The sequence below is a fragment of the Gymnoscopelus braueri genome (assembly GCF_963280865.1).
Source record: "Gymnoscopelus braueri genome assembly, chromosome: 18".
NCBI lineage: Eukaryota > Metazoa > Chordata > Actinopteri > Myctophiformes > Myctophidae > Gymnoscopelus > Gymnoscopelus braueri.
The window spans coordinates 6417762-6489850 of NC_137618.1; the positions used below are offsets into that span (position 1 = coordinate 6417762).

The 72089-nt window shown below is 40.8% G+C and overlaps 2 protein-coding genes across 2 annotated transcripts in view; one reads left to right on the top strand and one right to left on the bottom strand.

Annotated features, from left to right (window-relative positions):
• The first annotated feature begins 3803 nt into the window (after positions 1–3803).
• On the top strand, positions 3804–49847 carry LOC308106021 (uncharacterized protein). Its single transcript, XM_080457018.1, has 14 exons — positions 3804–4229; positions 8772–8915; positions 10064–10264; positions 10590–10994; positions 12118–12231; positions 12714–12799; positions 15726–15827; positions 17211–17289; positions 20055–20149; positions 21359–21460; positions 22067–22123; positions 30948–31059; positions 48312–48403; positions 48651–49847. The coding sequence occupies exons 2-14, from the start codon at positions 8780–8782 to the stop codon at positions 49749–49751; spliced, it is 2682 nt and encodes an 893-aa protein (XP_080313144.1). The 5' UTR covers positions 3804–4229; positions 8772–8779; the 3' UTR covers positions 49752–49847.
• A 22184-nt stretch (positions 49848–72031) lies between these two features.
• Positions 72032–72089, bottom strand: part of LOC308106190 (uncharacterized protein) — an 8749-nt gene continuing 8691 nt past the window's right edge. The window contains exon 4 of the mRNA XM_080457250.1: positions 72032–72089. This exon is cut by the window's right edge and continues 2300 nt beyond it. The gene's annotated coding sequence lies outside the window, so the exon portion shown is untranslated.

Genomic DNA, 72089 nt, shown 5'->3' on the forward strand with positions numbered 1-72089 from the left:
GTGACTGTGTCTAAAGGGTCATGAAGACTGCTGAGACTGTGTTGCCAGATTTTGCGAGAGAAACAAGCAACCATGGTATATGAAAACAAGCCCAAAACAAGTGTCTATAGGGCAGATCAGTCAAATGTTATTGTCTAATGTTTAAGATCAGTGGTTCTGAAACATGTCGATGTCAAGGACCCCCACTTTGATATTTGACCATGGACCCCCAAATGTTTTGTGCCAGTGACCCCCCATACAAGATCTGTGTTGTAAAATGATTTTTTTTATTTTTTATTTATAGCAGATACAAGTTCAGAACGCTTGTAGATCGGCTAATTTAGATCGGCTAATTTCATATAGCCAATGTTTATAGGGTTAAACTGAAGCAAGTCCAAATAATCAACCACACTTTAGAAACAGCCCAAAAAAAACACAACCTGCAATGACCAATATTTACAAGCGACATTACAGAAAAAACAAGCCCAAAGTCGCTTATAATAAGCAAGACTTGGCAACACTGGTTCTTGTTTATTGGTTCTAGTTTATGCCCCGTTTCACGAAAAGGTGTAAATTGGGATTAAAACGTTTTCAACTAAAAGTAGGCAGGGATTCTCAGGTCTGGCTCTATAGGATCACCGGCAGCTGTTAGTTTTATAGTGTACAGATACACCGTTAATTCCATTAACCTGGTGACCCTGCAGGTCTGAATGAGAACCTGATTTCACAGCTAGAATGAAGTCCAGCTGTGCTCTGGGTCCCCCAGGATACAAACAAGAACCACACTGCCCCTGGAAGATGTTTCGGTAGCTTCAAAGAAACACGTGGCTTCATTGGTCAGAACTCTGTAGTGTTTTATGTATTTATTTTCTGTTTAGAAGAAGGGCTGCTCTTTTAAGACAAATCAAGAATACTATTTAAAAAAATGGAAAAAAAGACGTGTGTATCTAAATAAATTATGTCTGTAATCTGCATCTGTCTGGTTTATCAGTTTTTGTGTTGTTTTTGGTCCGATCTGCCCCGAATCAGGTTCACAATCTCAGGAGCAGGGTTAGGCAGTAACACGATACAAGGTAATATATTACTGTAATATTACTTTGCCGATTAACAAGTAGTGTAACAATAAGCAATTAACTAATTGCTCCGGTAGGAGACACAAAGGAGACTCTTTGTGTCTGGAACGGAACCGCCGCTGGTCATCAAATTATTGGCTTAGGAATTCGACAAAAACAAAACAATATCCATGAATTCAAGTCTCCATGGGGTGACTAATCGATAGAAAATAAGTCATTTTGGGGGTGAACTATCCCTTTCATATATTTGTTATCAGACCTTGACCTGTGAAGTCCTCTTGTCTGTGTGCTCTGCTCTCCACATGCAATGTACCACCTGTAGTTGTTCTAGACTGACTGGATATACAAAGCATTTTCATATTCTCGCCTTATTATTCATGCATCATTAGCACACAATTTGAAATTTCCACAGTGCAAAGAAAATATTGTCATGAGTCACAATCATGAAGCAGAGAGTCGCCCCATGATGAGATAAGATAAGAGTGACTTTTAATTGGACAAAAACTGAGCTAAGGTATGGCAAGGTTAGGGTTGCCAACTCCCAAAGATTAAAATAAGGGACACCTATCCTGGAAAATCATTGGGGGTCGAAACCCCCGAAAGGCATAGAAAACTATGCATTATACCTATAACACAATACAAACACTTACACCTGCATTAGGCTACTATTCATGATTCTTTTTTTTGTAGCCCTACCTTGCCATACCCAATTGACGCCCCTGTGTAGATGTAATGCAAAATAATCACAAATGGAATACTATAAGTAATATCTCTGCTGTCCGGCAGAAGCCAGCTAACTCCAAAATGTTGGGTGTTCAATGGCCCTGATTTATAAAAAAAAAAGCAAAAGCGTCAAAATGGAGTTAGCTGGTTTCTGCTGGACAGCAACGATATACTATACAGTAATTACAATATATTTTATATATTCATTCAGAATGTAAGTAAGTAAAGCAAACATAGCAAAAATCATGGTTTCATAATGTACAAATACTGTTCGAAATACAAATATACAAAACAAAATATTTGACACAAATCTCGAATAGCTACAAAAGTCAAGAAATTTGATTAATTTAAAACAATGTAATTAATAAAATTCTAAACACTAAACAATGGCATCAGGTCATTTTGGGTCACGGCCTGAAAAGTTTGGGAACCCTTGCAGTAACCCACAGTCTCTGCCAACTGACAGGCACACTACTAGACTCACTTAAAACTTCACTGAGTTTAGATGGACAATACATCGATGCAAAATACATAGGACAGCATCAAAATAGGCGGTCTGTTGAAATCACAAACACACCTGTGACTGTGTTTGCGACTCTCTGCTTCATTAATGTGACTAAAAACAATATTATCTTTGCGCTGCAGAGATTTCAAATTGTGTGCTAATGATGCATGAGCATCTATGCCATGTCAGAATAATTATTTGTATATCCAGTCAGCGCAGAACATCAACAGGTGGCACATTGCATGTGTGGAGAGCAGAGCATAGACAACAGGACTTCACAGCTCAAGGTCTGATTGCAAATAAATACAAAATGATGTGTGCATTGGTGAATGATTGATTAGTGTAATGAAGTATTATGGTGTACAGCGGTTTAAAGTAACTAAGTACATTTACTATACTCAAGTACAATTTTGAGGTATTTTGACTTTATGGGGTATTTCCAATTTTCTATACTCCACTACATCTCAGAGGCAAATATTGTACTTTTAATCCACTACAATTATTTGAAAACGTTAGTTACAAGTTACTTTGTAGATTTAGATCATTATTACAAAACGTTGAAAGATCAGGAATTGTATACATAATGATAACTTGTGAAACGGGACATTCTGCATAATGAGTACTTTTACTTTTGGTACTATTTTCATGCCAATACTTTTGTACTTTTTGATAACCAGACTTTTAGTTGTAACAGAGTGTTTCCACATGGCAGTATTGATACTTTTACTTAAGTAAAGACATTTAGTATTTTTTCCACCACTGAAATAAATAATAAAAAAAGGTTTAGAATCACTGGTCTATAATGATGCCATCTATCGGTGAGCCTGAGTCACTGCAGAGGAGCCATGCTCTCCAATATAATCTCGCGAGAATACGTTGTTGATGCAGACAACAACAGAACAGCTGTGTTGCCATGTCCACTTATTATAAGCGACTTTGAGCTTATTTGGCTGTAAAGTTGCTTGTAAATGTTGGTAGTTGTGGTAGTGGGTTGCGTTTTTTTGGGCTTGTTTCTAAAGTGTAGGTGCTTATTTGGGCTTGTTTACTAATGTTTTAATTATTGTTTAAGCAATAATTAAGGACCCCAAATTAATACATGTCGGTCCGTAGCGCAGAACCTCATCTGAAAATATTGTGTGCCAGAGAACCCCACACCAGATTTGTGTTGTTAGAATGTTTCAAACATATTCCAAATAGTCCACATTTTATTTCAAGATATTTTGGAAAATAGAAGATCTACAAGCTCACAACGCGTCGCTATGTGACACGTTGTGAGCTTGTAGATCGGCTATTTTCAATGTATACAGTATATATTTAATTAAAGTGCTCATAATGGGCTAATGGCATAGAGCTAGTCTGATTATCAGCCTGAAGCTGCGTGGAGGCAGTCCACTCAGAGAGTGGGCGGGGTCTATGGTTTGGAAACAGGCTACCCCTAGAGCCCTACTTGCTTCTTTCGGGCTTGCTTGTTTCTCTCGCAATATGTGGCAACACTGGGCTGGGGGCTGAGGACGGCGCGAGGAGGTGCTGTTGGAAACGAAATTATTCATTGCTGTCCGCAACAAATACCTTTACATTTGACCGTCAGCACGTTCTGTAGGTGTTTGTTTGGTCGAGAACGTAGGTCCACTGTTTACTTCAGTGAGCATGGAGCTGTAGAATGAGCCATAGTGTGGTTTCATGTGGATATATATCTGCTGTTGTGGAGCGAGGGCAATGCAAGCAACCGCGGAGAACGATTGAAGCCTCGGAAGCCTGGTGGCCAACTCCGGTATTACAGGACTTCTGCATTTGGGACGCTACTGCGCACGCTTCTATTGTCTGAAAACGCTAGTGCGCATGCTCTATCCAGGACGAAGAGGTACTTAGTTCCGGCTGCTTCGTCCGTTCTCAAGATATATTATAACTTTATGGGGTAATGGTCTGCCTTCCTCGTTGAACTTTCTCAGGTAAAACATTTCTGTTTTTCTTTTTGTTGTTTTCACTTGAGAACGTGTGTGTGTTTGTGTGTGGATATTAAGAATGCTTATTTAACATACAGAGAGGGCGACAGACAAGACGTTGTTTTGTGTGAGTGAGACATTCCATGATGGCGGCCGCGGCAGGCAGCGTTACCGCGGCGCCACCAGGTGGTGAAGCACACACGCGCGCACGCACACACCATAGAGCAGTGGTTCTCAAACTTTTTCATGTCAAGGACCCCCAAATTGACACTTATTAGCCCCGCGGACCCCCATTTGAAAAGATATGCCAGGGACCCCCATTTTTACGGCTCTCTACTAGCAGTGATTCTCAACCATTTTAATTTCAAGGACCCCCAATTTGACATGCATTAGGGCTACGGACCCCCATTTAATGGCATTTATATCTCTGGGACGCCATTTTATATTGTAAAATCAATGTTAATTTAACTCTGAGTGTACAAATCCATTTGTACACTCAGAGTTACAGACCCATATAAGAGTCCAGTTGGTTCCTATCCACCATTTAGCTGGGGACCCCCTGGAACCCCCTCAAGTACCCCTGGGGGTCCCCGGACCCCACTTTGAGAACCAATGCCATAGAGAATTCCAAGTAGAAAAGCAGAATGTTATGTTTGTCTTGTATGCACTGCACTGCGTACAAGACAAACAACATTCTGCATACTTGGCAGTGTTGCCAGATTTTGCAAGAAAAAAGCAACCAGATCTATGAAACCCCCCCCCCCCCCGAACTCTTCTCTCTTTCTCTTGTACATATTTCTTATGTCTCATACCAGCAACCTGTAAAATGATTGTATGACGTTCTGTATAGTAGTGTGTATATCTGTCTGTCTCTTATCATGATTTGTGTGCGTGGAAACTCATTTTAAACAAGCTTAGTGCTTTACGAGTTATCCAGTTTAGTAGACCTTGTATTGTGTTGTACTTCAATGTACTGTTTCTCTCTTACTAAATAATGTACATCAATCAATCAAAACAAGACCAATATAAGTGACTTTAGGCCACATTAGCACTTTAAATCATAGTTAAAAATAACACCGGAAATCCCCGCCCATCCACTTGTATACTATAGACCATATTCACACGGCGGCCATTTTGGAATGTAACATTGAAAATGCCACCCCGTTGCCATCGGAAACCGGGGTGGCATTTCATTAACTTAATAGCAACATGGCCGCCGTGTGAATATGGTCTATAGAGTTGCTCACCCAGCGCATACTCCCTTTTCACCCCTTCTTCTTCCGGGTTGGAAAATGTGATGGGCGGGGCCTATTTGGGGCCTCTGTGACACGCTCTGCGTCATGGAGGTGACGCGTTTTGTATCACCTCCATGCGCAACCCCGTGCGCAAGCCTGTGCGTCTAGCCCATTGGTCAAAACCGTTTTAGCTCGTTCATGTGTCGGGCCCCGGCTTAATAAACTGCAGTACCTATGTTTGGCCAACATGTTCAATGCAACCTCTCAGTTCTGGGGGCTTGCTTTAAACCTATTCAACGTCACGTGATTCCTCGTTTGACCGGGCAAAAACGTGTCTCAAAGAATATGATTATTGGCAGAATAAGAAACACGCTTTACATTGCCATGTCCATTTATAATAAGCGGACATGGCAACACTGCCTGCTTGTATGCATTGTCTCAAATGTTCATATTTCTGTTGATCCAGAGCTCTGCTGCTGGGTACTAGCACTGTTGGCATTGAATGTGAATTGACTGTCGCCTCTTGAGTTCCGTTCTCTTTGGGACGATCACGCGTCTGCTTCAGAAGCGTTGTAACCAGCGCATGCAGAGGTGTTGGACACATTCATTTATCATGTTGTCTTCAGAAGCGTTGTAACCAGCGCATGCAGAGGTGTTGGACACATTCATTTATCATGTTGTCTTGCGAGTTGCGAGTCGTGCTTTTCCTGGTGTGTGCAGTTTGTTTGAGTTACGTTGGTCAGTGGTCGGCTCAGCCTGCTAGCCATGGTGTATCTTTCCTATTGGTTGATGCCCGGTCAAAGTTCACCAATGCTCAACTCCAAGTTTCAGGCGGTGTCGGGAAGCTCCACCCCTTTGCTCCCATAGAATGGAAGTGATCGGGAGGCTGACGCTTGTGTGTGTGACCGGCTGACCGCACCACTGTTGTGGTACAAGTATGATATTGCACGGCTACTATCCTCCTATCCTCCTATAATTCTACAAACCTGTGTAGTGGTGGTGAGGCAAAATTGGTTCTGCCCGGTTCTCCTCAGTGGCTGGAGCAATTGATCAGAATTTGCACACAGCCTTTGACAATTACCATCTGAACGCAACTGCGAAACCCGTTTTTCGATCTCACCAAATCTCAGCTGTTTATTAGCGATGCGATGGGACGCGTGCGGTGTGTGTGTGTGTGTGTGTGTGTGGGGGGGGCGTAATAATAACTAACGCTAATCTATTGGCTCGCCACCATTACACATGAAGTAAACAAGCTAATGAAATAAGCTCCTGGTCTTAAGGTGGACTGAATTGATCTGAATTTGCAGATCAATTTGCATGCAATTTGCACACTTTTTTCACTTTCCCCAAATGTCAGCTGTTTATTAGCGTTTTTGTGTTCGCTGGCTCCCGGGTTGCCAAATCATGTGCGCATATCCCCCCACGGGTATGGTCTAGTACAATTATAATACTTTACATTAAAAGTCATTATGAAATGCTTTGTTAGGATTAGTTTAATAAATCAGTAAGAGTATTTGTAAGTGCTTATTGTCGGTATGAGCCGAAGATGGTGTCTACTCTAGACCCCTGGGAGATGGAATGCTGAAGTGAAGCGTCACACCTACCATCAGCTCCCAGTACGTAACGCATGACTTGCCGCACCCAAGCCGTGCTACTTGTACGTTGAGTTGGCGGTGCCCGGTATCGAATCTATGACCTTGTGGTCCAAAGGCGAGAACTCTACCGACTGAGCTACCCAGAAACAATAACTAACATATCACACACATGCATAGCAAGTGTTACCACATGTACTATTTGTCTCAAAACATGTTCCTTCAGTCTACAATGAATGCGAAAGCCATGGAATTTCAGTTGTTAAATTCCTCTCATTGTCTTTCATGCCTCTATCTATTTTGACTCTGACATGCCTGTTTTAAGTCTGCAGTAGTGTTTAACCTCAATTGGAAAACAAACTATCCACCATCACATCTGTTGACAAGATTGGCATTCTATTATCCTACATTTTTCAGTTTGTATAATCCAAGGCATTCCTTAAAAAAGGAAAAAGTATAAAGGCTAGAACTAAATAAAAAACAAAACTACAACTAGTCCCTCTCTTCCACAAGAGGCCATGCCTCTTGCCAGGCACAACTTTAAAATTAATACATAAATAACACAGCTTTAGGAAGGAAATACTATGCCCTTTCTTTGTGGTGGAAGAGTGTTGCAGTTTTCTTTTTCTGACAAGTTGTGAAATAACTGTGAAAGATTGCCTTCTAGTTAAACTTCTTTTCACTCCTTTTTAAACATGTATATTTTATTTGTGTTATGTTTCTTTTCATTGTTACACTTTAGTGCTATTATTCGAAATTAACATGTCAATTAATCAATCAATCACTCTGGACAAAAAACACACTTGAGGGGAGGTCTTTCTAGAACCCGATAAACTCATGATCCATATTTGGATGTTCAACATTCATTCTGCTGGCTGCTGCTTTATATGTCTCCAATATAGTAAATAAGCCTTGAGGGTTCGCAGTAAACTGAGACCTTGCGTGGCTTATTGCTTTTCTAAAACGGTTACAAATATGGCAACATGAAAATCCTAGACACATCCCAAGTAAACCAGTTCTTAGTAATTCTCTACAAGAACAACCTCTACAAGAAAGTAATTCCCTGCTACCAGGAAGAGCAACTTCCTGACGGGGACGAGTGCCTTTACTAAGCCAGTCCATTCAGACGGCTGTGTGCTAGACGTCAACATTTCTCAAACAAACACATAGAGAAAAAAAGACTTAACTCTTTGCTCAATCTCATGTTCGATTCATATTTGTTTTAAAGCCAGATTTAGCTACTACCTCTGTGAACTTCATGTGTAAACTGCTTGCCTAGCTACTTAGCCTTGCAGCCGAGAATCCAGCACAAATGGTTTGCGAGGGATGAGGAGTGCTTGATTTCTTTACAAGCCCTTTGGTCACTCAAGAGCTCCCCTTCCCTCATTCAGCTACATACCTGTATACGCTGGATCACTGTAGAAACAAATAACGCACCTGTGATTGATATAACCTGATCTAAGGAGTAGATTATAGTGTCTTTTATCATTTCAACGAAACGGAAACCAGCCAATCAGAATCAAGGGTTAGGACTATCCGTTTTAGAATAAAGGTTTGACACCACATCGTGGTTCTCTGCAATAGTTTGATTTGATTAAATGTGAGTTTGACTGAACAGAAAACTATCGCTGCATTGTTGAAGCTCTTCAGTGATCTTTCACATCGTATTTAAGTTTACTGAATGATAACTTAAATGTTCTTTCTATTGGTGATTTCCACAGACCACCACATGGCGAGATCTCTATCAAGGGAGGTGGCCTCCAAAAGGTGTTTTCCATGGTCAGAGGAACAGCCACAGGTGGACCAGGAACATGGGCTGTATGACGCAATTCTGCCGCAACCTATTGTAAAGTTGTTCAGAATGGGTATGCAAAGTTGTTTTTTTTTTTTGGTTTGTTTTCAATACAAATCGAGATTGACGTTCAATTCAGTGAATCAAAATTACAAGCAGGATTGTGACTCTTGTCATTTCGTTCTGTTAATCATGCATGCGCAAGTCCGAGGGAAGCCACAAGGCTGTTCAACTGAATTATGATATAGCCGTCAGTGCTGAAAAAGAATCGTGACCTTAAAGTCTAGTCGAATCGTGGATTAGGCAAATCGTGACACCCCTAGGTTCCACTGATTACAGTCTCATATGTTAGTAGTTTTTATGAAATAAATCTGCAATGTAAATCAGGGCAGGAATTTGCAAAAGTGAGTGGCCGCCACTCCAGCCTTCTGCCCCTTAACATTAAAACCGGGAAAGCATCTTTGTCAGTTTAGATCTATGCGTTGGCTATTCAAAAATAGCCGATATACAAGCTCACAGCGCTGCAAGTTTGTACATCTGCTATTTTTGAACATTTCTGAAAAATCTTGAAAGTGTGAGAACTAGGAGTTATTTGTGGAATTGGCCTCAGGTCTCAAAGGAGTAGTTCACCCCAAAAATGACTTATTTTCTATCAATTACACACCCCATGAAGCCTTGAATTCATGGAGATTTTTTTGTTTTTGTCACATTCCTGAGTCAATAATTTGAGGACCGGGTCATCGGTCAATAGGAGACTCAGTAGTGGACAAATTATTGGCCTAGAAATGCCACGAACACAAAGAAACCTCCACGAATTCAAGGCTTGGGTTGTGTAATTGATAGAAAATAAGTCATTTTTTGGGTGAACTTCTCAAAATGATCTGCCTTGATGCCTCGCCCACATTTCCACAGCTGATTATAGCGTTTTTTCTAACAAAACCTTCAGACATTAGGGGCTAGCCATACATTGAAGATAAATATGTAAATCAAGCGCCTCCCTTCCTTTTTCAAGTTGCTATCCACAGGATCTTGCACAAAAACTAATTTCACCCACTGTTTTACACCTGTAAACCTGTGATGTGACAATAAAGATGATTCTGATCTATGTCTTTGAAAAACCCTCTGTTCCCTCTGTTTTTACGCTAATCTGTTTTGTTTTTTTTACTTCATCCGCAACCCGTGATGTTGCGTCAGCGTCCTTATTCTATTCCTTCATTCCAGATGAGTCCGAGGCGTCCAGCCTCCACGTGAAAATGCAAGTGAAGATGAGTTGTACAGCAGCGCCAGCCAGCACACTTTCTATCAAACCCGAACCTGAAGCCGATATCAAACAGGAACCTGAAATCAAACGGGAAACGGAACCTGAACCGGAAGTTGCAGACCACCTGGACGTTTCCTGCGCTGACGTGAACATCCAGACTGGTCTCTGAGCTCATCAAATCATTCATTTATTGAATGTATTCATACAAAGCCATAATCTGGTCTGGTGTCCCGCACGTATATTTATACCATGCTATCTTTTATCCAGTTTAAAGGAATAGCCTACTACACCCAATTAAAGGTCTGGAAGTTCCTAGGTACTAGCCCTAACCACTAAGATCACTTGGGGATGTGATGTATTTTGGGTCACTATAGTCTTTGAAAAGCACTTTTTACACCCTCTGTTTTAACACCCAGCCTTCATCTACAGCTCATGTCAAATCAAAGCTTATATCATTAAAGCCCTTATTCTACTCCTTCGTTACAGACCAGTCTTTGGTGTCCAGCCTGCGATTGAAGATGAGTCCTCCACCTTGGACAGTTTCTCCTCCACCTAGGACAGTTTCTCCTCCACCTTGGACAGTTTCTCCTCCACCTAGCTTCTACTCCTTCGTTACAGACCAGTCTTTGGTGTCCAGCCTGCGATTGAAGATGAGTCCTCCACCTTGGACAGTTTCTCCTCCACCTAGGACAGTTTCTCCTCCACCTAGGACAGTTTCTCCTCCACCTAGGACAGTTTCTCCTCCACCTAGGACAGTTTCTTCTCCACCTATCCTCCACCACTATCAAACAGGAGCTCCACTGTCCACTATCAAACAGGAGCCTGAAGACCACTTTAAACAGGAGCCTGAAGACCACTTTAAACAGGAACCTGAAGATCACATGGATCTCAGTAAGTTCCATGCTGTCTCTTTTCATTTCTTTAATTCTGTTCTGTCCTGTTGTAGGGCTATCACCGTATCAACATGATATCTATAGTCTCATGATATCTATAGTCTCTCTCAACCTGATATCTATAGTCTCAACATGATATCTATAGTCTCATGATATCTATAGTCTCATGATATCTATAGTCTCAACATGATATCTATAGTCTAAAATAGTGGTTCTCATCCTTTTGTGGATCAGGGCCCACTTCAAAAGTGTTTGGTGCACGACCCAACATTAACCCATTGATACCTGGAACGCATCTGTGTCACTTTAGATGTCTTTGGCTATTCAAAAATAGCAGATCTACAAGCTCATAGCGCGGCACCGAGTGCCGCGCTACGAGCTTGCAGATCTGCTATTTTTGAAAAATCGAGGAAAAAAAATGTGGGTTTTTCTTTCAAAAAATTGTTAGGATTTAGAAGACATTTCTAGAATCTTCTCAGGTCTTAATGGGTTAACATGTGTTTGTGAAACAGTGCTCTAGGGCAGTGTTTATCAACCTTTTTTGTGCCAAGGCACACCTGGCATAGCCAAATGATCCCCGGGCACACCTAGATACGGTATATATATATATATAATTATATATATATATATATATATATATATATATATATATATATATATATATATATATATATATATATATATATATATATATATATATATATATATACGGTATATATATACACACACACTAGGGGTGTGCCGATACACTAATTTCACGAAACGATACGGCTTTTCAGCTTCCACTAGCCGTTTTGAATCCAAATAGGGCAATAGTGTGACACCTGACCCGAAAAAAACAGCATGTTTTCACCTCGGGGCTGTTTGCATGCCTGATTATTATTATTGTAATTATTTTTTTCAAAATTTTTTTTTCAAACCACCTTCAAACGGCGCGGCACACCTCAGCAGTAGCCCCGGCCCAAAATTGGGACGTTTGCCAGGGTTGATATACACTGCTCTAGGGGGTACGTCTTTTCCCTGGTTGTGTATCCTTCTCAACCTTTCACCCCTGACCTGTTTGCTTCCCTGAGTTTTTCAATCGACATTATTAAAGTCCTTATTCTATTCCTTCATTCCAGACCAGTCCAGTCTGTGGAGTCGGTTGAAGATGAATTCAGCCAGGACCGTTTCTATCAAACAGGAACCTGAAGTTGAAATTGAAATTGAAGATGTTCAAGCTGAAATTGAAGACGGTAAGTGTCAAGCAAAGTTTTGAGTTACAACGGTTCACTTTAAAAATGTATATATTCAAAGATTTGCACAAATTGCACGATTTTTCAAAACTAGCATATTTACAAGCTCATAGTGTGGCACTCGGTGCCACTCTATGAGCTTGTAGATCTGCTATTTTTGAATAGCCAAAGTGTAAAATATGGTTAAAGTGGTTAAAATGATTATGCTGGGGACCCCCTGGTATCCCCCCAAGGACCCCCGGGGGTCCCCGGACCCCACTTTTAGAAACAATGCTCTAGCTTACTCTGATTGGTTGGGAAAGATGCACGACACTACAGCCACATCCTTGTTTATGTTTTGTGGCAATGCTGTCATGTCGGCAAGTCGGACCGTATTAATGCTCACAACTCGGTGTCGGTCGACACAATGTCGCTCAAGACATAAATTGGTCATAAATCAGTCATAGATTGTGTAATTACAAATGTGTCTTTCTTCCTCTCAGGTTGCCAGGCCACGCATGACTGCACAGCCGACAATGAAGACGAGCTGGATCTGAGGAAAGGAGACATTGTCACAATAATCAGCAAGGTTTGGCTCCAGATCATTAAATTTACGGAACAGCAGGTCATTACTCCTGCCAGAGCTGGGAAATATATCCATATTATATGAATATGGTGATATTGCTCCGATCCGCACCAAACTTGGCACCAACACTGTTCAGGGGTCTGCCATCAGAAACACCGTACAAGGGTGGGAGGTCATGAGAATAGTTACACCAGGGGCAATTTGGCCAAAAAACTAGAAAATATTTGTCATTATATTGTGATTTTGTGTAAATAGTAAATAAGTGACTCATAGCGATAATTTTGTCAAGAAAATACAGTATACATTTGAACCAGCTACATCCGTATTAAGGGCACTCTGTTCGCGTTTTCCAGTACTGCTTTGTGGCAGTATGGATTGCCTCGCTGCCATGTGGGACATGGAGCCGCGGCCATTTTGAGCGCTTGTACATATCACTGGTCTCGTGGAACTGCGGCCATTTTGAGTGCTTGTGCTCATACCTGAAGGCAATCTGAAGGCTGTCTGTCCCTTAAGTTCACGTTTCATGTAACCACCAGTAAGTAATATAATGGCCTACTAAACAGTTCACCTTTGTATTTTGTGACATATTTTGTATTCCAAAATCCTATATCAATTGGACAATATTTATTCTCATATCACAATGTGGATATTGTATGGATATATTGCCCAGCCCTACTCAGGGCTGTACAGTCCTTACTGGGAGGACTGTACACTCGTCTCATCAGCATAGACTACAGCAGTGTTGCACAAACAGTGGGTCGAGACCCGTTTTTGGGTCACAGACCCAGTTTTATGTTAAGTAGGCTAAATATCTTCATTATTATTTTAACGTCAGGTCTGTATGGTGGAGAATAATTTGTAAAGATTTGCTCATGATCTTTACTCTTCTGCCAAATGACCTCAGTAGGAATAACTGCTTCAATGCTGTTGCTCAGTAGTTCCTTGGAGCCCCCCTTCTTACATCTGACAAAAACATGATTTAGTCCGAAATTATTTAAAAAACACATTACACCAGTCGGCCTCATGGTGGCGCAATAACAGCCCACTTTACGTTTTACTCTTGAACCGTAGCCTAGGTCCTAGAATAAAAATATTTTTTCCCCTAGATTCCTTGGGTCATGACGCAACTCCCCATATAGGCCACGCCCATTTGCGTTTGGATAGATTTTTTGATATTGATTTATTAGTGCATTAAATTTCCCCATCCACTTTAATGGGAATTGCAAAAACTCCCATTCAAGTATTTTTTTCTCGGAAACCGTAAGGGCTACAGTTACAAGACTTGGAGGGGAGGTTAATAGTTTATTGCAAAATTATTTTAAAAATAATCACACCAGTCGGCCACATGGTAGCGCTATAACAGCCCACTTTACCTTTTGGTCTATAACTCTTGAACCGTAGGTCGTAGAAGAAAAAAAAAATCCCCTCGATTCCTTGGGTCACGACGCATCTCCCCATATAGGCCACGCCCATTTGCGTCTGGATAGAGTTTTTGATATTGATTTATTAGTGCATTACATTTCCCCATCCACTTTAATGGGAATTGCAAAAACTCCCATTCAAGTATTTTTTTCACAGAAACGGTAAGGGCTAGAGTTACAATACTTGGAGGGGAGGTTCATAATTTAGTTCCAAATTATTAAACAAATAATTACACCATTCGGCCTCATGGTGGCGCTATAACAGCCGCCTTTACGTTTTGACCTATAACTCTTGAACCGTAGGTCGTAGAATAAACATATTTTTTCCCCTAGATTCCTTGGGTCATGACGCAACTCCCCATATAGGCCACGCCCATTTGCGTCAGGATAGATTTTCCGCCATTTTGAATTTTCTTCAAAACACTTTTAGCTCCTCCTCCCACATATTTTGTCCAAATTTCACAAAAATCGGTACACATGATCTCTGGACCCATGCGATAATCTGGACCGAAACAGAATTTTGATAGTCCACACCGTTCGTCCGTAAATGGCTTCCAAAGTTAGCGAGAGGGGCCCGTTTTACAAAAAAGCCCACAAATCACGAACAAAACGTCCAGTCAATCCCAAATTTGAATCACATGTCAAGTGTGGTTTACTCAACAAATCCCCAAAAGAATTTCCACTTTGATCCATAGGGGGCGCCACAAATGCTCAAAATGTAACCTTTTGATGCAAAAACCATATGTTGGGCGGACCAATCCTCTCAAAATGAAACGCAAGTGATCTCAGGAGTTGCGTGACAATGTAATTGGCGCAGCCTCCGACGGTATTCCTCCCAGCGTATTCCTCGAGTCCCGGCGGCAGCGACCCGCGACTCGCGTCGGCGCAACCACCCAATGCAATTGCCCTGAATTGCGACGCGTCTAGTTTATAATGTTTTTTGCTTGGTTATGTATTTTTATTTACATACTTTGATTTATGTGCTATATAAATAAAGTTTGATACTATATCCACTGTTGGTGTTCTGTATATACATATATATATACAGCATTTGTGCCATGTTTGGTGAGGATTGGAGCAATGGTGTGCCTGTGGCCCCTGGAGGCCCTAACGTAGCCCCTGTGACTATTGTCATGGCAGTCCCCTGAACAGTGTTTGTGTCAAGTTTGGTGAGGATTGGAGCAATGGTGTGCCTGTGGCCCCTGGGGGCCCCTGGTGTGACTATTCTGATGTGACTATTGCTCACAGGCCCTCATTGGAAACGAGACCGCAAGGACTTTCATGAACGGAGCTGTTATAGGAATTATCCTTAGACCCCTGACCAGTGCCAAGTTTGGTGCGGATCAGAGCAACGCTGCGCCTCGCAAGTCTGCTTGTTACGTTTGTGACGTCCACCGTCCACCCACCCTCTAGGCAATTTAATACAGGAGGATATCAGATCCCAATGGAAATTGCATCAAATGCCATTGTTACAGTCCTAATGTGACCGTTTTCATCTTCTTCTGTAGGAAACAGAAGCTGATGGCTGGTGGGAGGGAGAGGTCAACGGCCGGCGTGGGTTCTTCCCCAGCAACTTCGTCACGCTGATCCCACGCTCGGGCATCCTGCAAGTGAGTTTCCCAGAAAAAACTAATGGACCCGTAAGGATTTGTACATTCTCAAGAGTTACAGACCTGTAAGGGTACATTTGGTTTCCAACTATGAATTTTCCTTGGGTCACCGGAACCCCACTTTGTGAACCGATGCTCAAGAACAACCTGGCCGTGTCCCTGTAAGCTGGAACTTCCCCACATTTCTTCTGTGCTTTGGTGAGAGGTCAACACACTGACCTCTCATGGTGAGACTGTGGACACGTCTTAGAATATTTGATACTGGCTATACTTGTTTTTTTTGTTGCTTAAAGGGATATTTCACTTTCATACATGTTTTGCTGCATTTTAACGTCTACTCAGGCTTTTGTGAGCACCCCAGACAGTTTTTAAGTTGCTTAGTACAGTATTTAGATATTTGATATTCATTGTATCAGACACGCCCCCTTCCTATACAAACCCATTGTAACTTCAAACACCATTTTAACCATGATGGATTCATCGAAAACACCCGTCCTTGCTTATATGGTGACTGATATTGTGTTAGGGGGCTGTGTTTTTCATATTTTTTGGGGGGGGGGAATTAAAATAACTAAATAACTAAAATAATAATTAAATAAAAAACTAAATGAAAAAAGTAATTGAAAAAACACAGTCTCCTCGCGCAATAGAAGGACAATATCAGTCACCAGAACTAAGGACGGGTGTTTTCGATGAATTAAAATCGAGTTTGAAGTTACAATGGGTTTGTATAGGAAAAGGGCGTGTCAGATCAAATGAATTTCAAATATCTGAATACTGAATCAAGCAACTCAAAAACTGTCTGGGGTGCTCACAAAAGCCTGAGGAATTAGATTAAATTAGATTAAAATTACCCCAAACATCGCTTTTAGTCAAAACACGAAGTCCCTTTATCTGTAGTTGGCTGGCATCATACGTCCCTGTCTCGTTTGGCAAGGTTGTTAATTTATTATATTTTATTTTTTTCCCACACAGACAGAGTTCCTCTGTTATTGCTTGTGTAAAGGCATATTACTCAGGGATATCTCAATATCCTCTATTGTGGAGTTACTCACTGAAAACTCTTGGTGGATAGACAGTGTATATGCTGTAGCAGCGGTTCACTAAGTTTTTAGCTCGAGTCCCAAAAGAGACATGCAATGTGTCCCCGGGACCCAAACTAGTGAAAGTAGCCGATCTACAAGCTCGGCTATCATTGAATTCCATTTTTTTTTAACAAAATTATTTAGATTTTTTTTCCCCCCGGAGATATTGTGATGATTATTCTTAGCACATTTGTGGTAGGTATAGCATAATGATGTCTGGAGTACCAGTGGAGACGTACTTGCCAACCCGTTGTGCTGCTGTTCTAACTAACTGTTGCTCCTTCTCCTCCTCCTCCAGTCTGCAACTACGAGCCAGTCTGCAACTACGAGCCAGTCTGCAACTACGAGCCAACCCCCTGTTCCAGGGAAACGCTCAGGTAAGAGAACAGTATCTTCAGCATTGATCACATCACAACCACGGGTCAAGATCTGTGATGAAAACAATTGCTGTTTGATGGTGGATTAGTTGTTTGCTGCATGTGTTCATTCATTAGTGTCCAGGGTAGTTTCTGGAGGCAGACTGTTGCCTCCCACAATGTTCAAATGCCTCCGTCATACAGTCTGTGTAAAGGAAGCTCTGACAATTATCCAGGGGTAAAGTTGATGTCTTGCCTCCCCCCGCTTTCCATCTCATCTTCGCAGGCCGGTAGGCGCATACGTTACATCAGTGGTTCTCAAACTTTTTCATGTCAGGGACCCCCAAATTGACACTTATTAGCCCGCGGACCCCCATTTGAAAAGATATGCCAGGGACCCCCATAAGTGAAGGTTTTTAGCTCTAGCAGTGATTCTCAACCAGTTTGACATGCATTAGGCTACGGACCCCCATTTAATGACATTTCTATCTCTGGGACCCCAATTTGTATTGTAAAACCATGTTAAAACTTAACTCTGAGAGTGTACAAATGGACCCATTAGGGTCCATTTGGTTCCATTTGTACACTCTCAGAGTTACAGACCCATAAGGTTCCTAACTATCCATTTGGTTCCTAACTATCCATCATTTAGCTGGGGACCCCCTGGAACTCCCTCAAGGACCCCTGGGGGTCCCCGGACCCCACTTTGAGAACCAATGCATTACATTGTGGAACAGGCTCTATGCACAGCAGCCGTATTGGCAAAGAAATTGGGCCGCTTCCTTACTTCCTTCACAAGTGTTACCAATGATACTAATCAAGGCTCTGTTGTAGGGGTGTGCCGAATATAACGATTTCATGAAACGATACGATACGATATTGGGCTCACGACATCGATACGATATCGATACGATATACGATATATGGCATTTTTTAATTATGAAAATATATGGGGGGGGGGGGGGAAGCAAATGCAAACATATTTCTGTTTTGCATTATTCCGACATGCAAACTTGTAGCTTTTCAGCTACAATAGCCGTTTTGAATCCAAATAGGGCAATAGTGTGACACCTGACCCGAAAAAAAAAAACATGTTGTCACCCTTTTCACCTCGGGGCTGTTTGCATGCCTGATTATTATTATTGTAAAAAAAATATATATATATTTTTTCCCCAAAATGATACATATTGTCACGAAAACGTATCGCGATATATCGCGGGACGATATATCGGCACACCCCTACTCTGTTCCATTTAGCGCAGCACAGTGGTTTTCAAACTTGTTTAATTTCAACGACCCCCATAACTCTGAGATTGTATACATTGTTCCATTTGTACAGTCTCAGAGTTACACATCCATAAGGGGCCATTTGGAAACCCCTCAAGGAACCATGAGGGTCCACACGTTGAGACCCACTGGTGTAGTTGTGTGTTTCCTGTAAGACAACATGCACGATATCAGCACCCTGACTCTGACCAGAATGGAACTGAGCCTTCATTAGTTTAATTGGTATTACAATTCCCGTGAAGGAAGTATGGGAGAGGCCCAATTTATTTCCAATAGGGCTGCTGTGCATAGAGCAGAGGTGATGCAACTTTGATGATGGAGAGGCCCACTATATTTCTACACTCACTCCAGAGGGCCACATTGCATATACTGTCGGGCAGACAACTCTTATCTCCCTATTTAAACTTTTTTCATATTGATTGATTGAATATTTTATTAGGGAGAAATGTTAAAAACAGCATAAGTTCAGTTAAAACATTTTGGTCCGTTCAAAGTGTCTTATATATGTTCATTATGTCACCCAAAAGTAGCCGATCTACAATCTCAAAACGCGTCGCAGTGCGATGCGTTTTGAGCTTGTAGATCTGCTATTTTTGCTATTTTTGAATTGGAATCCAGATTTTGTGTGTGCTATTTTTTAATTGGAATCCTGAAAAGTTACTTTTTTATTTAATTTCAAATGCATTTACCGGTAGTTATACTTATGTTAACTTTATGAACTTAAATACAAATACATTGGACATAAAAAAGACGATAGAATTTGTATACTAGTCTTTAAGCTACTAATACAGACTGAAGTAGTTAAAGCGGGTCATGTTTGCATGTTTGGAACTGTAACAGCTGAAATCAATAATATATCAGTATTCCGATATTAACCTGTGGGACGCATTAACACATTGACTGCCAATCACGTACATCTACGCGAACCGCTTTAAAGCCGCCACGTGCCAATCGCGTAGATCTACGTGAAGTGAAAAAAAAATAAAAAAAATTAATGTTTATTTTTTCCAATTTCACCCAAAGACCAAGGAGATATGATTAGTTGAAGATCTAGACTCCTATCCACTTCCTTGTTAACTTAAAACTTAAAAATGCTGTATTTCGGCTCCTGAGTACTTTTTTCTTTCCAATGAAAAACTCTGGCACTGGCTAAAAAAATATGAAAATAATTCTGGCAGTTAATGTGTTAAGTGAAGGTGGGGGCCGCATGTGGCCCCCGGGCCGCCAGTTGCCCATGTATGCCATAGAGCCTATTGTAGTTTGGCCACGAAAGACCATGTACTACAGGGTGAACTGGACCGGTGAACAGATGTACCACTGGAGCTATAGGCTCTCCAGCCCCTATGGGCCACATCCAGCCCCTATGGCCCTATGGGCCACATCCAGCCCCTATGGGCCACATGGCTCGGCAAGGCTTACGCGTTCACTGTTGAATCTGCTTGTCACACGAGTTGTGTAATTACAGACTTGTGTCTTTCTCCCCATTCTTTGTCTCTTAGTGTCAGAACGTTGGCAGGTCACGTTTGACTGCGCCGCCGACAGAGACGACGAGCTGCAGCTGAGCAAAGGAGACATCGTTACTGTTATCAGCAAGGTTTGGCTCTCCATCATATTCACATGGACCTGAGTTTCTCTGTCGCCACGACTGATTTCATTCAGTTTGGATTCCATAGAATATAGAACGTTTTCATGTCAAGGACCCCCACAATTATATGTATTTGGCTGCGGACCCCCATGTCAAAATATTTTGTTCAAGGGACCACCCCAGAAGCAAAGATTTGAGTTACAAGATTTGAGTTATAAATATATATATTCAAATATTTGCACACATTTTCACGATTTTTCAAAAATAGCAGATCTACAAGCTCATAGTGCCGTGCTATGAGCTTGTATATCTGCTATTTTTGAATATCCAAAGTATAAAAGCATAAAGTGGTTAATTATTGTGATGCTATATGAACACATTTTGCTGGGGACCCCCTGGAACCCCCCCCCCCCAAGGACCCCTGGGGGTACTTTAAGAACCAACACCATAGAAATCAGCATGTCTTCTATGGAAGCATGTCGCACACCCGAAAATAGTAGATCTGCTGTGACGTGTTGTAAGCTCCTTTTCATGCTGTTTTCACAAATCACAGATTAGAATTTGGGCTGAATTTCAGTCATGAGATTTAAATTTCGCTTTATTCCATGTATTCATGTATTGTACTGCATGTGTGTCATTTATACTGCCCTGTGTACTGTATTGTGTTCCTGTAAGCCGGTGGTTCTCAGTGCGGTCCAGGGACCCCCAGGGGTCCTTGAGGGGGTTCCAGGGGGTCCAGGGAAAAACATATGAAATCGGTTTAACCACTTTAACCCTTTATACGTATGCTATTTGAAAATAGCCGATAGACAAGCTCACAATGGGACATGTTGTGAGCTTGTAAATCTGCTATTTTCAACGAAAACATTGTGGTGGAAAAAAAGTGATACGTTTGGAATATATTAAAACAAATTACAACACAAATAAGGGCACACATTTTTTTTCAGATGTGGGCTCTGTGCCAAAAATACATACATTATGATAAGGTACCAAGGGAAATCTAAATTTGTTTCAAAAATACATATAATATGTCTCAGAAACATAGTCAGATAGTATTTAATATTATATGATAATCGCCAGTCTGGGCCACGGGCAGCCATGTTTTGAACGATCATTTATTTCACAAGGTTTTTATCGGGCAGCAATTGTCAGATGCCGATGGAGATCTTAGTGCCGTCTTTGTGGTTCTAATGTGACCTTTTGAATCTTCTTGTGAAGGAAACGCAAGAAGACGGCTGGTGGGAGGGAGAGGTCAACGGCCGACGCGGTTTCTTCCCCAACAACTTTGTCAAGTTGATCCCACCGACGGGCGCTGTTCAAGTGAGTGACGGTCACAAAACTGCAACAGCAAATGTTCTTTTTTTAATGTTGATCAATATGTCTTGCAACTGGTTGACATGGCTATACTACAGAGCAGGTAGTATAGCCATGTACAGAGCAACTTTTTTGACATGAAGTGCCATGTACTTATTTTCCTGATAGTTTAATTATGACACCACAGAAAATATTTCCAATATATTCTGATTGCCCATAAATATAACAACTATTTTTGTCTTCTTCTTTTCTTTCACATCAGGACATAGTAATGATCATTAGACTCAGAACAATAACCACATCTATCTGATTTTAAACCTTTTTAAAACTTATCAAAAATAGCTGATAAAATATATGGAGTATTAAAAAAAAGTTTTGAATACGGCTTAATGTTCAATTTAAGGTTGTATTTTATATTGAATAGTTTGTATAATTAAAGTTAGATGTTCTTTTTGTATATTTAAGTTTAGTTTATAGTTAATTTAAATGAACCCAAACCCAAAACTGTGGCATCAGTCAGACTCTAATGTGACCAGATGGCAGCTGCACAGTTGTGCAAAGACATTATTCTGATTGTGTCATCGTTGACTGTTCTCACCCTCTACACAACAGGTTAAAAAGCCATTGGTGCACAGGACGTATTCTGCTAAGCAAAAGAAGAACAGAAAGGTTTGACAAGTCTTTATTCCCCCCCCCCCCCCCCCCACACACACACACACACACACACACACACACACACACACACACTTACAAAAACCTTTAAGATTAATAAGCTTCATATAATTGGTCATCACCAATGCTCATGATAATATGGTACCATTTTTGTCTACTCACAATGTGTCTCTGAGGAGGGCTGTGGACGGTTCAGAAACCAGAAATAACAGTTGCAGGTTTTGGTCATTTCAAACAAGATTTTCATTTTTTATTTATATATTTTATTAACGCGAGAACAAGGAGCAATAACACTCGGTAAAGCCTTTGACCGGCCTTTGACAATGTACTCCCTTAATCGCAGGAAGAAAAAAAAGAAAAGGAAAAAATAAACCTCATTAAAATCATTATAAATATGATAATATAAATATATTTATAAATAAGATTACCGGTATAAAAAAATAGCTTATTATAGATAATAAACAACTACCTGGGGTTGATGAGTCTATGTCTATTACACCTATTGTTAATCACAATGGTTGCCTGGCGATGAGTTGGAGTCATTTCATCATTGGTATCACATTGTTTGCACCAATCACTGTAGCTACTACAATAGCTACTTGATATATATCTAATATAGACATGGTGACTGGAAGGGAAAAGCCTTGTAAGAGAGAGAGTGCAAAGAAGATGTTAGTCATAATCTGATTTTGTATTTTGCGCTGGGCAGTGGGCATACTCCCATGAAAATATTCCTGCAGAGCTGTCCCCAAAATCCTCTCTCATGTATGCGCTCTAGGGGTGTGCCGACTAATTTCACGATACGATACGATATTGGGCTCACAACTTCGATACGATTTCGATACGCACTTTTATATTATGAAAATATATAGGGGGGAGAAAAAAAGCAAATGCAAACAAATAATTCTGTTTTTGCATTATTCAGACATGCAAACTTGTAGCTTTTCAGCTACAATAGCCGTTTTGAATCCAAATAGGGCAATAGTGTGACACCCTTTTCACCTCCGGGCTGTTTGCATGCCTGATTATTATTCTTGAGGAAAAAAAAAAAAATCTAAACGATATTTCCCCCCCCCAAAACGATGCATATCGTCACGAAAACGTATCGCCATATATTGCGGGACGATATATCGGCACACCCCTAATGCGCTCATAATTATGTCTTAATAGAGCCAGTAAAGGACTGCTTAAATGGCTGAATGATTAAGAATCTAACTTGTAACATTGTAAATATGTTATATTGTTTTTAATTGCGCGATTTTAATTGCTTGTACACTTGGAAATATCCTACCAATTTCCTATGACATATCGTCGATGTATGCCTGTACAAAATATTTGTATGTATTATTTATTAGTTTTATAGCTATACATTTTGGAGTGAATACATAATGTGTTCAGATGCCTGTCAGACGGTCAGACAATGCTGTCTACTATGGAACAGTATGTAGGCAAACCCTACACGCCCTCAGACCAGACGTGAGATCTGAGCGCGCCGTACGCTCAAGTCAAAGTCACGATAGATTGATAAATGCCGACAATTGGGGTGATCTCGGCGTACGCCCATTATTTAAATTGGGGCCAGAGTGTCCAGCCTGGGCTCCTTTTTAAAGGGAGTACTTGGGACCACCGGCCAGGTGATCCCAATCGCACCTGATTGGAACCCCAATGCCCAGCCTGCAAGACCTGTGGGAAGACACACAGACAGACAGACAGGGGGAACACACACAAATATTTATGGGGTGTGTTAATCAGTGAAATCAGTGTTGTCAGCAATGTGACAGGGGAATACGCAAACACACAACACAGGCCCTGACAGGCCAGGCCATGGGGCTGTGAGAACTGTGAGGTTGCCAATAGGCTCTATACACAGCAGCCATATTGGATGGAAATTGGGCCCCGTCCTTACTTCTCAGAGTTACACACACCCATAAGAGGCCATTTGGAACCTCCTCAAGGACTTTTTGAGACCACTGGAGTGTTTCCAGTGAGCCAACCAGAGGCGTACGCTCATTGGGGCCAACGAGGCCATGGCCCGGTCTGTAAAACCCTGCTCCCCCAGGGGGAAAAAATCAACATAACAACATTAGCAGCGCCTCACCCTATTCTGTTGTAGCCAACCACAGAAAGTCGCCTTTGTTTTCAAAATCGGGCTTATTTGCATTCGGCCGAATTGTTAATGAGTGGCCATTAAAAACCGGTTTCCGGAGGCACGGTGGCGCAGTCGGTAGCGCTGTCGCCTCACAGCTAGAAGGTCCTGGGTTCGATTCCCGCCGGGGGACGCTGTGGGCGCTGGGGGCGTGTCTTCTCCTCCGCGTCATCAGCGCCCATACCCTAGGTGGGGTTGGCAAAAGGGCCTACTCTGTGTGGAGTTTGCATGTTCTCCCCGTGTCTCCTAGGGTAGTTAATACCCTCACAAAAACATGTAGTAATCCTGGTCGCTATACCGCCTCCCCCATGACAGCCGGGGCGCCTGATGGAGGGGAAGGGAACTGGTTGGAATAACGTGTTCCTTCCACGCGCTACGTCCAATCAGGGAAACTCCCTCCTGTCAGGTGACAAGAAGGTCAGTTGGCTCTCATGCCTGAAGGAAGCATGAGCTCGGCCCTGGCCTCCCTACTGTAGGGGACTGGTGTAGGGCGGGTGTAGCGCCCAGGATCACTTAGGAAATTGGCACCGGGTGAAAAAAATGGGTTACAAAAATCGCGGGATAAAAATTTAGAAAAAAAACAAAACGGTTTCCCCGTCAAACCGGTTCTCTTGCCAGGTAAACAGTATAAAGAGGGGCCAGAAATAGCTCCACATTTCATTATTGTTGTGACTTAAGAATCTGGCCCGGTCAACGTTAGAACCCACCATACGCTACTGGAGCCAACATGCACAATATCAGCACCCTGATCCTTGTCCTGCCGTCAGTGTGCACAGGACATAGTGACATTGATTGACCTAGTATTATGCAAGGTTTCTCTCTATCTCTACAGGCCTTGTGTGACAGCATACACAACCTGCAACAACACACAGTACATCTAAACAAATGCTGTTGGTTAAATAAAGGTTACATGCATCTAAACAAAAAGGCAGACATGCCTTCGGGCACATTTTTTAACCCCTCAATGTGTTACCTATATGCACATAAATGGGCGGCCATAGGCCTAGTGCCGTGTTTATCAAAGTGGGTGTCCGGGGGGACCCCCAAGGGTCCTTGCGGGGGTTCAAGGGGGTTCCCGGAATGGACCCTTATCGACCTGTAACTCTGAAAGTGTGGTTCCATGTGTACACTTTCTGGTAATCAGAAGGTGACCGGTTCTCACACACACACACACACACACACACACACACACACACAAAATATTATGTCCATATATTAATTTTAAATATTAAATTACTGTTTTTGAGAAACACATGAACCCTTCTTGATTCATGCTTGGTGTTCATGTCTCTATGTAAAAACAAATTACCCTCCATATGTATTCCAGTGATACTCTGAACAGTTGGATGCATGAACACTTCTAATGTCCTATTAACTGAAATAGTGTAGTATAATAGTAATAATTATTAAATACACATTCAAATTCACACAACTGCATTTCCAGATAACTGATTAGATGATTTATTTTCAAGGAAGATGAAGCACTTTGTTATTTGTTTTTAAAGAATTGAACAGGAGCATAGAGCAGTAGCAGTGTAATACAAAGAAATAAAGAACTAAACATACATCTGAATTAAAACTTAATACCATACTGTAAATCACTATCATCACTTTGATAATGCCTTATCTTTAAACTTAAAATCGTATGCTGTCTAGTTCTCATTAAACACTTAAACCCTCTATACTTTGTAAACTAGGGGGTTGGCTCTGTACCTCTGTACTCTCAAACTTTTTGGGGCCTTTTTGACCCCCAAAATGATATGTATTTGACCCCCATCTCAAATATTTTGTTCCAGGGACCCCCAGAAGCAAAGATTTGAGTTACAAATGTTTGATTAGAAATACATATATATATATATTCAAATATTTTTGCACACATTTTCATGATTTTTCAAAAATAGCTCATAGCGCGGCACTCGGTGCCGAGCTATGAGCTTGTAGATCTGCTATTTTTTAATGGCCAAAGTATAAAAGGTTAAAATTATTGTGATGCTATATTAACACATCCACTGCCAAGGGCTAATCTCATAATGTACTCACCAGTGCCAAGGTGTTTTTGTTGTTTTTTTGTTTTTTTCATGTCGCCATAGATCTTGTTAAAATCCTTAAGATTGAGCGCTACACGGTCTGTTTACATCCGCGCGATCTCCCTGTATCTCCCAGTGAAAACCACGTGTCAAACGGGGCATCCATGTTTGAGTTAGAGCGGATAACGTTAAACAGTGAAATGCGAGGAGAAAAAACTACAGGAAGAGAATTGAGTTTCAGTTTCGTCTGTAGAATGGGAGCGGGCGTGATCGTGAAAACCGGATCCCAAATAATTCTATTTCCTGTCATCAAACCGGAAACGGAAGTGGATCAAAAAAATTCCGAAAGTGCACCCGGACCGCGCATGCGCGAAAAGACCGCAGCCCGTAGGGCTACGGTCTCGGCGCTTAACAGTTGGATTTAACGGCCCGTAGGACTACGGTTTTGGCAGTTAATGTGTTAACACAATTTGCTGGGGACCCTCTGGAACCCCCGCAAGGACCCCTGGGGGTCCCCGGACCCCACTTTGAGAACCAAATCTCCCTGCTGAAAATGGCCGCTGTTTTCCGTGATGTTCCCCCCAGAATAGATATGCCAGGGTTCAAGTGGTTAAAATAGAAGCCACGTCTGACAGTTTCACAATCACTTGTTGCTTCTAGGTTTACACTTTGATTGCAGTATATGAGAAGAAAGTATAGTACTGTTAACTAATAAACGTATAGATAGATTTACTGGTAGGCGGGTTTCTGAAGTTATTGAACAACAGGAAGTACAGTTAACTTCAGGTCAATATTGTAGGAACTGTGCATTGTATAATGTGTTACTTAAATAATGAAATAGCCGATCTACAAGCTCAAAACTTTTTTTTTGTGCTATTTTTGAATTGGAATCCTGAAAAGTTACGTTTTAATGTAATTTCAAATGCATTTAGTTATACTTATGTTAACTTTATGAACTTAAATACAAATACATTGGATATAAAAAAGACAAAAGCATTGTAATACTGAACACGTTGACTGCCAGAATTATTTCAGATTTTTTGCAGTTTATTGCCAGGGGTTTTTACATTGAACAAAAAAAAGTACTCACGAGCCGAGATACAGAATTTTTAAGTTTTAAGTTAACAAGGAAGTGGATAGGAGTCTAAATCTTCGAAAAATCATATCTCCTTGGTCTTTGGGTCAAAATTTATTTATTATTATTATTTTCTAAAAACGCATATATGCGTTCTTGGCAAGCAAGTGATGGATTCTAAAGAACGCATATATGCGTTCTTGGCAGGCAATGTGTTAAGCTACTAATATAGACTGAAGTAATTAAAGCGGGTCATGTTTGCATGTTTGGAATTGTAACAGCTGAAATCAATAATATATCAATATTACAATAACCTGCGGGTCGCATTAAGTGAAGGTGAGGGCCGCATGTGGCCCTCGGGCCGCCAGTTGCCCATGTATGGTTAAAGGTAACAATCCTGAATGGAATCCGACAGAAACTCTTCATGACACATTTATCCAAGTGTGGCTAAGTGGCTGACTAGATCTGAGTCAAAAACTTTCAGTTCAAAGGTAGTATTTGTATACTCTTCTGCGTGGGTATTGACTTGCTTGACTGTAAATTCACCGTCTGTATAACTGATGACATCATCCACTGTGCGTCTGACAAATCCCACCTGTCTGTCGTAATACATCTTACGATAAAGCTCGTAGTCACATGGTGTGTGCATTTCAAACAATCCCGCCGCAACCCACTGTGTGTAAAAGAGAGTGTAGTAAGGAAGAGAGAACATGAAAGCAACTTTCTTGCTGGCATCAGGTTTGCTGGGATCATAGAGTTCGTAGGTGAAGACAGCAACAGCACCCATTGGGGTATAGGGTACCTTGGTGAACTCCACAGTCGCCTGATAGTTAGGAGAAATAACACTTGGGAAACCTATGGTGTTCTGGCCCCTGAAAATGTACATCCTTCACAGGAGGAAGACAAAAAAAAGTTAGAGCAACTAATTTAAAAATGTTATAAAAACAAGTTTATAAATGATCTATTGTAAAAAATAAACTACCTGGGGTTGATGAGTCTGTGGCGAGTACAACGATTAATAATCACAATGGTTGCCTGGAGATGAGTTGGAGTCATTTCCTCAACTTCTATCATATTGGCTGCTCCAATCACTGTAGCTACTACAATAGCCACTCGATATATATCTATTATAGACATATTGACTGGACGGGGAAAAACCTGGTAAGAGAGAGTGCAAAGAAGATGTTATTCAGTAATCATGACATTTTGAACCGGTGAATGATTGCCCAGAGTCATAATCTGATTTGCATTTCTTCTTGCATTTTAAACATGAATAATATATAAACAAGCCCGCAAGGACTTTCATGAACGTCCCGTTAAAAGGAATTATCCTTAATTTATAAATTTTTACATTGAAAATGATTCCAAGGTTCTAGAGAACATGGAATAATAATAACATGGCACGGCAAAGTGTTGCTCAAGGACAACGTTTCCAGAGAACATTGAACAACACTTTGCCGTGCCATGTTAAATAAAACCTTTGCACTGTGACGGGGCAGAAAATGTAGTGTAACTCCACTTTAAGAATCATTCTGATTCACTCACTCTATAGATTTGACTTACACAAATGAGTTCCTAGTTAATTCATTTAGAATTCATGAAATATCTGATCTGATCTAATGCATGTTAGGATACTTTGTTGTTGTTGTTGTTGCAATTGAGGCTTTTGGCCAGCTAAAATAAATAAAGTAATTAACACCACATTACACATGCTGAGCTGCCCTTCTCAGACCTCACGTTTTTCTCGCTTGAACCGAAAGTGTTTTGCATAATACTGTACATTTACATTTGCACAGAATGATGCCCTCATCATACATAAAGAGTATATGCATTCTTATTTTACATTCACACGTGAACATGCACCTTGGACGTTGGCACTCTATAAGATACTGATACCAAGTCTGACTTTAACCAAAATTCCTTGTTTACGTGATAGAAACAATGTTCTTACCTGGAATCAAAATGTAGCCTCTGTATAGAAGAACGTCTTGTTATTTGACACAAATGGCAAGATATAAAGTAGCAGCATGGAGCAGTGCCTTTTCCTCATAGGCCCCTCCCTTCACTGTAAGCACATTTTTATCGGATTCACCCATGATTCTGATGATGCTATATTGGGCGGCGCTTTATCTCTAATGTTCTGAGGCATTTCTAATACTTTGGGGGGAAAAAAGTAAATTGTGAAATTAGCCGATCTACATCTACGCGTTGTGAGGTTGTAGATCGTCTATATTTCTCTATTTTAAAATGTTTCTCCAAGTATAAAAACATGCCTAAGAAGATGAGGGATAAGGCATAAGGTGCCGCGCAAAATAGGGCCCTCATTCTCTGTATAGTCTGTACTCATGCCAACTAGTGTGCCAAAGTTGCCAACCATGAGTCCTTAGCCCGTATCTCGAAAACTTTTTCGACCGATCAACTTCTAACATCGCGTGTGCATTGATGAGGGTTTTTTTCTTTTCTTTTTTTTACGTTTTTTTTTAAATCAGTCTGCGGCCCAAAATGGGTCCCGACTCATTTTTGGGAAACACTGCTCTAGCCTATGTCATAGATTCCACTTGCCAACCTGTTGTGCAAACTGTTGAGCAAACTGTTGCGCCAGGGCTGGGGAACATTTGCCTACCAAGGGGGGGAAGAGGGGAAAAAATGGAAGGGGGGAAGGAGAAAGAGAGAAAGAAAACAAACGTGGAAAAGATGAAAAATGCAATAGGCCTGTCTTTTTGTTCATCAAGTATTGATTCAAACAAGTACGAGTATACACAATAGATTAATGAAAATTGTGACTGTCAATTTTTGGTATGCTTGGTGAGGATCCAATGGTTGTGGGTTCGATCACCACTTACGCTGTGAAAAAATAAAACGCAATGAATAAAAAAGAAATGTCCTTATTGTTTTAACCATCTAAATGGACCAATAAATTGCTTTTTTCACCATCACCTAACCTATTACAATATGTAGGCCTACATTGGCAAACTTTTGACAGATGCCTGTTAAGCATAACCCTTGAGAGACTGTACTTTATTCATAGATTATATTTTCCAAAGGATAATTTACAGCAAATAACTCATTGAACAGTACTGTTGTAGTGGAGCAGGGAAATAGAGGAAAGCATGGTATGTTAAACATTGAAGTAATCTGGATCCTTGAGGTAAAAGTATAACGTCTTCCATTAAGTAAAAAACAGGTATTCAACTGCATGAAAAGTTAATATACTTCTACTCTTTACATTTCAAATACAACAGGGTATTCCCACATACAACATTGTGACAACAAATATACATACATGGTCGCTGTTGGGTGGAAACCTTGTATGTCCAAAACCGTTAATTTTACCAGGCCCATTTAAAAATAACAAATAGTGAAAATAGACGATCTACAAGCTGGCATGTCGACGCGTTGTGGGCTTGTAGAGCTGCTAAAATAGGGAAAATAGCCGATCTACAAGCTGACAGCACGTCGGCGCGTTGTGGGCTTGTAGATCTGCTATGTTCACTACTTTTGTGCAACAAAAACAACACATTTTGGTTCTGTAAGTGCTAACCGTTGTGCTAACTGTTGCTTCTTCTCCTCCAGTCTAACCTGGCGTCACCAGGCTTTCCACACCTCTTTCCACACGTAGTCCCAGACCTCCAGTCTGGGACTACGATCCAACCTCCTGCTCAGCTGAAATCAGAGGGATGCTCAGGTAAGAGTAACAGTATTTTAGACTGTGATAAACTGTTGTTTCAGAAGCTGTAGTAATTAGTAGAATCATGTTTCGGAGTGTGTGCATGCAGCATGTATGGTTTAGGAGAGGTGGCCTTCTTGATCAATGTCATATTTGAATTATGTCATATTAAAAACATAATCAAATAACCATTGACTGTGGATACTGCACTGGTCTCGTAAGAGTGAAACAAAACAACAGTTGAACACTTGATCCCTCATCTGGGCCTAAATGACAAAAAAAGTATTTAGAAAACAATAATATGAGGTTTTTCATACATTTGTGAAACTGTGGCTGTTGCCTTGTGTCTGTGGAATGTATGTTCGCATGTATGTTTAACCTTGATATTTGCTCTTTGAATAGAGATGAAGCCCATTGTTTACACAGATTAGTTTAGATAGCTAGACTATTCTCACATGAACCTCCTCGCCCACAACAGCTGTGTAAACCGGGGGTGTGTGCAGGGTGCAGCCATAACTGTAAAATAGCTCAATCTTATTTTAAACTTTTAAACACTGCTAATCACCAAGATACAATAAGCTCAGCGCCATGCTGCGCCAGACAGTGTTTAATAAAGAAAATCAAATGCTGTCTCTCTGCTGCAAATGTGTAATGTGTAACAACAAAAGGCAACCCGTGCCAGAGCAGAACCATGCCCTTCTGAGTTGTATCCAACAACCACAGGCCTTCATCAAGCAAGGCAATCAAACGCATAATGAATGAACATACACAATCCATTATGCACTCAAATAGGTCTAGGTCTGAAGCACCACTGTACACGCTTGTCTTTCTGTGATCCATGATACCGGTCCGGTCCGTGTCAAATCTCACAAAACAACAACGGAACTATTCATTATTTTAATAATGCCAAGTATTAGGAGGATAGGTTCAAAATGCAACCGTTTTAAAACAATCTTGTTAGGACTGTGTGTTGTAACTTAATTCTGTAGTAGACTACTCCTATTTCGCTTTTGTTTAGATCAGTGGTTCTCAAACCTTTTCATTTGAAGGTCTCCCCTTAACTCTGACAGTATACAAATGGAACCAAATGGACCCTAACGGGTCCATTTGGTTCCATTTGTATACTGTCAGAGTTGCAGACGTCAATTTAGAACCCCTAAATGGAACCCAGAGAGTCACTAGATCCCACTTTGAGAACCACTGGTTTAGATCAACGATGCTGCAGCGGTTCCTTTGAACATTGTCTCTTGACAAAATAAATGCGTCCGACCGTCCTTTGTCAAGGAGCCACGCAATATGTATTTCTTTCATACTTAAATGCCACACACACACACACACACACACACACACACACACACACACACACACACACACACAATAATTTGCAACATAATAGCAAGAACAGGAATAATACCACGATAACGCAATGGTGACTAATGACCAGCAACAGATTCCACGTACCCAAAACCGTTGGAGGGTTATTTTCCCAAGCTGAAATCTGCGTTTAAACTGCAAGGCTGCATGGTTGTGTTGTTGAACACATACACAGTTTAACGTCGGGAAAGTTACACGACTCACTCGCCCAGGTGTTGTCACTAATCACCGTAATCATAAAAAAATTCAGAATCACATCGCTGCCTGTTTCGGATTCCGCACGTTAAAGTATATTTATTCATTTGTTCGTCTATTTATTAACTGCTACTGTAGTCTTACCCTGCGGTACATGAAAACTCCCGTTACAGTCATGGATCAACTTCAACCTGGTGTTTGCACTTTCTCCATTTACGGTCCGTACATCTATAGAAACGTTCATATTTCAAATATAAATTGCTTACCCTATGGCCACGGATGTTAAAATGATGCACGGGACTCTCAAAAGTACCCGTATATTCTGTATTGTTCAATAAAAAGCATTTTAATCCGATCGGTGGCCATTTTATCATAGTTGTAATGTATCAGAGTGCAATAGAACTACCAACCGATAGGGTCGCTTGGTTGAAAGTATATGGAGAAAATGGCCACCGATCAGATTAAAATGCTTTTTATTGAACAATACGGATGATACGGGTACTTTTGAGAGCCCGTACATAAATGTAACATCCGTGGCCATGGGATAAGCACTTTATATTTGACATATGAATGTTTCTGTAGATGTACGGGCTATAAATGGAGAAAGTGCAAACACCAGGTTGAAGTTCATCCATGACGGACGAGACAGACGACCGTCGTGTATCCATGGCTATTACTCCCTCTAACATTTCCCGTGTTTTTAGTTTATTGAAATAATGTCATGCACATTTGTCCAGTGCATAGCCTACTGCAGGCCTTGTTGACTAGATTTAGAAGAGATTTTGAAGCTATTGCTGCTGAAATTATCGATTATTTTTAGGGGGAAAAGCCGTCATTTAACATGCAAGTCAATGGGTGAGAAGCAGAAAGTGCCAGGCGCTGCCAGGCCTGGGTGTGACTAACTTCGCACCACCAGTCACAGAGTGGAGTGGGTGGGGCTTAGCGAAGGGTCCATTGATTTCTGAACGAACCTGACCACTGAATGTACACTATTGTTGAAGGCTGGTGTACTGTAGACCGAAATTGCCGTGGGTTTTTGTATTAAAAGGGCCCTTGATATGGATGCATCATGCGGTAGCCCTGAAACATGAATGTGAACCATGGCTACATATGCGGCAATGGATTACAAGAACGCTCGTCCCCAAACACACTCGCCCGGGTCTAATCCGGCGGCCTCTGCCCGCGAAATGAATGGGGGTGAGTGTGTTTTGGGGCGAGTGTTCTGTTTACCACCGGAACGCTCGCCCAGAATCGCTTTTTTTTAACTCTCTCTCACTCTGCTGCTGGCTCAGTGAGCGTGAGCAGCACAGTGCAAGTTAACGCCAGTAAGTCAGCACCGTCAGCGTCATCTTCATAATAGATAAATACACATTCAGACAGAACAGAATTCAAAAATATATTATAAAAATAAATAAAAATTCATCTTTTTTTTCATTTTTTTTTTCATGGAGCCCGAGGCTCGGCTCGACCCGACCAATTAGCATACTTTTGAGGCCCGGCTCGGCCCGAAAACGTCGGGTCGGGCCGGGTCGGGTTCGGGTAGAATTTGAGAACTCTAGCTGGCATACAAGAGGCTTTGTCAGTCAGTCGATCTGTCATGTCATTTCCCTCAAGGTTAACTGCGGTTTGCATCAAATTTGGTTGAGATTTGTAGCATGGTAAGAGTCTCTTTGACCCCGATAGATGGTGCTATAGCAACTGATTGAAAAAGGAAATGCACAGTTCTGCAGAAACAACTCTGATTCACACCATATTTGGTGGACATTATTTTCCCTTCTTACCACCCTGCATCGGACAGCTGCTGGCTGTGGTTGGTGTAGCCTACACCTGATTCTCAACATGCTTGTCCAAGACTATTATTATCCATGATATTCAACTCACACTCTTATTTTATAGCTTTATTATTGTTGTTGGTGATGAACAGGCGGGGACTTGTTATCCCTGTGGGTGACTCCAAAGTTCAACGTTACTTTGTTACTCTAAATTATATGTACCTGACTGGAAATTGGTTTCTGGGTATTTAAAATAAAAATAAATAAAATTACTTATACTCACCTGGTAACCTGAATCAAAGTGATACTCACCTGTTAACCTGGGAATTAAGATGCATACGTTCTAATTACCTGGAAAAAGAAAAGAGTGTTGATTATCTAATATCCACAGTAGAAGGGGGGGCTGTGAATTTATTTAATATATTGCAAATACTTACCGCCGTACACCTGAAACACAAGACATAAAACTAAACTTAATCATATTTTAAAAAATAACATAAAGAACTCAGGGCCCTGCCTTTATCCATAAGTAGAGGGGCAGTGATGCGCTCCAAAACATTCAGCACTTGTGCAGTATAGGAAATGTGTTAGAAAAAAGAAAACGCTATTTACCAATTAAAGACAGAAAAATACCCCGCGTTTTTTTCCATAATAAAATGCGCTATTTACACATTAGAAATACTAATACAAAGACGAGGAAGAAGAATACAACAAATTGTTTTCCAAAAGAAATATGGTTTTATTTTACCACCAGTGAAACGGGAGGATTTTCTTATCACATGTCTAGAGCAGTGCTGTGAAATAAACAGGACGGAATATAGACTATAAATAAGCCTTAGCATAGCCACCATATACAAGATTCATTTAGCCTACCGTAACCGTACAAAATAAATTAAATCAGCAACATCCGTGCTTCAACAAAACAAAAATGTACATCATTGACCAGCAGCGCGAGGCCGCAGCAGCGCGAGCTGCGAGGCTTACAGATTCAGAACAGAATCATTCATCAACTCCCTTATGTGGCATGTAAACAACTAACAACTAAACATGTATGTATGTTAATGGTAAAGTAAAATTATTAAATAATTGCACAACGTCATAGCAACTAAAACAAAAACCATGGCGAACAACATGTTGGAAACTTGGAATTATTCAGCTGTGAGAGGAATAAGAAAAAAACGGCCTATAGCTTATTAAAAATGAATATTAAATAGCTTATAGTTGCCCACTTGCCCAACTTTCTAGTAATGAAAAACAAAATACTTAGGCACAAACAGAAACACACCTTGAATCATCCAGCTCTGGGGATGAGCAATAGCAGCAGTAGCAGATTAACAACATAAAATAAAGACCTGGCCTACCTCATCATGACAGCGTTCCGTTTAATGTCTACTGGTTTTTGTTCAAAAAAATCAACATATCCACGTGCTCTGGGGTTAATCTGGTGCGCAGTCGGTTGACTGTAAGACCCGCTGCGGAGAACACCCGTTCAGATGGCACCGAGTTTCCAGGGATGCACAGGTAGCGCCTCGCTAATGTAGCCAGCCTCGGAAAGCGTCCTTGATTAGTTTTCCACCATTGAAGTGGGTTGGTGTCTAATGGGGGGAGGGTTGTCTCTCCTAAAGTTCTCTACTTCTGCCGCCGAGTCATTAGCTTGTCCGGGGATGCTGTAGTCGTCTCCCAGGAGCAAATCATGGCACTGCCCTTGCGCTGCTGTCCGCCTGCAGCTGCAGCCCCCGTCCGACTTGTCTCGTCCTCTTCCTCCTCTTCATCCGTTCCAGCAGGGGCAGGGCCGCCAGGCTCACCTTTGATTGATTCAGATTGAATACTGTATTAACAATTTGCAAATAGTACAGCGGTACGATTATACAATGGTGCTAAAAAGGATAACACAAAAAGTAAACTTTAAGACAATAATATACACAGTACACACCGTCATCACCGGTCACTTCCACATGGACAGTAGCACATATTTCTTTGAGTTTTGCTGTTGCCTTTTCTCTCTGCCTTGGTGTAAAAAACCGGAGATGTTTATGGCGAGGGTCCAAGACGGAGGCGATCAGCGCTGGTTTTGCGAACAACTCATCCGTGTCACTGTCAACCGACATGCTATCACTCAATGATTTTCTAACCTTGGCCTTGAACTCTGCCACTTTGCGGCTGTCATCCTCGGCGCTCTTAAAGGTTTCATGACGTTCAGTTTTACCACACATTAAAAGTCTTTGTCATGGTCCTTCAAACGTGTATAGAAAGTTTTAACAAAAAAATCCACTCCATTGATCCATGGCAGGTGTTTTTCTCTCACATTTCTAAAGCATTTTCAACTGCAATGAAAAAATAAATCTTTGCCTGCGGGTGTCGCTGGTGAGACACCAGCCCCCCCCCCCCCCCGCCCCCCAAAGGAAAGGATAGGGGAGGGGAGGGGCGAGGAGGAGAGTGGGCCGGATTAATCGGCTGTGACCTCACTGCCGAAGGGCCAAGCTCAGATTACTTTTCAGCCTAATTATTCAGAAAACCCCAGACCACAGAAAATCCACTGAATGTTTAAAGTTCAGATTTTTTTGGTGTAGTTGAGGTCGTAAAACCCAAAAAAAACAAAATGTGAAAATGAATGTCATAGAACCTTTAAGGTGTGTGTTAATGAGGCTTAAAGTAATACTAGGTAACGTTTTCAACAAAACTAAAGTTAAATTGTATATCTTTTGTGAGTGGCAAAAGTTTCACAACACCCACTCCGTGAATTTCACCCCCGGAAGCCTTTTATTTATATATTTTCTATTGAAAGTGTACGGGGGGGACTTTCCCGGGAAAATGACGTTCCTGGCCAACGTCATGGCCGACGTCCTGGCCGACGTCATGACGTCAGCCAGGAACTACCGCAACGGTTTCCTGTTTGGCCAGGAACTACTGCACTAATAACAAAAGGGAACCTCACGCTGATTTAAGAGAATGTAGGATTGGAAGATCGAAAAAGAACAGAAAAAGAAAGCACAGCTCATGGTAACTAATGCTCCACTGGCTAAGAGAAACGATCCGTAGATAGTATAAAACAATTAAAAGATCGCTTTTTGAAACGCTTCCGGTGAAAACGAATGGAATTCTGGGTAATCGAGGACTATGGAAATTGTATGCAGTGACGGTAGTGACCAGCAGAGGTTGCTAAAAATCGTTATTTGTGATTCTGCATTGTACAACTTTAAGGTGATGGGGTAAATGCTAGATATCGACACCTCCCGTTCTGTTGACATAACGGTGGTCGCAATTTTTTACTTCTCCAACACGGGTGCGATCTCTTCCATGATCTGCCAGTATACATCCAGGATCTCAAGGGTTCTGGCATCTTGCAGCTTTGTTACTGTGCGGTCGGACAGAACTGCAGCCACCGTTGCTCAAGGAGTCTTGTGAACATGTCGCACACCGAGTTCCATCTAGTTTTGCATGACTGGATGAGCTTGTGGTGTTCATTCTGGTTAGTAGTAGTAGTCAACCCCATTGAGTCTCGTTTGGCCTCCAGTGCCTTGCATGCCACCGTGCTGTGGTTAAAGTGCCTGACTAGCCGACCTGCTGCAGCGATAACCCGATGCAAGAACAGGTTAAATCCATCGTTGATCGCCAATTGTAGTGTGTGTGCAAAACCAGTCAACCCGTTCGGGGCGATTAGCAGCCACAACGTTGGCTGCGTTGTTATGCACACATGCACACACTTTCCCAGTAAGTCCCCAAGCCTCCATCGAATCATTCAGTTTAGCTGCCAGGTTGTCTGCTGTGTGTCTGTCGCCCGCCATACTCTGTGTCAATAAGACGGCTGAATTCACATTCCACTCCTCGTCAATATAGTGGCACGTAATTGTCAAATAGCTCTCTGTGGTGAGTGCCGTCCAACAGTCTGTCGTAAGAGCTACACACCTAGCACTAGCCAGTTGTGTTTTTTGCTCTTCTTTTTTTTCTTTGAAATGGACTTCAATTCGACGGGTGACAGTCTGTTTTGATGGGATGTGGTAATTGGGCTCGATATAGCGCAGCAACTCCTGGAAACCCTCGCCATCGACCACACTGAGGGGCAGAATAACTTTTTCGACCATCACACAGATTTTCTGGGTTATATCCTCTGTCCTCCGTGCATCACACCGTCTCCCCGCTATCATGGAGGGTAAAGTTGGTTGAACTCCGGTTCCCGACGATGATGCATGTTTGTGACGCATGTGATATTGCATCGCGGATGTACTAGAGGTATATTTCATCGTGGCGCTGCACAATTTACAAGTAACCTCATCATTATTTTGGGTGAAACTATCCCAAACACCACTTCTCTTCGCGCGCTTCATTTTGTGTTTACTACTAGTGTTAGTGTAGTGGAATTTATTTTATTTTTTTATTTTTTTTACGGTTTACCATTAGCCGTTTCTTAACGGTTAATGGTTACCGGTTGGCCAACCCTAGTTCCTAAGACGATGACATTAGACTAAGACTAATCTGTTTTTTTTGTTTGTTTTTTTTTAGCTCGGAGGAATATGAGGAAATGGGGACCGGAAGAAAAGGCAGCTGTGGAGAGGCACCTAAAGCACTATATACAGACTTGTAGGGTCCCTGACAAAAGAGCCTGTGACAAGTGTCTTGAATCTGAGCCAGCCCTTCAAAAGAGAACTTGGAAAGCAATCAAATTTCATGTTCATAATCGAATTCTAGCTTTAAAGAAGAAGACTCTTAAAAAGGATGTGTGGAAATCAGACAATTGTTCAAGTCGCTCCGGTCCGAGTCCAAGTCGAGTCCCAAGTCATTTGGTCCCAAGTCGAGTCCCAAGTCAATCCAACCCTCCGGTCCGAGTCCAAGTCGAGTCCCAAGTCATTTGGTCCCAAGTCCAAGTCGAGTCCCAAGTCTTTCTGTTGTGGGCAAGTCAAGCCGGGTCACAAGTTGTGTCAAGTCCCTCACTACTATTGTTCCCCTGCCCACCCACAAAGCACTCAGGTTTATATCTTGAAGAGAGAAACTGTATCTTAAAGTCAAGAATTAAACCAGCATAAAGCTGTTCATTTATCCATTACAACATTACATGTCTGATCATTTAGTTAGAACTAGGGAAAGGCAAAATTACACTAAAGAAATGGGATGTTTGATTCAAAATTGTTTATTTTTTTACATTTTGCACCAGGCTGGCAGGCTCAAACTGGCACTGCCTTTCTGAGTAGTTTTCAAGTGTATTGTTTTGTAAACAAAGTTAGAGCAAGTGAACAAAGTGCTCATGTAAACATTAAACAAAGTCAAAGGTAACAAACAACAAACTTCAAGGACATTACTTTTGCTATAACAGTCATTAATGAATATTGGATAAACTGTGGGTGAAATGATGCAGGAAAGGAAATACATTAATGGCATTTATCTATAGGCCTATTAGGCCTATAATCTTGACGTGTCTGTGTTTGTTTTGTAGTATTTTAATATTACGTCATTTTCCATCAAGCACAGTTTAGCCAGGTCTAGGAAAACCAGCCCAAAATCAGCCCAAAATAAGCGACTATGGGCCACATGAGCACTTTAACATATACATCAGCTATTTGAAAATACTAGTAGATCTACAAGCTCACAACGCGTCGCATTGCGACACGTTGTGAGCTTGTAGATTTGCTATTTTCAAATAAAATCTTGCGGGGAAATGATAATAAGCAGATCTGGCAACCCTGTACACGTGTTTTTATTTTGTTTTTGCAAAGGGGTCCTTGGTAAAAAAAGAAAAAGAAAAGGAGGCTACAACACAGTGGAATAAAGGCATCTCTTTAAGTTTATATATATATAGCAGAGAGAAACTTATTAGTGAAGTTAAAGTGGCGACGTGAGAAAGTGATGGATTACGCAGAGACTTTATTGCTGTTACCATGGATAAAGTATACAGTCACGAGTCACTTCACTAACAGTACATCATGATCGGTGTGATCCTGATTCGACAGTGGTGAGAGACTTTCATGTTTACAACTACGTATATCTCGCTGGCTGGTGCTACTGTTGTTGTTGATTTATTATTAGATTTAAAGTGAGTACTGAGCACAGTGAGCAGCACCACCTCTCCTCCTGGCTTGGCAAATTGAATGACTTTGGGGACTGTTGCTGTTGCCATTGTTGTTTTTCCTGCCCCAGCTGTTCTGCACGCACGCACTGATCAGGGGTTGCCAGATCTGCTTATTATAATTTTGCCGAAAGATTTTATTTGAAAATAGCCGATCTAAGCTGCTCACAATGCGTTGTGAGCTTGTAGATCTGCTATTTTCAAATAGCTGATGTATATGTTAGAGTGCTCATGTGGCCCATAGTCGCTTGACTCGCTTCTTTTGGGCTGGTTTTGGGCTGGTTTTCCTAGACCTAGTTGCTTGTTTTTCCTCACAGAAAATCTGGCAACACTGGCACTGATGATAACTGGACGGCAGCCGTCGCAGAATCAAAATGACTCCGCTGGGGGTGGCGGTGGCGTTTGCACAGTACACACACAGATCGTTCACAGTGAAAAAAACAAAACAAGTCACGAGTCATCTTGTCTCGAGTCGAGTCAGGAGTCATTGGCTAGCAAGTCGGAGTCGAGTCTCAAGTCTCGTTGGTCTTTTACATTCAAAGTCCGAGTCGAGTCGCAAGTCGTCAAATATGCGACTCGAGTCAGACTCGAGTCGAGTCACTATGACTCGAGTCCAATTGTCTGGAAATGGGGACCGGAAGAAAAGGCAGCTGTGGAGAGGCACCTAAAGCACTATATACAGACTTGTAGGGTCCCTGACAAAAGAGCCTGTGACAAGTGTCTTGAATCTGAGCCAGCCCTTCAAAAGAGAACTTGGAAAGCAATCAAAATTTATGTTAATAATCGAATTGTAGCTTTAAAGAAGAAGACTCTTAAAAAGGATGTGTTAAAAATAACACATCATGTGTTGTTTCTGAACACATCTGTGTGTCTAGTTAAGGACAACACACAATGTGTTGTTTTGACATAATTCTGTGTTGACAGATTTTACACATGTTGTGTGTTAAATATGTCAACACACCGATTGTGTTAGGATTTCACAAAGATAACACAGAAGTGTGTTATTTCATGTAATTTTACACATAGCTGTGTTAATGTGTTTTTTATACAAATTTACATAGAAATGTGTTATTTTATACAGAGCTGTGTTAGTTTACACAGCTGTACTTACTCAGTGCAGAAAATACTAAAATGCTCACAAAAAGTAAATAAACAATTGCTTGAAATTCAAGTATCGGTAACATTTATTAAAATGTATTTGACTTTCACAGACATTTGTAACAAACATAGTCAGTGCATTTTTTAACCAACTCAGTCGTAGTGCAAACTCTTGAAAAATGAAATTCAGGTTTATAACAATAAACATCAGAATTGAGAAATCTCAGTGCAAACTGGTTGAAATACTCTTTTGAGGTATAAAAGTATTGAAATAAACAAATCCTCACACTTGTGCAATATCCTTGGCATTCCAAGGGATCAATGGAACATTTGAGAACACCATAGAATACAGACATAGAACGCAGAAAAGGTCTGTAGCACAACTGTCTAGTGTCATTTAACAACTAATAACAAAAAAATAATCTAAAAAAATAATAAATAAATAAAAACAGAATTCAGAGGGAAGTCAACAATGGCAACAACCTGCAAATGATCACTGCAGAGGACATCAGGACACACCATCATAAATATGCAGGACCATAAGGCCAGTGGACACAGCCACTTACAGGCGGCACCATTTATAACACTTCAAAGTAATGCAAATTTAAGCAATCAATTTGTATCTTGGATTAATATAGAGTTGGTTTCCACTGTAAGATGACAGCAAATCTAGTGGTCTGATGTCAGCTACATCCTTTATATAGATCATTTCATACTCAGAATTCCGCTCCACCGCATAAGAATACAGATGATCATCAAAGTATTTCATAGATAAAATTTGAATAAAAAATTAACACCTTCCTTTTCACAATTTGGAAACATGTGTATAATCTCCCCAAAGAGACGCTCTCCTCTCAGGTCACGGTTCAAAGTAAGAACACATTGGCTGGTTCTTTGACAGTGATTTTGACTGACTGCATACAATTGTATAATCCTGTCCATCTGAAATTGCATGTACTTGCCTAAGATGTCTGATAAGTGCCTTTACTTGTTCTGAAATGTTTTTTTTGCACTTGGGACAAATGTACATGGTATTACAACTTACTTACACTACTTTCACTGCCTGGAGCTTTCCAATAATCAATGACTTTCGATCTCTTTGTACCTGGGACGGCTATGCCGTAAAAATGCTCCAGGAACGCATAGACTGAGGCGAGTGGGGCAGGATATGAGACATTGCAAACCCAGAACACTTTGAACAGCTTGTCCAGGGCGCAGGCCAAACCTTCATCTTGAAGTGGGATGGTGACTTTGTCGTTCTTAACCACTATGATGTATTGGGCCGTTGTACTGGGGTGTCCCAAACAAACAAGCTTCGGCTGGAGTGCTCCCACTTCTGCATCAGGAGATTCCATGAGGCTGGGGATGCTGGTTCCATTCTAGGAAAACAAGTACATACATGTATATATAAATATCGCGATTTGTGTCACTTTTCCGACAATTAGTGACTTAAACCGCCTGCCCGTCCAAGATGATCATAATAATAAAGTTAGCTAGCTCTTTTTCTTATACACGTCTTTTTCAATTGTACTACAGCTCAATAAATACTATTATCATTTTGTTTGACAGTTAATGTGGACCATTGATGTCATTCATGCACAAAATATTACATCATTGGTCCACAACTCAAATTAACTCTCAATAACTTAATAAAGGGGTATAACTTAATAAAGGGGCATAGTGTCCCTTTAAAGTGAAATACTTATAAAAATGTGGTAATAATTGAGACGGGGACTCACAAATAAGGTGTGGGAGATTCATGAGACAAGAGGAGCTTTCCTACCGGTTTGATGTCCAGCATGTAAGACAGCGCCGATTTCACACTGATTTTGGTCGATCCTTTGGTCCTCCCTGACGCTGTAGGAGGTAGGAGGTGTGTGAGGATCTGAAGGGCTCTGAAGGAACGGGACTGGAAAATACGCACCATTACTGATGCCACCTCCAAAAAAAGTTATCCAGCAAATTATCCCAACAGAAAAGGCTGTGCCGGGGGAATTCAGATCAATAAAACATTTATTTTGGTTCATCCCTAGTGGGAATATTAATCCAAATTACCCGATTTGATGTACAGTAACTTACCATCACTCTCTTCACCAGCAAGAAGGAAACAGGGGTCTTTTTCAACTGCAGCCACTTTCAGTAGTTTCGGAACGATATGTCCCGATATGTCCTTCGGAACGATATGACCTAAGAGGTCTTCCTTCCCTGGGAACATTTTGGTGAATTCTGCATTAAACTGGAAAAGTGGCAGATAATACAGCAATTATATTAGTATTGCCTGTTGTCTAGGCTCCAGATGTGCATCTGCAATATAACATGCTGTATAATTACCAAGTACGGCAGGTCTATGAACCGAGGGTACTGCTGAAAGATCTCTTCCATTGTTGGTGACTCTCCATTGATCCACCGTCTTCGGTGGGCGTAGGTTTCCTCCATACCCTTTTTGATAGCTGTGGAATTCTCAGCAGTTGGTCTCAGCCTTTTGGTGGCAGTTATCCACTCCGTGATGGACTCTTCCCCAATGGATACCCAATGGACATATCCATTGTTACAGTAACTGCAATAGGACCAAGTGCAGAAGGACCACTGGAACTCCCCCGCTTGGAATAGCGACGTTGGTCCTCATGAAGTGTTCTCCGTAGGTTGCGCAGTTTCACCTCAATGAATCCACTGTGTGACACTGGGTCAAAGAAGTGCTCCTGAATCACAGTTGAATAAAATAAATTGTTTAAGGATAACTCTGCCAGAGTCGTATCCTTTTCTCACCTTAATACAAACTCATATTTTAGACAAGGTGTAAAAACTGTAAAATGCACAGGCAGTGGGGTATCCCTCTAAGCGAATATTACATTGCAAATTGTATTTTACTGAAAGACATCCGTTTGCACTTACAAATCCTTCATTCTCTTCGCCCATCTTGATCTGCAGTGATGGGAAGACTGTTCTTATGCTTTTTGCCAACATCACCTTGTCAGGATTTCAAGGGTAGCTGAAAGCAAAATGAAAGATTTTGAAGCCAGAAGAATTAGAAAAATATACAAGGACAAATTTTATATTTTTTGCCTTCCTCAGAGTTAAAATCACTGCAGAACATCTTGCCCGACTCATAAATGCCAAAAATAACCACACGCCCCAGTATCTTAAACTCGTAAAAAAGCTGTATGCGTCAAGTCACATTTCATGTTCCTTTCTGCGTTAAATTGCACATTTCAGAAGTAAATTACTAAAAAAAGTTAGGAAACTCTACTTTGGTCCATTATATCTCCCCTTTAATAATATCAATAGGTATTGTGTTTAATATTTTTAGTGTTGATTAGTCACCTTTACAACCAGGTACAGCTTGTAAGCATTGCACATTCGTTGAATGAGCAGCACAGCTAAATGTGTGGGTAGTGCCCCCCAAAAATATGCCAAAATGGCCTGCAATACCATTCAAATCCTTTTAGTCTCTAAGGTAGAAATTAAGAATGAACTCACAATCCTCTTCGCTCCACCAGATCACCGACACATATTCTCACAAGAAGTTTTCTAGATGCCCCGGAGAGTGTTCCTGATTTCTCATATTCAGCTCGGACCAATAGGGCGTTGTGCTCAATACCCCATTGTCAAGTGCGTTTTTAACCCTAACCTCCACAAACACTGTTTGAAAAGCTATTGAACTGGTTCTTTGAATGTACAGCAAATCACGAACAAAACTGTCACAATACAAAGGTTACAAGCCAACTCACGTTTCATTTAGACACCGCTAAACTAATTTAATTAATCCATACGTTCACAACACGCACCGTGCGGTGGTACACATGGGAATTCTGTGATTCAAGCTAGCTGTGCTATAGTAACAACTACAATGCTAACGTTAGCTTTATCCACAAAGCTGTTATTTAATAACCACAAAATACTTGGTAAAACAGCGGTTTGTCATTTAACATAACGATTTTAATAAAACATTTTCCTATTTCTTACCGTGTTTCTAAAGAACTACTGCACAAACAACACTGAAAAGCTATTCACCTTGCGTGCTAAATCTGGTCTAGAGCCCGCCAACTGTATCCAGCTCTTTTCCACATACACATACATACACACACACACACATTCCATTTTCGTTTCCGATACTGGACCGGAACTCTTAAATGGGCAAGCGCCAAATGTTAAATGCAGCTCGCCTCGTTCATTCATTGTTCTTTGCATGTACAGCGAATTAACTACAGCCCGAACAAAACTATCACAATACACAAGTTACGAGCCAACTGACGTTTCATTTAGACACCACTAAACAAATTTAATTAATCCATACGTTCATAACACGCACCGTGCGGCGGTACAAATGGGAATTCTGTGATTCAAGCTAGCTGTGCTATAGTAGCAACTACAATGCTAACGTTACCTTTATCCACAAAGCTGTTATTTAATAACCACACAATACTTTGTAAAACTGCGGTTTGTCATTTAACATAACTATTTTAATAAAACATTTTCCTATTTCTTACCGTGTCTCTAAAGAACTATTCCACAAGCAACACGGTTGGAAAGCTATTCACCTTTTCCACATACACATACATACACACACACTTTCCGTTTCCGATACTGGACCGGAACTCTTATATGGGCAAGCGCCAAAAGTTACTGTAGCTTGTTCTTTGAATGTACAGCGAATTAACTACAACCCGAACAAAACTATCACAATACACAAGTTACGAGCCAACTCACGTTTCATTTACACACCACTAAACTAATTTAATTTACCCATAAGTTCACAACACGCACCGTGCTACTCACGGAAATTCTGTGACTCAAGCTAGCTGTGCACAACTACATTAAATTGCAAGCTAACTGCTTTGCAATGCTAACGTTAGCCTTATCCACAAAGCTGTTATTATTGATAACCACACAATAAGCGACTGCAAAACAGCGGTTGGTCATTTAAGATAATAATGATTTTAATAAAACGTTTTCATATTTCTTACCATGTTTGTGAAGAAGATATTACCGAATCCCGCAGCTTCTCCAACGTCTGTGAAGTAAGATGTTTTGAGTGCAGCACAGAAGAGAGTGAGCAGAACGGCGCGCGCCACTTAGTGCCCAACACATGTTATGTTAAAGTCACGTGATGACTATTTTATGTGTTAAAATAGTATTAACTCACAGAGTGTGTCTAGGATATTAACACATGATTGGTAAATGTAACATAACACGTGTTAGAATATAATAACACAAAAAAAAATTAGGATTTTAACACATCCTTTTTAAGAGTGAAGAGAGAGGAGGGTAGAGAGGAGGCGTTTCCATCATCTAGTACCTCTTCTAGCTGCCGTCCCCCTTCGGGCGCCGGGTTGGGCCCCCTCATTGTAAAATCCAGGATCTTGAACACAATGCAGATTGTTGTTGGATTGTTGTTAGATTTTATTGTTCACAGGATTTGCACTACAATACTACGTACTGTCTTTCTTAACGAGACTGCTCCACATTCTGTTCTAAATGACCCACTGTTCTGTCTGATGCACTTTGCACCTCCTGAATATGGAGGTTTCAGGAATGAATACAGACATGCAAAAGTGTCACTTTTCACCTACAGTCACCTTTTTGAACCCAAATAGGGCAATTGTTTACTTTTAAATTAGCACTGAATATTTTATTTTGTCTATGCAAGTGTAGGAACATGTGTATGAGTGTGTGAGGAAACAACAGCATGCGTTATTGATCATGGGCAGTTCCTTCACCATTTACAGTATAGGCGGTCCTATGTGTACAATTGCAAAAGTGTCACTTTTCACCTACAGTCACCTTTTTGAACCCAAATAGGGCAATTGTGTGACACCTGACCCGAAAGAAAACATGTTGTCACCTTTTTCACCTCGGGGCTGTTTGCATGCCTGTGAATAAATCTCAGTAATACCTGAAAGAGTGTTCCGTGTCTGTTGTTAAATACAATGTGTTAAGGTGTTCCCCAGAAAGATAGTAATATCTGAAAGTGTGTTAAGGTGTTCCCCAGAAAGATAGTAATATCTGAAAGAGTGTTATGGTGTCCCCAGAAAGATGGCAATATCTGAGAGTGTTAAGGTGTTCCCCAGAAAGATGGTAATATCTGATAGAGTGTTATGGTGTCCCCAGAAAGATAGTGATATCTGAAAGTGTGTTATGGTGCCCCCAGAAAGTTAGCAATACCTGAGAGTCCCCACATGGGCGGACCCAGTCAGGTCTGGGACACAAATTATTGAATATTGCTAATTTGAAGTCATATTCTGGTTCCTGATTTTTTTTCTGATCATGCCTGCTTTTTCTCAGAGGCGTAGGATGTCTAGAAAGGGGTGTCCTCGCATGGGAGGTCCTAGTCATGTGTCCCCAAATGGTAGTATAGTATAAGTATAGTTATGTCAATCATTAGCGTCCTATCTCGGTCTCGCGCATATATCACGGGAGCCTTTCACGTTTTCGTGAGACGTTAGGAATAAAAACAAATGTATGTATTGGGTCGGGATCACATCGTGGTGAAATATCTTGCAATCAGTGAACCCCTGTCGCCGGCCAATCAATCGTGCGAGAATCTCAACGATATATTTAGCCCGATTTCAAGAGAGAAACTCGTGCAATGTGAAATGCTTAACGATCTGTTCACTCGCCGGCCATTTCAAATATCGGGCAGTGTGTAGGGGCCCTAAGGGGCGATGGTAACACAGGGGTGGGGGGGAAATGTATCCCATTTATGGAGCATATCAAATTACCAACTAAGTCCAGGTGGTGAAAGTTAACTGGGTGCTACTGAAATCCTATTACAGAATCCCTCCCTCTGCAGTTGCTACTGGATGTAGTGGGAGCACAAGGCTCCTCAACCCAGCCACCATCTAAGCCTTTGGGGAGCAAAGGATCGGTGAGTTTAAGTAGTTTAATTTCAGTTTTTTCTTTAGTGGTTCTAGTGATATTCTTGTTAGTGTGCTTAAGCAGCACATTGTCGCTGTCGGGAAGATACCTTGTATCTCCATATTTCAGCTATGTTTTTAAAATAATAAAGGAACATTTTTGACATACAAGGTTTCCACCCAACAGCAACGATATCACATGTCTGCTGTACCTACTTTTAAGTACTGAAAATTTACTTTGTTCTATTTGCAATGCAGGCTGGCCCGGCTAATCCGACGCAACCACCCAGAGCTCAAGACAGCGAAATCAACCATTTGAAACTTTTATTGGCCCGGGCAAAGAAGGTGGCAGATGATTTGGCAGCCCAAGCCCAGACCTTAAATGACAGTAATCAGGCCAAGATCTCAGAATTAAATGAAGGTCACCGTTCCAAGATCTCAGAATTAAATGAAAGTAATCCAGCCAAGATCTCAGAATTAAATGACTGTCACCAGGCCAAGATATCAGAATTAAATGAAAGTCACAGAGCCAAGATCTCAGAATTAAATGACCGTCACCAGGCACAGTACAAAGAGGTGGAGGACAGACTGGTGGAGCAGATGAAGATGGAGGTGGAGGAGAGAGAGGTAGAGCCTAGAGAGGTGGAGGAGAGACGGGTGGAATCGGCGACACCAGCTACAACTGGAGAAAGGGAGAAACTGCTGGAGCAGAGAGAGATAGAGGTAGAGCAGAGAGCGAGACATTTTGAGCAGAAAGAGCTGGAGCTGAAACGGAGCCAGATGGAGCAGAGACGGGTGCAGTTGGAGCAGAGGGTACGAGAGCTGGAGCAGAACCTGAGACAATCGCAGCTGGAGCAGAGAGAGAGAAAGTTTGAACAGAGAGAGACACAGTTGGAACAGAGACGGAGCGACCTGGAAGAGAGAGAAGGAGCGGTGAAACGCAGAGAGACGACGATGGAAAAGAGAGAGGGAGCGTTTGCGGCGCTAACAGCGGCAAGAGCCGGCCAATCCCTTCCGTTGCAGCTTTGGGACATAGAACTGCTAGAAATATCGCAGAGTCGCTTGGAAAACATCAGCTTCATATGCAATGGACGTGCGGATCGCTATGGCGCTCTGTTGTTTCGTTACGCCACGCCCGAAGACAAGTACATTTCGTGGTGTCGCAGGGTGAACTGGAGCGGTAGCGGGAGAAAGTCGGCGCTTCCACGTAACCTGAAGGACTTTGTTTTGAACTCTTGCAAGGTCAAGTTTCCCTACATGGATAAGAGAGACAAAAAGTCAATTGTTTATCGGATCAACGAGGCACTGCGCAAACAAAGACAGTGGGATAATGATCCTCGGCAGGTCACCCGAAACTAAGGACCATTGTGAACACAGTTTTTGTCTTCCATTTCTGTGGTCTATTTTCTTTTTATGCATTGCCTTTTTCCATAGAGATGACATTTACTGACTGGCCCTTGCCTACTGTAATTCACATCAATTTGCTTTTATTTTTAAATAAATCTCTTGCAATTAAGTTGTCTCTCTTGATGGACTCTACCAGTAATAAATGATGTATGCAGGCATAAATAGCAGCTTCACATAAGTTTGAAGTTATTTTATTGTATTATGTAATGCAATAAAATGTAAGTAGTAGAAGTTGTATTAATAAATCAAGAAATGTGCATGAAATGTATTAGAACATTAATACTGCAAACAATTGGCCTATTTTGATTAGTAAACCACTGCCAAAAGGTGTCACACAACAGTTTGGCCAAAACATCAGATGATCCTGATGAAGGCCAAATTGTTCTGCCGAAACATTTTGTGTGACACATTTTGCACAGTAAAAACATTTTTGGGAGCTACAAGCTGTGTGTAGACGTTGTATTCATTTCACTGTTACTTATTTTGACGTACACCAGCGACAAATGGTTGTGCATGTTTTACCGGTGTCTTTGAACATAAAACGACACGGTAGCACACAGCGAGGCATTCCCGAAGTATCTTCATGTTACTGCATTGCCTATTTCTCACCTCAAATGGTTTCAGATACATATTTTGGTGTACTGTTGTATTTAAAACGGGAATGTTTGTAATGCACTGTCTGGCCATGACAATCAGCTGCGGGTGGAGGAACATGAGCTATGGGAATCACGCAGGTGAATGAAATCATGATTCGTGGTTATTCATAAGGGCTTGCTGATGTCGTCACACATTACTTTTTTGTTTGAGTAGTCATTAAGAATGGACTTTTACTGACAAAACACATTTTTGACTTTTATCACACAAATTTACCCACATAAAATTGTAATTGCATATCAATCACAATTGCCAGACAAACATCAGTCAGGCTAGGAATCCTGGCATGTGACACCCTGTACGACAATACACGCAGTTGCACTCAAAAGTATTCAATCAATTATCACTTATGCAAATTAGGTTCTAATTAAAGATTCTAAAGTGTCTGCTACAGTCTCCTGACTTGAACCCCATAGAAACCTGGTTGGAAGAAGGTGGTTGCAAAACGCAAACTGAAGCATATTAGTGAACTGGAGGCCACTGCCAGAAGCTGGTGTCTGGCTATGCATCACCATTTGCAGCAGGTTATGACAGCAAAAGGGTGAAGGAGTAGAATCATTTTGAGACTGCAGTAGTCACTGAAAGTGGCATTTTGTGTTGAATGTGGAGAGACCAGCTATTTAAATTGTTCTGGTTTTATTTGTTTATTGCAAACGGCTGACAGTTGGTGAATTTAGCCAATAAACCTTATTTGCTATAATTGTGTGTGCAACTGTATTATGTATAACCTGGCTAACTGGTGGATGAAACGGGCTATGGGCCTAGAAGAGAAGCCCATGAAGAAAGAAGAAGTGTGACATGCTTATGACATTAGAATATCAGTTGGCAATAACAACTTGCATGTTGTTTCAAAACATTTTATGTTTTTCACAAATGATTTCTGATCTCCCCTCATTCTCCATCCCAGATGTCCTTCCTGCCCAACTACCAGTGATGAAAGATGCCTACTGTGGACACTGTGGGAAAAACTTCTTCACAGGCCAGAGACTGAAAATACACCTGAGAACTCATACCGGAGAGAAACCCTACAACTGTGACCAGTGTGGGAAAAGTTTCAGCGTACCCTATGCTCTCAAACGTCACCAGAGAATGCATACGGGGGAGAAACCCTACCGCTGCGACCAGTGTGGCAGAAACTTCAGTTACATTGCAAACCTCAAAAATCACATAAGAATTCACACTGGAGAGAAACCCTTCCATTGTCACTGTGGGAAGAGTTTTAGGCAGCATGACCACATGAAGAATCATCAGCGCATCCACACGGGAGAGAAGCCCTACTCTTGTCAACAGTGTGGGAAATGTTTCCGTAAGGTGAGCCATTTAAAAAAGCACGAGATCATTCACAGTGAAGGGAAGCCCTGGTATTGTGAAGTGTGTGGGAAGAGGTTTAGAGAGCATCTGAAATTACAATGGCATCAACGTACCCATACAGGAGAGAGGCCCTACAACTGTGACCAGTGCAACAAAAGTTTCACGCTTTCCTCTAGCTTAAGGATACACCAAAAAGTCCACGCTGAAGAGAATCCCTTTCGTTGTGAACATTGTGGGGACAGTTTTGCTGGCCGCGGATCACTGAACACTCATCAACACCGCTCACATAAAGATGTGAAACCATTCCAGTGCACACAGTGTGAGAAAAGCTTTCGGAGACTAGGTTATTTAAATAGACATTTAAATACACATAAGAAAATTCACAGTTGAAAGAAACCCTACAAATCTAAACAATGTGGAGTTTTCTATGAGTCAAACGTTAGTGCTGTTAGTGTCGTTAGTGCAATAAGAGGAACCATGAGACTGTGAGCCATGTTGGGAAATGTTCTGTAAAGTCTAAGCTCATACAACACCAGTGTGTGAGATGTGTAAGTGTAATATACACAATGCATTGCACTATATCTGTAATTACTATATGTTTTTTTAATGTTTAATGTTTTCTAAAATATGGACAAAATGGGTTAATTTGTTTAAAGCAGCACTAGGTAACATTTTAACAACTATGTAGCATATTATGATCCACAAAATTATAAAGTTATATGTTTAAAGGAGTAGTCTCTCTCCGGTAGACTCCGCTGGTCATCAATGTATTGGCTCAGGAATGCGATGACAAACAAAACAAATCTCCATGAATTCAAGGCTTCATGGGGTGTGTATTTGATAGAAAATAAGATTTTTTTGGGGGGTGAACTGCTCCTTTAAGCTATAACTAAACTGCTTTCATAAATCATCCTTCCATAAATGTATAGACTCAGGGGGGTCCCTGCTAGGGGCTTGAATGTATTGCTATGTACAGTATATGGAAGACGATGAGTTTCATCCTGGCATTTGCCAAGGCACACAAGGCAGAACTGCCAGTCAAAGCGAAGACTGGCCAATCACAGCGCGTCCTCGCCGGACATGCTTGCGGAGACTCTTGGGTAATGAAGTGAAAGACGTTGGCTGCCATGTTATTTGTGTCCAAAGTGGCCACTGATACCCCAAACTACATAGTGCTGCTTTAATCACTTCAACCCCATATGGGTAACCCTTGGGGCTCGATACTAGTGTATTGTCTGTTTTCTGTTATTGATTATTTCGCCACAATACTGATGCTGGGGTTTAAGTGGATAACATACATTTGTAATGGAATTTGTTAATTTTAACAAATAATATCAGACGGTCCACATTTCCCAAAAGAAAATGCATGTGTTTAACAGGGGATATATTAGCAGGGATAAAACATATCTCCACCGGCCTTAAGAATGAATTTACCCTCCCATACCTCCTCTGACACGTTTTTGGTTTGTTTGTTTGTTTCTTGTATAAATGAGTGTAGCAAATTATTTGTACCCCTTTTTCTCCCCAATTTAGTCGTCGTGACAATTAATTCCTCCCCACAGCTGTTGTGCCTTACTGGCTCACCTGCCAGTGAGGAGCCCCCACTGGGAGAACAAGGGGGACCGTACCTATGTTCCCCAGGTTCTATGTTCCCCCCCCCCCCCCCCCAAAAAAAGGTTCTATGTTCCCCGGGTTCTATGTTCCCCGCTCAACCAAAAAAGGGTTCTATGTTCCCCACTCATCCAAAAAAAGGTTCTATGTTCCCCACTCAACCAAAAAAGGTTCTAAAAAAGGTTCTATGTTCCCCGCTCACTCAAAAATGCAGGAAATGGTGAGACATTTAAAAAGGTTTAAATACATGTATTTATACCCTTTAGTTATTTGTAATTTTTCAGTTTTTAAAGTGTCAAAATATCATGTTTTGAAAACTTCTTTGACATGACTCAAAATCTATTTAGGGGTGTCACGATACATTCATTTCACGGTACATATGATACGATACACGATATTGGGCTCACGATATCGATACGATATTATTATCATTTTTACTATCATCAACATTGGCCATCATCTGCAGTTTCAAAGTGCTTAATTTATAAAGCATATAAAAAAAGTTAAAAGGTTTTTTACACACAAAAATAAATACAAATATAGCTGCAAGCAGCGATAAGCGGGGCCAGGGAATGCAGAAAGAAAAAAGAAAGAAGCAATGATAAGTAATATGCACAATAAGCCATAGAAACATAGAAGAATGAACTTGAGCGAAAGAAGACCATGCAATTAACAAATGAGCATTTTAAACCCTCACTAACCCTATTGGCATGATACTGACATGATACTGACCATGATGCTGACATGATACTGACCATGATATGACATGACACATGATACTGACATGATACTGACCATGATACTGACATGTTACTGAACACGATACTGACATGATACTGACCATGATACTGACATGATACTGACATGATACCTCATGTTTAACCTCATGTTTAACCGCAATACAATCAGGGCCACAGAGATCTGCCTTCATACTGGAGGGCTGTCAGCCGTATCATTTACATGGGCTAGACCGTGTACATTTTTGATTTTTTGCCAAATTTGATAGGCATATCTTCCATTTTTTACTGAAATTTCTTCAATTTTAGTGTAGTTCTGGTGTTGTTTTGCTTTTGTTGTTGTTGTTAATGATGCATGTTTTTTTTTTGGCTATATCCCCCAACCCCCTTGCCTTTTTGACAAGCATTTCCTCTTGTCTGACAAGGTTTTATTTTTTTCCCTACATTTTGGTGTAGGCCTTTTATGGTGTTTATAGGATGTTAAAAAAGTTGATACTGTCATGATATTGGCATGATACTGACATGATACTGACCATGATACTACCATGATACTGACATGATATTGACATGATACTGACCATGATACTAACATGATACTGACCATGATACTACCATGATACTACCATGATACTGACATGATATTGACATGATACTGACATGATACTGACATGGTACTGACCATGATACTGACCATGATACTAACATGATACTGACACTTGCCATGAAACTGAGCATGATGCTGACCATGACACTGACCATGATACTGATACTGATTATAAGATGTAACACTTTTCTCAACAATTTGACCAGTTATGGCCCGGACGGCTGGCGTGGCGGTCCGGGCACAGCGTGTCGCGGGTTCGACTCCCGATCCCGACGGACTTTGCTGCGTGTCACTTCCATCTCTCTCTCCCCATTTCCTCTCAGACTACTGTATACTATCTAATAAAAGGCAGATAAAGCCAAAAACAATTATATGAAAAAAAAATCTTAATGTAACAAATTATTACGTTATTATATTATGCAAAAACCCGTTATTGCGCTATCGCTCATGATTTTATTACATTATGAGCTTTTAAGACATTTAGTTTATTATATTATGAACTGTTATTACGCCGTTATTACATTATGAGTTGCTACAAGGTGCTCTATATCACCAAGATGGCCTCCAGGGGAAAGGGGCGGGCAAGTTTCTGATAGTAATTTCTCCCCATTATGTTCAGTTGTGTGTTCAGAGATGTTATTAATAATTGGAAATTAAAAATTTATGTTTCCTGCATTTTTGGGTGAGCGGGGAACATAGAACCTTTTTTTTGTTAATGGGGAACATAGAACCTTTTTTGGGGTAAACGGGGAACATAGAACCTTTTTTTAGGTAAAAGGGGAACATAGAACCCAGGGAACATAGAACCTTTTTTGCGGGGAACATAGAACCTGGGGAACATAGAACCTGGGGAACATAGGTACGGTCCCGAACAAGGCCCTATACTCCTCCCATTCAGCATTCCCCGCTGACAGGCTTCCCACCCCAGCCGTATAGGAGTCCTCTGACATGTTTAGTTTGGAGTTGAGGGGGCTGCTGGATGTGGATGGGGATCCAGCTCTCTTCTGTAAGGAACCTTACCTCTCTGTGGAATTCAGGCTGGGATTAAAGCTGCCATGAGTGTAAATGTACATTGTCACTGTCGGACGGAAACATTGCATGTCCACAACAGTTACCTTTTCAGGAAATGGAAAAAAAAAAGCCTGTGCTCCAATGGATCCAATGTAGTTATTATTTAGTCACACGATCTTGTTAATACTTTTCATTGGTGCAATATTTATAAAACCCACAGACACACTTACACACTTTCAACCTGGCCTCGCTATATACAGTAGTCTCGCGTAGCCAGACAACTATTCCACAATCTCTGAATGCTATATAGAGTCTGGAACGGGTACACCCCCGCATTCCTAAACCCCCCCACTCCTACACACCCCCATTCCGAAAAACCCCCCCCCCACTCCTACACCCCCCCATTCCGAAAATTTTTTTCGGAATGGGGGGGTGTAGGAGTGGGGGGGTTTTGAAAACTTGGAATAAACCCTGCCATTCCGAAAATATATAATTCTCAAAGGAGGACGAGTAATTTATTGGCATTAACATCAGCAGAACACTCATTATATTACACCATGTAGATACCCCCCCCCCCCTAAAATGACAAAATTCCAGGCCTAATACATACAGATAAAGTAAAGTCATTACTTCGAGTCAAAATGTTTTCTGTCTTTAAACTAATTCATACATATTACTAATCCATACATTCATTACCCTTTACTTAACCAAATAAAATTAGTTCAGGGGCGCTCAGTTATGGAACAGTTCACACGCACATGCGCACGCACGCACGCACGCACACACACCTACGAATCTACTAATATTTCTGTCCTTTTACTGTATCTATGTTGTATTAATCTCTCAAGAACAGATTCTGAGCTGCGTGGAAAAACAGCAGAGGGCGCTGTTTTTCCTTTTTATTTGACGATGGGTTCCCAGATTTATGTTGTATGAATGTCGTTAAATAATATACGTTTAATGTATTTGTCTGATTACATTCTTATTTGTATTGTATTGTTAAATGTGTGAGATTAAGGTTATAAACACCCACATGTTTTTTTAAACATCTCACCTGTACAATCTACTATTATTATTTGTAGAAAGGGGATTAACAGCTTCTGCATTCCAATTTCAATCTGACACCTGTTTAGACAGCCTAATCGCAGCGGTTAGACATGGGTGTATGGAAAATGTGCTAAGTGCCCATTTAATGTGGATCAAAGGCCAATTTCAATCTGTAACGACCTGTTAGGGCGTAGGCTACACTTATAAGTGGTCTATAAGCCATTTAAAAATACATCCATCAATGCAGTGGTGGAAAAAGTACTAAAATGTTTTACTTAAGTAAAATTATCAATACTGCAATGTATAAATACTCTGTACAAGTAAAAGTCCGGAATTCTAAATGTGATTGAGTAAAAGTACATTATTGGTATCAAAATGTAATTAAATATACAAATATTTTGCTTGTAGATCGGCTATTTTCAAACTGCCAAAGTTTAAATAGGGCTGAAGTGGTCTTGTAATAATAATCAAAATCTGCAAAGTAACAAGTAACTAAAGTTTTCAAATAGTTGTAGTGGAGTAAAAGTATAATGTGCCTCTGAGATGTAGTGGAGTAGAAGTAAAAGTATTGCAAATTGGAAATACTCAAAATTAAGTACTGTACTTGATTACATGTACCTAGCTAATTTCCACCACTGTATAAATGTATTTTTAAAATACATGTATGTATGTCTTTCAAAAAACATTAAATGCAATGATCTTACTTTGAAGGCAACTGGAAACCTTATAGTTGCTAGCTCCAGAACTGGATGTCCAATCGTTGTTTACGGAACGGAGCTGTTCACTGTTAACATTATTATTATTATTTCTACCACAATATATATTTTTTGCACAACAGTGTGGTGTTATTCATTTTTTTGTATGATAAATGATCATGTTAACCATATCAATTGTATAAGCTAGGACTGTTTTACTAGAATTTTACAGTTTTAATATTATGATTTGATATCATTTCACTGTGTTCTGTAACATGCCCAATGAATGGGGCACTATTTCAATGATTTTACTTATTAAATATCAGTTTAACTGAGGGAAAAATACTGTGCATGTAATTTTTTCAAGAATCATGACAGTAATTGTTACAATTAATGGGAGGGCTTTGATCATTATTACGTTGTGTTACATTATTATTGTGATGTGATAGCAAATTAAAGCCTATGGAAAGCACTATAATGCGCAGACACCTGACACACATGCAATATGTTTCATTATAATGAATTGTTTAATGAATTGTTATCAGAAAGCTGAAACATAAGCTATGATCTCTTAACATTACTTTATTTTGGATGTGGAAGAATTTAGTCTGGAGGCAGGAATCAGAACTCAACTTTATTAATGTTACAGATAACACTTCTAACCGATTGTTGTAATGTTTTAAAATAAATTAAAAAAAGCAGTATCCATTATATTTTAAAATGTCTATCCAACCCCCTGACAACATACAGCTGTTTAATTTGATCCCTCCAGGGAAGGTAATTTAAAGTAGAAAGTTGTTGTTTTTTCCCCCTTGGTGTGAATACATTGATGTCTTTTCAGAGATCTTTCCTGACGGAAACTCTTGCCAAACTGTTAACATTAATTGTGACAAGAGAAGAGTTTCTGTGCGAAAAATGTACCATTCGCTGGCGGGTTTCACTGTTTTAGTGCTCCTTCAGCAGCCGCTGCTTCAAAATGTCGGTGCTTTTCGTCGATAGTTGAGTCTTCTTTCACTTTCTCCCCGCCGTTTGGTGCCCCCCCCCCCCCAGGTTGATGCCCTGTGCTTCAGCACCTAAAGCTGCTCCGTTAAGCTGGGGCTGCTGGTGTCTCTTCAGCTGACCTGACTAACTGAATCTCTTGTCACAATGTTTACAGTGGAAAGGTTTTTCTCCAGTGTGGACTAAATCTCTGTGTTTTACTATGTATTTTTGGCAAAACATGCTATTTTCAACAGCGTATAACAAGCGAACGGGAGGTCGTAATGCCTTATTTTTTTTACGCAAGCACAGTGAAACCCTCCGTGATTAGCAACCATCAGGGGATCGATCATACTGGAGATAAATATTCTGTGACTACTTGAAAAGGTAAGAAAATCGAAAAATCTCTGGTACTGGGCAAACACAGCCAGAAATAAGTCTGACACTGAATGAGTTAATCATATAGCATAATAATGTAACACGACATCTTGTGTGTGCATGCACTATAGCGTTTTCCATATGCTTTAATTTGCTATCACAATGTAATAATGTTAAGAAACTAAATAATTAACATAACCATCCCATTAATTGTAACAATTACTGTCATAATTCATTAAAAAAAACTGCAAAATGCTAAATATTTTTTTCCTGAGTTAACTGATATTTAATAAGTAAAATAATTGAAATAGTGCCCCATTCATTGGCCATGTAATAGAGCACAAAATGACATTAAATCATAATATAAAAACAATAACATTCTAGTAAAACAGTTCTACCTTATACAATTGATATGGTTTACATTGTCATTTATAGTAGAAAATTAATAACACAAAATAATTTGCAATACTTCTAGGTAAAAAAAAGAAAGAAAGTTACCGTTATCATAAACTGATACAAAACAAAAGAGCTGGGGAATGACTCCAAAAGCCAAGTCCTAATGGAAACTGTTGACAGGAGCAGTATAAATATACATGATATGTGTGCCACTCTATCCAACTCCCTGACAACATACAGCTATTTAATTTGATCCTCCCAGTGAGGTGATTTATATTGGAAAGTGTTTTCTTTTTTCCCCTTTTGGTGTGAATGCACTGATGTCTTTTCAGAGCACTTAACTGACTGTCACAATATTTACAGTGGAAAGGTTTTTCACCAGTGTGGATACGCTGGTGCTTCTTCAGAGAACCTGACCGACTCTTGTCACAATGTTTACAGTGGAAAAGTTTTTATCCTGTGTGGATACGCTGGTGTGTCTTCAGTGGACCTGACTGAGTGAAACTCTTGTCACAATGTTCACAGTGGAAAGGCCTTTCTCAAGTGTGAACATGCTGATGTTTTATCAGGTCAGATGACACAATGAAACTCTTGTCACAATGTTTACAGTGGAAAGTTTCTTCCCCACTGTGGCATATTGAACACCAATGCTGGTGTATCTTCTGGTGAACTGACTGATTGAAACGCTTGTCACAATATTTACAGTGGAAAGGTTTTTCAACAGTGTGGATACGCTGGTGTCTTTTCAGGGAACTTGAGCTAGTGAAACTCTTGTCACAATGTTTACAGTCGAATGTTTTTTCTCCAGTGTGAACGCGCTGGTGTATCTCCAGGGAACCTGACAAACTGAAACTCTTGTCACAATGTTTACAGTGGAAAGGTTTTTCTCCAGTGTGGATACGCTGGTGTATTTTCAGGTCAGATGACCGAATGAAACTCTTTATACAATGTTTACAGCGGAAAGGTTTTTCTCCAGTGTGGATACGCTGGTGTGTCTTTAGATTACCTGACAAACTGAAACTCTTGACGCAATGTTTACAGTGGAAACGTTTTTCTCCAGTGTGGACACGCTCGTGTCTTTTCAGGTCAGATGACTGAGTGAAACTCTTGTCACAATATTTACAGTGGAAAGGTTTTTCTCCAGTGTGGAAACGCTCGTGTTGTTTCAGAATAGATGACTGACTGAAACTCTTGTCACAATGTTTACAGTGGAAATGTTTTTCTCCAGTGTGGACACGCTTTTCTCCAGTGTGGACACACTGGTGTTTCTTCAGGTGACGTGACAGAGTGAAACTCTTGTCGCAATGTTCACAGTGGAAAGGTTTTTCTCCAGTGTGAACACGCTGGTGTCTCTTCAGGTCATCTGATCGCTTGAAACTTTTGTCACACTTTTTTTCTGTTTTTCTGTGTTTCTTCAGGGAACTAGACTCACTGAAACTCTTGTCACAATATTTACAGTGGAAAGGATTTTCAACAGTGTGGATACGCTGGTGTGACTTTAGATGACCTGACTGACTGAAACTCTTGTCACAATGTTTACAGTGGAAAGGTTTTTCTCCAGTGTGGATACGCTGGTGTTTCTTTAGATAACCTGACTGACTGAAACTCTTGTCACAATGTTCACAGTGGAAAGGTTTTGGCTTGTGGATACGCTGGTGTATCTTGAGACCAAAAGAACTGCTGAAACTCTTGTTACACAGTTTACACTGGAAAGGTTTTTCTCCAGTGTGGACACGCTTTTCTCCAGTGTGGACATGCTTTTCTCTAGTGAGAACACACTGGTGTTTCTTCAGGTGACGTGACAGAGTGAAACTCTTGTCGCAATGTTCACAGTGGAAAGGTTTTGGCTTGTGGATACGCTGGTGTATCTTGAGACCAAAAGAACTGCTGAAACTCTTGTTACACAGTTTACACTGGAAAGGTTTTTCTCCAGTGTGGACACCTCCACTTGTCTCCCCCCAATCATCACTGTTTTCAGTGACTTCGGTGTCAGATTCAATTTCAGAACAGTGTGAAGAGATGTCTTCATCAACTTCACTTTTCACTGCTAGTAATGTCAACATTGACCCATCAGGCTCCTCTGGTCTTTGAAGTAGCTCCTCCTGTTCCTCTTTAATCTGAGGAGGCTCTGGTTCCTCCTGGAGCAGACTGGGGCTCCTCTCCTGTTCAGGAGAATCCTCCTCTTTACACACAACCATGTGCAGGATGTCTAGGAGCAGAAAAATAACATGATATTGAACAATGGATTTCTAAAAAGTAAAACTATTCTTCCTTTGTCCATGTTCTATGTAAAAAATGAGCTATTACCTACTTAAATTGACCAGTTACTAACTAAAGGTTATTACAGGTGTTTCTGGAAACTGACAGCCTGAACAAATTCAGGCTTCAACGTTTTAGCAAGATTTCAGCTAAATACATATTCTAAGAAGTAATCTGAATGGATATATTTAGTTACTTTACCCAACAAATGAATAATGGTGTTAAAGCAAATATTTAATTTGAGTCCTAAAATTATCAAACAATATTAAAACAATGCTTCACATGTGAGCTCTGATTTGGGAGTAAATTAGGCTGTAGGCCAAGCCGTATACAACAGGTCTGTCTGTCTGTCTGTCTGTATTTACAGTCTGATACTTTCAAAGTAGACCAATCACAGCTCATGCCGCTAAGTGCATGACGTTATGAAACAGAGCCACCTCCAGACATGAAAGCTTGATATTTCTGGTGAAAAGTTTGGAAGTACATGACATTTACATTACAGTCATTTAGCAGACGCTTTATCCAAAGCGACTTACAATAAGTGCTTTCAACATAGGTAGGCAAGAAAACTACTAATCACCAGAAGTCTTAAGTGCATTCTCTTCCAAAACAAGCAACTAAGAGTATACCTAGCGCTAAGGTAAAAGTGCAATATATCAGCTACCTACTTTCTTAAACAGAAGAAGTAATTGAACGCCACCGTAATAAATCTAGCACTGTGTGTGTTGTTCCTAATCAGACACCTTGAACACCTTAAACAGGAAGAAGTTTAAAATCTATGTGAATAGATGTTTATGATGTGGCTCTGTACGTTTAGACATTTTTGCTGGTATTTTTTTTGTTTTACCATTGTTATTGTAGTGTAAATTTGATAGTGTGACAGCCCTACAGAACAGAAAATATGAAAGAAAGAAAGAAAGAGCACATGAAACTTACTGAGTTGTGGGTGTTCTTCAGGTTCCTCCAGCTTAATAGAAATGTCCCTGGCTGAGTCTGGAGAGTTCATCTTCACCTGCAGTCTGGACTCCACACACTGGTCTGAAATGAAGCAATTGAAAAAGGACTTTATTAACTGGAGACCTAGTGGTCTCAAGAACAACAATAATATTTGCAGAAGGTAAAGGAAATTGGCCTAAACCCAACTGGGTGCAAAGATTATGGGATGTATGTTAGGGAAGAAACCACACTTAAGGACAAATGTGTCGAAGGACTCTTGATGCAAATAATGGTCTCAAGTGAATAAGGTGAAAGTAGTTTTCTGTTTCCGTTTTGAATGTTTATGCAACCAAGCAACAATGAATTCACAGACAGAGTTCCCTTTCACTCCCTCCCTAAAAGCATAGATGATGGAAAGAGAGCCTTTGGTCAACCAGATTCAACAAATCCAATTCATCTGTTTGGAAACACTTTGGTTTCAAGGAGTCTGATTAGGAACAACACACACAGTGCTAGATTTATTACGGTGGTGTGCACCACAAGACAATTTGTTTAATCGTCTAAAATTAAAATACAGTGACCCTACTATACAGAACCCTATGACCAAACAATGAAGGAGCAAAAACATATTTTAATTCAATACATGATATTTCCAATCAGTGAGTATACATGTTAAAATCATGATCGCTATATTGACATTATTTTAGCCATAATTGAGCAGCCCCAACCGTGTGAAAGTTCATTATTTTGGGCCTTCTAGTGGCGCTTTGAAATAAGTCATGGGCATACTGAAACCGTTAGATTTCATCTTCCAGGAAGCATGACTGCGCTGAGCAAGTTTTATGCTGCTCATTACATTTTGAGACATTGTGTATGCAGGTGTAAGGTTTGGCCTAAGGGTGGCGCTAGAGGATAGGACATTTAGGCAACAAATTAGTAAGGTTCCTCTCTGCTGAGCGCATTAAAGATGTTAGTAATTTTGTATTCGATGTTTTAGTGTTGAACAGCTCTATATTCTGATAGTAATTGCCTTCACGTCTCAGATGTTCCTCCATAAACACATTGCTGTAGGCCTATAGAGTATTTGTTCAGTAACAGGGGTCTCTCAATCTCCCTAGCTTAACACAGGCCCGGCGCCACAGGGGTGCCTGAGGGGGCCTGGCACCCTCAGTTTCAAATTGTGCCCCCTCAGTTTATTAAAAAATAAATAAAAATAAATGTTTTTTTTTTTAAATACATTTTTGATAAAAAAGAAATCGGTAAAATCAGGCAAAAATAAGAATTAAATAACATAAGCCTAACCTAACCCTAAAACCGAAATAAAGTAACAAAAAAACGCCCAAAAACGGCCACAATTCGCCCAATAACCACACATTTTCCCGCGCGCGCGCACGGGTAGCGCACTCTTTTCTGTTTATTAAAAAGCTGGAGACACGGGGGGCCTCTGTTACTGAACAAACACTCTATAGTGTCTGTTCTGTAACACTATAGAGCAGAGGTATTCAACAGGGGGTCCGCAAAATAGTTGTTTGATAAAACTTAATTTTTTTTCTCTCCAAAAATGTCAATATGTCTTTAAACATAACATGACATATTTGAATAGCTTAGAATTGAATGCACAATAACATTTATACATATTTTGTAGAGAAAGAAAAAGTATTTTGCACACCTACACACCTACTTGTTCATGTTTATACATATAAAACAAAATTTTATACATTAATATACGATATATGTGGTGGCCTACCCCCTACCCTACGAGGTAGGGGGTCCCTGCTCCATCACCCCATCAGTTTGGGGGTCCCTGGCCTGAAAAGGTTGAAGACCCCTGCTATAGAGAACCAACCATGACCTCTCTGGTCATCTGGTAAAGCTCTGCTTTCAGTCCCTAGAGACAAAATAAAAGTTTTAACACAGTAGCTCCCCTTAACATATTTATTTTTGGTGCCATCTGAGTGAGCTGAGCAACGTTTGGAGCACACTGCTCTTCTTCTGACTGCTTTCAGTCCCTTGAATCAAAACTTAAAATAGAGAAGCAGCATTTCGTTTGTATGCACCACATTTCTAGAACAAGCTCCCAGAAAACTGCATGTCTGCTACAACTCTGTTCTTTTAAATCACAGCTACAATGTATCGATTGATTGAATACTTTATTAACAGTTTGCAAAGACAAGCACAGGGAAGTACAATTAAATATTTTAAAACCCAAGAAAGCACTATGGCTTGTTTCCATTGGGGTCCTTTGTACTCAATTCATCGAAACTCAGTTTGACTTTGTATTGTAAAATAATCCCCAGCCCACACCCAAAATCCAGTCCACAGTTTGTCCAATGACCAATACCACACAGTTTAGCGTCAGTTCACAGACAGTCACTATTCACAACCCACTGTTCCTTCAAAACAGGTTATTCACAAATGTATTGAAACCTTGGTTAACCAAAATAAAATAAAGGCAAAATAAAAATGCCCCACAGCCTTTACCGTGGTGGCGAACGAATGAATGAGGCGACCAGTGGTATTATATACCTCTTCTCTTCGCAGATGAGTGAGGCTGGGACCGAGGCTAGTGGTATTACCGTGTTTGTGTTAGAGAGGGGGGGGGGGGGGGGTAGCTCCAGGAATCCACTCCGCTTTTTCCGGTCAGCCTGGCTGGCTGCTCCGCTGCTGGTAAACAACCCAACGGAACACCGAAAACTCCCGAGGATTGACGCTTGGGGTTTGTGTCCTCCACAAGGATCCGAATGGTTTGTAGCAACGGCACAACGCGGACTTTTACACGCGGTCGCGGGTGGTGGATTTCGTGGACGTCTGCTCCGCTTCTCTGTCACACAGCGACTGACACACCGGGCACCGCCATCTTGAATAGTCCATTCATAAAAAAAAACGTGGGTGCGTCGGAGACTTCTTCTTCTTTTGGCTTTCCGGAAGTCTAGACGCCCGTCGGCGTATTGCTGCCTCACACTGTTTGTGTTAGGTACTGCTCATTTTATACTGTGGCCTTACACCTTATAGTGCATGCCTGTGTCCACAAGGAACTCCATAACAGCATTTTTCCCATTGACATTTCCAAAAATATTTATATCTATTAATTCAAGCCATCATGACATGACATGAATCATGACCATAAAACGTTTGATTCTGTGATTTTTTTTTTTTGAAAACGGCAAAACAAAGGGTATTTATTAAATATAGTATATCATATAATTAAATATAAAATAAAAAAAATCACAGAAAAAAACGTTTTATGGTCATGATTCATGTCATGTCATGATGGCTTGATTCGAGGCTTAAATTAATAGATATAAATATTTTTGGAAATGTCAATGGGAAAAATGCATTGAGTTGTTCCTTCCGGCACCACGAAAAACCAGGAAGTGGGCGGGAACTGCGATGCTCTATAGAGCATCGCGCCCCTTCCGGGTTCCACCGCAAAATACTCAATGCATTTTTCCCATTGACATTTCCAAAAATATTTATATCAATTAATTTAAGCCTAGAATCAAGCCAATAAAACATGACCATCATCATGACCATAAAACGTTTGATTCTGTGATTTTTTTTTTGTTGAAAACGGCAAAACAAAGGTTATTTACTAAATATAGTATATCATATAATTAAATATAAAATAAAATCACAGAAAAAAACGTTTTATGGTCATGATGATGGTCATGTTTTATTGGCTTGATTCTAGGCTTAAATTAAATGATATAAATATTTTTGGAAATGTCAATGGGAAAAATGCATTGAGTTTTTTCTTCCGGCACCAGGAAAAACCAGGAAGTGGGCGGGAACTGCGATGCTCTTATGAGTCAGCTGGCCAGGCAGAGTGTCAGACTGAGTTTGCCCAGGGTCCCCGCCCACTTCCTCGTTTCACGGCGGGTCGTTTGTTTGTGCTCATAGCGTCGAGGTAAGCCTTTGTTTTAATGATGTAGCGTGATCTGTTTTTAATTTCATATGTCAACATGCTACAGGTTATTTATGTACATCTTTATCTCTTCTTAGACGTGCGCCAGCTAGAGCCCTGTTAGAGTGTGTGTGTGCGTTCACACACGGGTCTAGAGGTGGGCTGGCTTTTTGTGTTGCAACAGTACAACTCTTTTTATGAATGAAATGAATGAGTTCTCATGCTGGTGTATTTTGTCATACAGGCGGTGCTAGGACCGAGCGGACCGTTAACACTGACAACCTGGGCATTCCCTCACATGTTAACAGGGTATGTGTTGATTTTAAGGATAAACTTTGTAAAATACATTGAATGCATTTTACTGGTACTTGTGAATTATTGTAGATGTTTAGTTGATGTCGAAGTGGTAGTCAGAATGTGATTCTGATTGCAACCAGACATCAACAGAACATTTATAGCACCAGGGTAGAGCGTGAGACTAATTCAATGTTTTGTTTTTATTACAGATTGTGCCTGTTGTTGTACTGTTGACCGCTGTTCTTTTAACCTTTTTGTTTTTATGCTTTATGTTGCTACCTTTTATTATTTGAGCACTGTTCGTGCGATCCAGTGCTACAGCCCCTGCGGCTTTACACTTAAACAAACTGTCCAACCAACCACAGGTTTAATTCGGCTACGGCCTGAGACAGATACTTGGCTAATAGTTATACTGCAGATTGGCACTTAATTGATTGCTGTCTCCTTTGTGGTGTTCATGGCTTTTGGCCTTTTTGAGTGTACATTTGCAGTGATCTTTAATGCCAAATTACATATGGCTCTGAGTGTTTATATCTTGCTGATTTGCAGTGTTTAACTTGTGTGTGTGCAGACTTCAATGAGTAGGCCTACATTTCAGTGCAACTATTTGGCCAAGCTTTTATGTCTCTTTAAGTAGCCCTATGCACTTTACTGGTGGACATGTGGAACTAGTTTTTAATCATTAAATATATGACCAATACATTGTACATCCTCTTATGTGAATAAATATATTTTTGCATTCCAAACCGACCATTATTTGTTCACTCAAACTGAACGCTTGCCTTTGGGGAAGTTAACTGGATATAATAACATGTACCTCGGGTCTCCCACCCTGTAATTGGGAGTGGCGTAGTCACTGTGTATAAAGGAGTACTTGTGACTCCATCTGGTTACAAAGTACTGCAGTGAACAGCACACTCCTCTCCATTGTATATTTGGCACATTCCATTATCACATGCTGCACAGTTTCTTCAGTTGCACATTCACACAGTCCATCTCCATGTTTCCCAATTCGAGCCAGTCCCCCTGCTACTAGGCCACAGTGTCCAAGCCTCAACCTTGTCATTATGACCTGTTCCCTTCTATTGTTCCCCAGAGTGCCGTTCTTCTTCTTCTTCTTTTGGGTTTCCGGCAGTCTAGACGCCCGTCGGCGTATTGCTGCCTCACACTGTTCGTGTTAGGTACTGCTCATTTTTTAAGCTGTGGCCCTACACCTTATGGTGCATGCCTGTGTCCACAAGGAACTCCATAACCGCTTTCACCACTGCACTTTGTTTTTCCTCTGGTTTTAGTATATTCCTCAGTGATATGCACGCCATCCCTGTATCAAGTACTGCAGTGAACAGCACACTCCTCTCCAGTTCATATTTGGCACATTCCATAAGCACATGCTGTACAGTTTCCTCATTTCCACATTCACACAGTCCATCTTCATGTTTCCCAATTCGAGCCAGTCCCCCTGCTAGCCCACAGTGTCCAAGCCTCAACCTTGTCATTATGACCTGTTCCCTTCTATTGTTCCCCAGAGTGCCGTTCCCTCCCCTAACACTATTTTGTATGTTATAATAGAACCTTCCCCTTTCTTCCCCCTCCCATTCCTTCTGCCACCTCCTGGTTATCTCCTCCTTTATCCTACTGCGGTACTCTGAGATCCCCAAGGCTATGCCCACATCCACCTCCTCCCTCCTCAGGGCCTGCCAAATCAGCAGCCTCGTTTCCCTCCACCCCCACATGTGCTGGCACCCACATGAACCCCACTCTGCTCCCAGCCCGTTCTACTCTATATAGTGCAGTTTGCAGTTCACAAATGAGATCCGGCCTAACCCGTGACCTCCCACCCTGCAGAGCCATCAGTGCCGCCGCCGAGTCCGAGCATATAATCACCTGCTGCGGCCTCACCTCTTCCACCCAATTTACTGCCCATACTAGGGCCACTACTTCCGCCGTAAAAACTGACCCCCCATTTGACAGCCTTCTGCTCTGGGTGATCCGCAGGGAGGGAATGTGGATTGCAAACCCCACCCTTTTACTATTTGGGTCCATGGACCCATCTGTGTACACCTGTAAGTGGCCTGCCCAATTCTCCTGCATCCTCTCCTGCACCAAATCCTCTGGGTCTCCTCTCCCCTTCTCCTTCATTCTCTCAGCTATCATAAAGTCCACCTCCCCTTTTGGTAGCAGCCATGCAAGGAAATTAGAAAAGAAGGAAGGGACGGCCTAGGGGGCGGGCAGGCGCCATTGCTTGCGTGGCAGACGCCATTGATGCGCATGGGAGCCAAAACTGGAACAGGAAGTTTGGTGAAATACTATGAAGTCTATGGCAGCCAGCTGGACCAGCTTGTGAACAAACACTATTTCTGAACGATTGTGTCCTTTGTCAGATAATCGGTTCAGGAATATAAAAGAAGACATATCACAGGTTTTATTCCAATCAATTCGGATTTGTTTAGCACACTGTATAATTTTATTGAGGCATCTAAACAGCGGCATGTATCATCCATAGACTGTATAAAAATCGTCTCTGGCAGTGTTGCCAGATGGTGTGAGAGAAATAAGCAACCAGGTCTAGGAAAACAAGCCCAAAAGAAGCACCGGGGGCCAGGGGTCTTCAACGTTTTCCCAAACTGATGGGGAGACGGAGCAGGGACCCCCTACCCTACCTCGACCCCCTACCTAGGGTGGGGGGGGCAACATATATTGTATAATTAATGTATACAGTTGTGTTTCATAAACATACATGTTATTGTGCATCAATACTAAGCTATTAAAAATAATTGACAGATTAATATATTCATGCTTTTATTTTAAACATACATGTACAGGGTACAGTGAGTAGGGTGGCCGCACTGCCATTTATAAATCATACCTTATTAACTGAGAACAAAATCTGTCAAGTGCACAATAATCATGTATACAAGGCTACAAGCTATTCAAAATGGACATAATCATTTATAGATGTGGAAAATGTTTTAAAAATATAAATATAAAAAAGACAAATGGACATTTTTGAAGAAAATATATATATATATATATATATATATATATATATATATATATATATATATATATATATATATATATATATATATATATATATACATATATATATATATAAAATATTACATATATATATATATATATATTTGTTTTTAATTGTCTAATCAAGCAACAATTTCACGGACCCCCTGCAGTACTTCGGACCCCCTAGGGGTCGTGGACCCCTATTGAAGACTTGCACTAGGCCATTATGAGCACTTTAAACCTTTACTGTATACATTGAAAATAGCCGATCTCTATCACAACGCGTTGTGAGCTTGTAGATCTGCTATTTAAAAAATAAATCTTGAAATAAAATGTGAAATATTGACGATTTTTGAAACACTAACCGTTAGTGTTTCAAAAATCCTTACCAGATTTGTGGTGTTAGTGACTAACACCACAAATCTGGTACGGGGCTCCCTGGCACAAAACATTTTCAGATGGGGGTTAGGGACAAATACATATTAATTTGAGGGTCCATGACATAAACATAATTGAGAACCACTGGTTAAAAAAATTGTGAAGCCCAAGTCCAAATAATCAACTACACTTTAGAAAAAAGCCCCAAAAACCGCAACCACCAATATTTACAAGCAACTTCACAGAAAAATAAGGCCAAACTCGCTTATAATATGTGGACATGGCAACACTGGTTTCTGGCTCGGCAGTATCGCGTACTTTGTGCTCTTTAGATAGCTCAATAAACTTATACAGTGGACACATCGAAAAGCAACACAGCAGAACACAATGTGTGATATGTCTTCTTTTATTTTCCAGAAGCAATTACTTTACAAAGGTCTCAGTCATTCAGAAAAAAAAATTGTTCACGAGCTGATCCACCAGGCTCTCATTAACTCCAATTTATTCCACTGAACTCACGGCTGCAGTCTGGCTCCCATGGTGCGACGAATCTGCCGACTGGAATTGCATGATAGCGAAAATGACGTAGATGACCCTACCTTCTTTAAATATATCTTGCAGCCATGGAGGAACTGCAGGCCACACCACCGCAGTCCCCCCCCACCCAAGCCCCCATAGTTGCTGAGAAACATTGAAGCTGCCACCCCAGTGGCCAAAGCTGGAACTGCAGGCGGGGAGAAATACATGCACGCGCAAAACATACTGAGAGATATTTATATTTATACATATAAATATGTAAACATATTATACATACATACATATGCATTTACATATAAATATGCATCTAGAGTGTATTTAATAAATATCTCGCGTTCAATCCTTGACACACGGGCTGCCGTAGAACGCAAAAAGGACACTAGTGCGCAGGCTCATAACTCTATGGGGAGTCAAAATCGAACCAATAATTCTACTTCCGGCAGGTTTCCGGGTGCTTCAAAACGCCACTGAGCACATTCATTGAAATGATAGCTGGGGGCGGGGCAATCCGCCCTCTAGTTATATTATACCTCTATGCCCCCACCCCACTCAATCCCAGCTCCTCCTCCTACACTCTTATTTTGTAAACAAAGCTACCGCTTTCCCCACCCCCTCCTCCCCATTCCCAGCACTCCTTCAACAACTGCCTGCCTCGGTGGACTTTTTCATGCCCATTTAGCTTGGCTATATAGTGCAAGGCTAGCTTCCTTCTTCTTAACGCTAGTGGCGTGTGTGACGGAGACTGCACGTTACCGTCTGTATATGGCTCGTGGGCGTGGATAAACGTAGTGGTGTGTGTGTGGGGTGTGTGTGAGATAGCCGATCACTACAATTTAATGACAGACAAATATACATTAGTATGCAAAAACATCATATAAACGAGTAGAATTGGGTAGAATTGTTTGATTATTCTTCTGCACTGTAAATTTACTGTTTCAGTTTTATTTGTACTTCTTTTGTTTTTACTGTAAGTTATCCCAATGTCCTTTTAAAACGTGTTTCCTTTGCTTAATGTTTTATGTAAAGCACATTGAAGTGCCTTGTTGTTGAAATGTGCACATTTTGTTGGCCTTAAATATTGCTGCTGTTCCTCTATCTATGCAGAGCTAGTTTTGTTTTTGATGGCTGTTTACATCATTGGAAAGCCTTTTCATGGCCATGTTGAGATCATATAGTTTAAAATATATTGTGTCTCTAGAACTTGAACTGAATTGTCATCCTGAAACGTTTTTTAAGTGAAAAGATGCTGTCTGGACTCCACAGAGTCTGAAATAAGTCTGACACTGAATGAGTTAATCATAATAATGTAACATTACATCTTGTGTGTGCATGCACTATAGCGTTTTCCATATGCTTTAATTTGCAATGTAATACACAATGTAATAATGTAAAGCAACTAAATAATTAACATAGCCATCCCATTAATTGTAACAAATACTGTCATAATTCATTAAAAAACTGCATGCAAAATATTGTTTTCCTGAGTTAACTGATATTTAATAAGTAAAATAATTGAAATAGTGCCCCATTCATTGG

What these genes read in the sequence shown, in the direction of transcription:
- LOC308106021 (XM_080457018.1), top strand. Translation starts at nt 8,780, where the DNA reads ATGGCGAGATCTCTATCAAGGGAGGTGGCCTCCAAAAGGTGTTTTCCA. An exon ending in TGACGTGAACATCCAGACTG is followed by an intron (nt 10,265 to 10,589) that starts GTCTCTGAGCTC and finishes CCTTCGTTACAG; the next exon opens with ACCAGTCTTTGGTGTCCAGC. An exon ending in TGAAGATCACATGGATCTCA is followed by an intron (nt 10,995 to 12,117) that starts GTAAGTTCCATG and finishes CCTTCATTCCAG; the next exon opens with ACCAGTCCAGTCTGTGGAGT.